Source organism: Eschrichtius robustus, chromosome 2 (assembly GCF_028021215.1).
Source record: "Eschrichtius robustus isolate mEscRob2 chromosome 2, mEscRob2.pri, whole genome shotgun sequence".
Lineage (NCBI taxonomy): Eukaryota > Metazoa > Chordata > Mammalia > Artiodactyla > Eschrichtiidae > Eschrichtius > Eschrichtius robustus.
The window spans coordinates 172,474,461-172,544,821 of record NC_090825.1 but is presented as its reverse complement, the minus strand read 5'-3'; the positions used below and the strand labels follow the sequence as shown (position 1 = coordinate 172,544,821).

General features: G+C 51.3%; 2 protein-coding genes across 2 annotated transcripts; one reads left to right on the top strand and one right to left on the bottom strand.

Annotated features, from left to right (window-relative positions):
- Positions 1–20,225: 20,225 nt before the first annotated feature.
- On the bottom strand, positions 20,226–57,403 carry COL5A3 (collagen type V alpha 3 chain). The gene is made up of 67 exons (XM_068534894.1): positions 57,220–57,403; positions 53,189–53,350; positions 52,908–53,097; positions 52,670–52,826; positions 51,872–51,976; positions 51,392–51,544; positions 49,459–49,572; positions 49,208–49,354; positions 47,914–47,961; positions 47,800–47,841; positions 47,418–47,480; positions 46,702–46,776; positions 46,519–46,602; positions 46,321–46,377; positions 46,169–46,222; positions 45,965–46,018; positions 44,980–45,033; positions 44,615–44,668; positions 44,376–44,429; positions 43,970–44,014; positions 43,809–43,862; positions 43,582–43,626; positions 43,378–43,431; positions 43,190–43,234; positions 42,181–42,234; positions 42,030–42,074; positions 41,830–41,883; positions 40,173–40,217; positions 40,012–40,065; positions 39,775–39,882; positions 39,295–39,348; positions 37,002–37,055; positions 36,022–36,066; positions 35,799–35,852; positions 35,631–35,675; positions 35,187–35,240; positions 35,040–35,093; positions 34,896–34,949; positions 34,658–34,765; positions 34,395–34,484; positions 34,108–34,161; positions 33,145–33,252; positions 32,924–33,031; positions 32,781–32,834; positions 32,279–32,332; positions 31,525–31,632; positions 31,395–31,448; positions 31,158–31,211; positions 30,994–31,047; positions 30,819–30,872; positions 30,181–30,288; positions 29,456–29,509; positions 29,219–29,272; positions 28,777–28,830; positions 28,566–28,619; positions 28,259–28,366; positions 28,026–28,079; positions 27,480–27,533; positions 27,189–27,296; positions 26,846–26,899; positions 26,730–26,765; positions 26,229–26,282; positions 25,435–25,642; positions 25,242–25,354; positions 23,408–23,476; positions 20,842–21,081; positions 20,226–20,751 (listed from the first exon to the last, which is right to left on the bottom strand). Exons 1-67 carry the CDS (start codon positions 57,305–57,307, stop codon positions 20,605–20,607), a joined length of 5,241 nt encoding a protein of 1,746 aa, XP_068390995.1. The 5' UTR covers positions 57,308–57,403; the 3' UTR covers positions 20,226–20,604.
- A 1,675-nt stretch (positions 57,404–59,078) lies between these two features.
- On the top strand, positions 59,079–64,269 carry RDH8 (retinol dehydrogenase 8). The gene is made up of 6 exons (XM_068534893.1): positions 59,079–59,181; positions 61,474–61,635; positions 62,274–62,453; positions 63,456–63,549; positions 63,761–63,944; positions 64,054–64,269. Exons 1-6 carry the CDS (start codon positions 59,079–59,081, stop codon positions 64,267–64,269), a joined length of 939 nt encoding a protein of 312 aa, XP_068390994.1.
- Positions 64,270–70,361: the final 6,092 nt, after the last annotated feature.

Sequence of the window (70,361 nt, the reverse complement as noted above, 5' to 3'; positions counted from 1 at the left end):
TGCACAAACCTCATTCTACCACTAGGTGTCGCCCCAGCTCCTTCATCTTAGGCTCAGCATCAACACCGCCATTCCTTAGGAAGAAAATGTCCAGTTCACTTATCATCTGGGAGTCCTCAAGATTTCCTTTTACTTCCATCCACCCGGGACATTTGCATTTTCTAAAGGCGCCCTGGGGGAAACAGCGTCTTAACCCCAAATAGTGGTGCCCTGCAATGGTGGAATTTTAGGCACAGATGAAGAAGATGGGTTTTCCTGATGCCTCGGATCCAGGAGCTGTGGTCGACCTGAAATGGGTATGGGATAGCCCAAGGGGAGGGTTGTTCCCCCGACCCTCGCTTGGCACAAGAGTTCCACTGTTTGAGAACGAAAGAGACTCTGTGGGAGGAGGAGGGGGATTCATCCACTCATTCAACAGATATTCGTTGAGAACCTACTATGTGCCAGGCTCTGCTGTAGGCACTGATGATACAACAGAGACCACTGGACCCTGATGAGCTGCCCCTCTAAAGGAAGACAGACAATAGGTGAAGAAACAAATCCTGGAAATGTAGTGACAAAGCCTATGAAGAAAAATAACACAGAGTAAGAGCTCAGAAAGTAGCAGTGGGAGGTTATTTTTGATGGCCTCTCAGAGGTGGTGACATTTAAGCAGAAAGAGAGGGAGGAAGTTGAGTAGCTACCTGGGGGATCAGTGTCCCAGGCAGAGGAAATGGCAGGTGCAAAGGCCCTGAGGCATGCATTGTAAACTGAGCTACTCCTCTTGTCCCATCCTGTGGGGACCCCAGGAAAGAGGTGACCCCAAACCCAGGTAGTACCAAAGATGTAGCTACATCTTTTTATATATATATAAATTTATTTATTTTATTTATTTTTGGCTGCATTGGGTCTTCATTGCTAAGCGTGGGCTTTCTCTAGTTGTGGCGAGCGGGGCCTACTCTTCATTGCAGTGCACGGGCTTCTCATTGCAGTGGCTTCTCTTGTTGCGGAGCATGGGTGCTAGGCACGTGGGCTTCAGTAGTTGTGGTACGCAAGCTCAGTAGTTGTGGCTCGCGGGCTCCAGAGTGCAGGCTCAGTAGGTGTGGCACACAGGCTTAGTTGCTCCGCGGCATGTGGGGTCTTCCTGGACCAGGGCTCAAACCTGTGTCCCCTGCATTGGCAGGCGGATTCTTAACCACTGTGCCACCAGGGAAGTCCTGTAGCTAGATCTTAAGGAGGACTTCCCAGTGGTCAGGAAGGGGGCATCTTTCCCACGGGTAGGATGGTGGGCCTTGGACCTGTCAAGCTCTCTGGTAGCTCCAGACCCTGGAGGGATGGACAACTCCTCTAAAAGGTCCTACTCCCCTGTTCTCAGGGTCAAATCCAAACTGCTGTCCACGGCCCACAGGTTCCCACTTGGTCGGTCCCTCCTGGCTTCCCTGGCCTCATCTCCCCCCAGCTTCCCCTTCACTCACACCTATCCAGCCACATCAACCTCTCTGCTGCTCCCCGAACATACCATGCTTGTTCCCACTTTCAGGGCCTTTGCACTTGCTATTCCTGTTTTGAATGCTCTTCTCCTGGATACAGAAGGCATCCTTCTCTCACTTCCTTCAGGTGTCGCCTCAAATACCACCTCCTTAGAGACACCGCCCCTACCACACCTGCTAAAATAGCCCCCCACTCCACCACCATCACACTTTAATCCCCTTCACCCTGTTTATTATTCTTCATGCCACTTGCATGGTATTATATATTGATTTAGCTGTTGACATTGTATTATATATTTATTCGATTCTTGTCTGTCTCTCCTGCAACAAGGTCAGCTCCAGGAGGGCAGGGATTTGATGACTTGGTTCATGGCTATATCTCCAATGCTTCGTCATATCTGTTGATTGAATGGACAAATGAATGATTTCTAGAAAGGACCCCTGGTGGAGACCAGGGCCCATCAAGGACCGAGGAGGGGGTTCTGGGAAGCGATGGAGGGGACGGAGATGGGACAGAGCATCCATTCTCCAGACCTCTTCCTTCCCTGGGGCGCCAGGCTGGGTGGGCAAGCTGGGGCACACAACACTGTAGTGCCCATGGCCGCCTGGAGGCACTGTAGTTGGTGGCAGGACCCTACCAGCCTCACCCCAACTGATTACCCCAGCTTAGCTCCGCCCCACTGGCCATTTAGCCCCACCTCCACTGAACCCAGTTTAGTCCCACCCCCCAAAGAGCCTGGTATAGCTCTCATGCATCTTCATGATAGCCCTGCCCCCAAGCATCTCCCACCCTCCTCTGGGGTCACTCAACATCACCTCTCACTGCACTCTCCCACACCCTTAGCAATCTTGGTGAAGAAACAGGAAATCTAGAGTTTCCTGGGGGCCAGCAGGGGTGGAGGATAATCTCCAGGTGGTGGTTCCAAGGATCCTTCTTGGAAACCCAATTCAACTTCACTCCTGGTGCATTTTTAGGCACCATTCTCTCAAGCGTATAGCTCTTTCGGTCTCTCGTCTCTCGCTCAGCTGACTCTCTTTACTTCTTTGGGGCTCACATATCAGTTGAGCACCCAGTGTGTGTGGCCTGATGCGTGGTTCTCAGCACACTTCCCATCCCAGCCAGTATGTGGGTCCTGAGACGGGGAAACAGAGGAGTGAGGGAGGGGACCTCACGAGGTCTCCTTGTAGCCTGGAAATCTTTCTATCTAGAGTCTGATCTCCATCCCTCCCAATAGCCCCCCTCAGGGTGGGTACAAGGGTCTGATTCTTCTCTTGACCAGGAAAGAGAAGATGCCAGGACTGTTTTTCCTCTGAGCTTCTACCTAGAAACCCTCCTAGTGTTTACACAGGCACTGTTCACACCCATGGAGTGGATTATTTAACAAGAGGGTAAATGTGTGGGCTCAGGAGCCGGACTGCCTTGGTTCAATCTTAGCTCTGCCACTCTCAAGCTGTCTGAGCTTGAGCAAGTGACCTAACTTTTCTGTGCCTCGGCCCCCCCACCTGTAAAATGAAGGTAACAATAGCACCCGCTAGTAAGCTCCTCAGAGGATTAAATGTCTTAGCTCATTCGGTGTGCTTGAAACAGTGCCCAGCATATAATAAGCACTTAATAAGTGTTAGCTGTTATTATAATTATTTTATTATTTTGGATTCCAGCTTCCCTCTGAGATCCTGAAGATCTGAGAACTTAGGGGGCTCCCACCCCCAAGATGGAGGAGGAAAGAGGTTTGCCAATAGCATTAGAAAGCTGGGACCCCCCCCCCAGCATTTTGAAAAGCCCCCCAAGCTTGCCCAAGAGATGAGGTACCACGGAGAGGGAGACGTGCTCCTGTGAAAGCATGTAGTGTGCAAGGCACCAACACACACACACGGATGTACACGTTCGCACACACAGCCCTTGCCCCGCACACCCCCTTTTGGAGTGACTTAGGCACAGAGTGACACATGGTTATCCAAAGCTCCCACACAGCCACACACCTGGTCACCCACATTTTGTACAACACCCGGGCAGACGGGCCAGAGTCACGGGGACACTGACACACACCGTCCTTTATACACAGCCACAGCTGCCCACATACCGCTGGGATTAATACAGTCCTCACTTGCTGTCACACAGCCAGTCACACACAGATACACAACTCCCGGTCTCAGGCTCACAAGCCTTCCACTGTCACATCGGCCCTCCAAGTCACAGCCTCCCACTGTCACATACAGACTCTGCCTCAGGTACAAACACCCTCCCCCAGTCATGCCCCAAGTCATGCACGGTTGGGCACACCTGCACAGCCATACACGCAAACTCTCAGTCACACCCAGCTGTGACACAAAGGCACACACGTTTACCCAGCACCCTCCAGCACTTCACACACGTCCCCGTCAGTCACTCACACGGGAGTCCCGCCCCCTTGCCCACCTTGGGGGTGCGGGCGAGGAGTGGGGGGCTATAAAAGCCGGGCACCGCCTGCCATGATGGGGGAAGTGAAGGATAAGCGACACACAAGGCCCCCTGAAGTCCCCCCACGACCCCACTTAGCTCGAGCGAGATGGCGGGTGTGGGCTCCGGGTCACCGAGAGGTTGAGAACCCCAAAGCTGGGATCAGGTTGTCCCCCAAACCATCCCAGCTCTGAGGCCGGATCTGAAGCTCCCCTTCCCATTCCCAAAGCCAGGGTGGACGTCCCGGCCCCTCCCTCGCTGCGACGCCCCCTCCCTCGCAGCCCCGGGGGGGCTCATGGAGCCCCCAGTCCCGTTTCTGCGGGGCCCCCTGAGCCCCCGCCCCTTCTGGAGCCCTCTGCGCCCGCACCTGCCTGCCGGGCCCCTACCTGTCCGGCGAGGCCTGAACACAGCAGCAGCAGCAGCGGCAGCGGCGGCGGCGGCGGCGGCGGGACTGTGAGCGGCCACATGACGTGCCCCCGGCCCGGCGTCCCGTCCCCCGCCCGCCCTAGCGACGCCTCGGCACGGGGACCGCCACCATGCGCTACCCCGCCCGCCGGGCCGGGCGACCCTATGCCGCCGCCTCCCCCGCCTCGCCGGCGGCTGGGATTCCGCCCCACCCCCGCCCCTCGCTCGCTGCGAGTCTTTGTTGCGGGCTCCGCCCCCCCGCCCCGCCCCCAGCTCGTCTTCGGGCGCCGACGGAGCGGGGTCTGGGGTCGGCGAAGCGGGTGGGCTGTGTGTGTGTGTGTGTGTGTGTGGAAGACGGCCCCCGAGAGGGTAGCTGGGGTCGCGACCCAGACCCCCAAGGCCAATATGGGGGTGGCTCATGGAGATGGGGAGTGTGAGGGGGTTCCTTCACGTGGTAGTCAATTTCACCCTCCCTGGACATTTCCTACGTTATAAATGGGGTTGGGAGAGGAATCAAGGGGCAGGGGGAGTAGGAGGGAGGCCTGGTAGCAAAGAAGAGAAATTGAGAGGCCTCCTCTTTAAAAATCTCAGGAGTCAACAGAGAAACTGAGGCAGAGTCTGTGAAATTAGACTTCGAGGGAGTTCGACCCTGGTTCTGTCACTTCTTGGCCATGTGACCCCAGGCAAAGAGCTTTCCTTCTCTTAGGAGACCTGTTTCCTCTTGAGGTGTTGGGGACTTCTGTGACTTATGAGTGAACGGAGCACCTAGCCAGCGCCCAATCCCCAGAGGGCATTACTACAATGAAGCGTGGGGTTGAGGACACTGGCCATGGGATGTGGGACACAAAACAGAATCTGAGCCAGGAAAGGCCTCTCATCATCCCTCTCCCTCTTTTTCCCGGATGGGAGATGATCTTTTGCTGACTCCTCAGGCCAAGCCTGCATTAGGCATGGGATAGGAGAGGGGTATTGGTTGTCGGAACCCACAAGCTCTTGACGAAGAGTGGGCTGTGGTCAGCTCGGGTGGAGGAGGGCCCTGCTTGTCCCTGCCCCTTTCCTTGCCCTTGTTAGTGCTGTGTTTCTGAACCACGGACAATGTCCTCCTTGGGATTGGTCATGGAGGAGGTCATTGTATGGTCAAGCTATGGCCTGTGTTGTGTGGTTGACATGGGTCAACAGGCCCTTAGGTCCATTCTTCACCCTTCCCCTGCTCTTTATCAGGAGAGATGGCCCCTGAAAACTACATTTCCCAGGTTCCCTTGATCCCTACAAACTACATTTCCCAGGCTAGGCTCAGGCAATGGGAAGCCTGGAGAGAGATTGGAGGACCGGAGAAAAAAGAAGCCAGGGTATTTCTCCCTCTCTCTCCAGTTTGGGTGTTTCTGGCAGTGGCTGTTGTCTCAGCCTCTGTGGTCTCAGCCCCTTTGAGGGTCCCCACCATGGTTCATTCAGCTCCTGCCAGGTGGCCGTAACTCTGGTAAACACTTCCTCCCTTTTGCTGCTTCAGCCCTTGGAAGGTGGTGGCTTGCTATTCTAGAGTAGATTCACTGTCCCCTATTTGCTCTTAAAGCTTAACTAACACCTCTGTAACTAAATCCCCATATTAAATTCTTGCTATTGAACTATCTGGTGTGAGCTTTGTTTTTCTGACTAGACCCTGGCCAATACATTCAGTGCTGTAGACATAACCACAGCTGTGGTCAGTGGCATGTCAGTGTCCTGATCATGCTGTAGTCAATGTTCTATTAAACTGTGATCTGCGCTGCCCTCAGCATCCTGGTTCTACTGGGGTCAGCACTGTGGTCTCCACTGGTCATTCTTGACTGTGCTGTGGTCAGTGTGGTGGTCACCTTCCTGGCTGTGTTGTGGCTCAGAGTCACAATCACTGCCCTAGTCATGCTGTGGTCAGAAATATTATCGTGTTGTACTGTGGTCAGGGTCATACTCAGTGTCCTGGTTGTACAGTTTGTCAGCTTCAAGATCAGCACCATGGTCAGTGCTAAGATGAGCATGATGTCTGCCTTGTGCACCGTCCTTGAAGAGAGATCAGCTTCTCAAGGACCTTGTACAACAAAACTGATGGACCAGGTGGCTTGGGGTCTGGTACTGGGCAGTCTGCTCTCCACAATGTGCAGAGGCAGGGGAGAAGGGCAGTGGATCCCTGCCAACTCTCACCAGCTGGCCATTGGGTTTTCTTAATTGATGCTTGGGCAGCCATTAGCTTTACTCACCTGTGACCCCTCAATGTGTCCAGCCAGAGGAAGAAACAGTCCAGGCCTTTGTTTCCCCATACTCTGCACAAGGGCCTGACATGGAGAAGATGATCAAGAAGAATTTAATGAGTAAATGAATCTAGGCCGTTCATGTCTACCCATACATTTGCTCTTGCTGATCCCTCCATATATTATTCAGGGCTCCTTTGATAGCAAGTAGCAGAAAGGCAACTTGAACTGTCTTAAACAAAAAAGAATATCTATTAGCTCACATAACTGAAAAAAAAAAATCCAGAGGTAATGGAATTCAGGCATGGCTGGATCCAGGGGTTCTGTTATATCATCAGAATTCTGTCTCTCTCCATTTATCATCTCTACTATTCTCTACAAGGGATCCCTTTTAGCCAGGAGGTGTTAAAGATAATTCCCAGAAGCTTTCATCTTCCAAGCTCAGCAACTTCAGCAAAAAGAGAGCTTGCAATATAATGTCTCTCATTGGTCCATCCCAAGTCATGTGCCCATCCCTGAGCCAATCATGGTTTCAGAGGAATTGATTATGTGGCTTGACCAGACCTGGCTCATAGCTCACCCCCCTGGAGCCAGAAAGTGGAGTTAGCCTCATTCAATCTATATTGGATGGAAAACAAGGGAGCGAAGGTGATGGGGTGGGGGGGGGGGAGATACGGAACTTTTACCATTGAAAGAGGGAAAAAATCCTGTGTAAGCAAAACCAAAAGACAATGAATTGACTCTCAGCACCATCTCAACCTCCTAGTGTGCATTCCTACACTACAGAGGCTGCAAAGCTAAAAACTATGTTTTCCAGACTCCCTTGCAGCCAGATTTCTGTATGGCAATGAGATTCTATCAATTGGAAGATTGAGATGTGGGTGGGGGAAGTGGATGGAGGTCATCTTTCTATTGTGCTGCAGTGGTGTCTAGCAAGCACAGTTGTGGAGACACTGGGTTTTCCTGCAGAGATGTTACTGTCTTCAGTCACCAGTGTCACTAGCTTGTGTTGAGAGGCAGTTGCAAGTGACAATGATGGTAGCTTCCAAATCTCTAAATTGCAACCATGGAGATGTGCTGTTTAAAAAAAAACAGTTTTATCAAGATATAATTCACGTACCATACAATTCACCCTTTAGTGTACACTTCAATGGCTTTTGGTATATTACATTATTAATTTTTTAAGTTGTAGTAAAATATAAGTATCATAAAATTTGCCATTTAAACTATCTTTCTTTCTTTTTTAAGAATTTTTTTTTATTTATTTATTTGGTTGCGCTGGGTCTTAGTTGCGGAAGGCGGGCTCCTTAGTTGCGGCTCGCCAACTCTTTATTTGTAGCATGCGAACTCTTAGTTGCAGCATGCATGTGGGATCTAGTTCCCTGACAAGGGATCGAACCCGGGCCCCCTGCATTGGGAGCTCAGAGTCCTAACCACTGTGCAACCAGGGAAGTTCCGTCTTCCTTCCTTTCTTCCTTCCTTCCTCTTTCTTTCTTTCTTTCTCTCTCTCTCTCTTCCTTTCTTTCTTTCTCTCTCTCTTTCTTCCTTCCTTCCTTCCTTCCTTCCTTCCTTCCTTCCTTCCTTCCTTTCTTTCTTTCTTTCTTTCTTTCTTTCTTTCTTTCTTTCTTTCTTTCTTTCTTCTTTCTTTCTTTCTTTCCTTCTTTCTTCCACACTGCGTGGCTTGTGGGATCTTAGTTCCCCAACCCACAGATCAAACCCAGGCCCTCAGCAGTGAAAGCACAAAGTCCTAACCACTGGACCACTAGGGAATTCCCTAAACCATTTTTAAGGGTACAATTCAGTGGTATTAATTACCTCTTCAGTGTTATGAAACCATCAACACTATCTGTTTTCAGAACTTTTTCATCTCCCCAAAACTCTGTAACCATTAAACAATAACTCCTCATTTTTCCCATCCCCAGCCCCTGGAACCTCTAATCTACTTTCTGTCTCAATGAATTTGCCTATCTAAGATATTTCATGTAAGTGGATTCACAAAATATTTGTCCTTTTGTGTCTGGCTTCTTTCACTTAGCATAATGTTTTTGAAGTTTATCAAAACCTCATGGTATGGCATGTATCAGAACTTTATTCCTTTTTATACCTGAATAATATTCCATTGCATGGCTGGACCAGATTTTGCTTATGCATTATGGTGATGTATTTTTTTTATTTTATTGGCATATGGTTGATTTACAATATTGTGTTAATTTCAGGTGTACAGCAAAGTGATTCAGTTACACATATACATATATTCATTCTTGTTATGGTGATGTATTCTTGAAGTCAGTGGTTCCCAGTGTGTTATTCCCCACCTTCCTATGTGAATAACAGAGGCAGAAGCTCCTGGAAGGGTCAATTCAGAAGTCATGTTCTATAGTAAGTCATCCAATAGGCTTAGCCTAGAGCCCCATCCTTCTGCCTTAGTTTTGTAAGCACCAGGTTCCCTGATTTTGGTCCTTATTTCCTATAGCTAAACCCTGATTGATATGTTCTTGGAATATTCATTCCCCTTACCTGTTTGGAGAAAACCTTGTCATTCATGAAGTCCTAATACCCCAGGCTATGTGTGACTACCAACTTAGAGCTGCATCTCTCTTTCTCTCTCTCTCTCACACACACACACTTTTTTTTTTTTTTTTTTTTTTTTTTGGCTGTTCTGCATGGCTTGCGGGATCTTAGTTCCCGAACCAGGGATCAAACCCATGCCCCCTGCCGTGGAAGTGCAGAGTCCTAACCACTGGACCACCAGGGAATTCCCTACAACTCTTTAATCAACCACCCACACTCATCGAGCTCCCACTAAGGACTCAACACCAGGCGAAGTCCTCTCCATGCATTATTTCCTTTAATTCTTCTTTTTTTTTTTAGTTGTGGCATACGGGATCTTTGTTGCAGCATGCGGGATCTCCGTTGCCGCGTGTGGGATCTTCGTTGTCACGTGTGGGATCTTTAGTTGCAGCATGTGAACTCTTAGTTGCAGCATGTGGGATCTACTTCCCTGACCAGGGATTGAACCTGGGCCCCTTGCACTGGGAGCATGGAGGCTTAGCCACTGGACCACCAGGGAAGTCCCTATTTCCTTGAATTCTTACAACAACCCTGTGAGGTAGGAATTATTATCCCCAATTTAAGAATGAAAAGTCTGTGGCTCAGAGAGGTTAGCTAACTTGACCAAGGCCACCCAGCTACAAACAGCAGACATGGGCTTCAAACCCAGTTCTGTCTGACTCAAAGCCAACCTATTGACCTCTGTAGCATTATACTGGGTTATTTGTTCTGCATCTTTCCTTTCCTATCAAATCCACATAGACAACTGAGGGTCAGTCCTCCTGGAGACCCCTTGGAGAGAGCGTAGATGCTGCCCTTCATAGCTGTCCCACCAGAGGGTGAGGGAGGCAGGTATTTATTCTCCAAGTCCCACGTGTCACTGTGGGAGGCCTGCTCCCAGGGGCGTCAGCTCCTCAGCATTTCTGGTTTGGCTAGAATATGAGTTGAGAAAGCTCTGAGGCTAAAGTGTGCACAGGAACCCATGAAGGCAAAGGGGGATACAGGCAGGACACCGACATCATCTGCCTCGGTCCCACTTTTCAGATGGAGAAATTGAGGCTCAGAGAAATTAAGACACTTGAGCAAGGCCACAGAAAGGGTGTACAGCAGAGCTAAGACCATAATTTGGTTCGTGTCGGATTCCAGACACAAGGCGTTTTATGCTTTGGTTGCAGGCAGTTGTTCACTCAGAATGGAGCCCAGCTGTCCTTCCATGTCCTAGGAGAGGCTCCTAAGTTCAGCCCTTGAGGCTGGGGGTTCCCCACAGACTGTCCCCACTGTTCAGCCCCATTCTTTCCTTCTCTTGGGCATTTCTCACCATGAAACTGCAGCCACCACAGGAACTCCCTCCCCTCCAGGCATCACACACACCCACAAACACACACACACACAATGACCATGTGAAAATGAGAATTTGTCCCCCAGTTGCACAGGCCTGGCCTCAAGTGAACTGACACACAAGCACACAACATGGATGTACAGTCACCCAGGGACACTGCACCCTGATAAATGGTCCAGGCACAATGCCATGCTCAGAGGGAACAGTGTCACCCAGAACCAGCACATACAACCACACGTGACACAGCCAGATACACGTTCCAGGCAGAAGAGCCCACAGAAACCCACACACACACCCATCAAATGGTGGAAGAACGTCAGAGGTGAAGCAACCACAGTTACCCAAGAGCCAGCGCTCACAAATACAGGTGATCCAACACACACACAGACCCCCGACACAAAAAACACCCAAACCCCACGGTTCAGATGCACGGCTCACACACACAGATTCACGTATGTGGAGATCTATAAAACAGACATAGCGTTCATACAGTAACATGCACAAACTCACAAGACAGTCACACAAAACAGGGCAGGTAGTTTAAGCACAACACACAGACCCACAGAAGAGGCACACCGTTTGTATAAAACCCACCCACAGACCCACAGTTCAGACACAGTCACACACACAAACACACAGTACAGGCAGACAGTTCACACACACCCACAGGGACCCATGACACAACACAGACAGCCACGACACGCGAACCCCAGGCCGGAGCAGTGTGGGAATGAGGTTGTGAGAAGCGGGGGAGGGGGAGGGGGCCCAGATGACTCAGGAGGCCTCTCTGGGGGAGGAGACGGAGGCGGGAGGGCGGATGGGCAGGCAGGCGTCCAGCGCATATGGTTCCCATTAAAGGCCTGGGAATTGAGGAATGAGCTGGCGGGACACGGAGACCTAACATCACTTCCCAGCCCTGCCAAGCCAGGAAGGAGCGAAGCCCTAATCCAAGGTTATAGGGCCGGAACTTGGCTCAGAACCACAGCAGCTCCTACCAAGAGTGGTCTACCCTGAGCCAGACCTGGCTGGGGCTCATTTCAACCCCTGCGACAGCCCTGGGAAGGGTTTCCCAGGAGAGGAAAGTGAGGGACTCAAAGGGGTTAAGCCACTTGCTTGAGGTCACACAGCTAGCAAGTGGTAGAACTGGGATAGGAGCCCAGGTCTCTGTGCAGCTGCCACCCTAGCCCCAGGGCAGATGCACAGACTCCTCCATCTATCCACAAGCAGAGACCGGGCACTCAATCCAGGCCCAGCCTGCACTGGCTTTGAGGCAGCCCCGTTTTCAAGTAATTGAGAGTTAGGAGTGGGGTGCCTTCACAGATGGGCAGGGTTCACTGAGTGTGACTGGGGGGCCCAGATCTAGCCTGAGGGGTCAGCATCAGGGAGTGACACCAGAGTTGCAATCCGAGGGATGAGTAAGAGCTGGCAGGGCGTGGTGGGCAGAAAGAAGAGCAGGTGCAAAGGCCCTGAGGCCACAGGGTGCAGGAGGCTAGGTCTCCTGATGAGGTATGGTGACAAGTGAGGCCAGAACCGCAGGTAGAAGGACTTGGACTTTGTCTTAGGGCCAAAAGGGAGTCTGGGGAGAGTGGTGATCTGAAAGTTACCTAGTGAGGTTTGGGCAACCAGCATGAAGATCATACTCAGGATAGATGAAAATGCACCTTCTCCCTAACCCAGAATTTCCTAACTTCTTATATACTTATACACCCTGGAGATACTTACCATGTGCAACACATGCCCAGATGTTTGAAGAGGAACAAAATGGGAAACACCTAAAAGTTTATGAGTAGGAGAACAGCTAACTCTGCTGAGGTGAGCATTGTCAAAGCAATTAAAAAGACAAGACTAGAAATACTTGTGCCTACATGGAGAAGATGAAAAAAATCTCTGGCTGAACTAACAAGGCAAGTCGCAAAAGAACATGTTCAATATTGTACCAGCGCGAGATAGTTTAGAAACTTGCAAAATCGTGTTGTACATCATCCCTGGATACAGCTTCCTGTAAGCAGTAAACATGGAGAAATAAACTGAGGTCAAAAATTCCCACAACCTAGGGAAAGGAAAAAATAGGGAGTTAGGGTTTCATGGGGACAGAGTTTCAGTTGGGGAAGATGAAAAAGTTCTGGAGGTGGATGGTGGGAATGGTTGCCCAACAATGTGGATGTATTTCATGTCACTGAACTGGACACTTAAAAATGGGTAAATGGTTTACATTTTATTTTATGTATTTTTTTTTGGCCGCGCTGCACGGCATGCAGGATCTTAGCTCCCCAACCAGGGATCGAACCCCCAACCCCTGCAGTGGAAGCACGGAGTCTTAACCACTGGACCGCCAAGGAAGTCCCTAAACCCATGTTTTTAATTCTCCATATTCATCTACCCTTGCTGGGGAAGGGAGAGGAATGCAATGGCAGAAATGTATACAGGAGGCATCAATTGTGGGTATGATGCTTTATTTCTTAGGTTGGGTGGTGGGCACATGAGGGTTCATTATAAAGTTTCTCTCTCTCTCTCCCTCTCTCTCTCTCCCCATATATTTATATGTATGTTGCATTTTAAGTGTTGCATATGTATGCATATTTTTATATATGCAACACTTAAAATGCAACACTTTTGTAGCACTTACCACATGGCAGACATTGTTCTAAGTATGTGATCTATTTTAACTACTTTAATCCTCACACAATCTGACGCTGTAGGTGCTATTATTCACCCCACTTTACAGCTCTGGAGACTGAGGTTCAGAGGGGTGAAGGTCACATCTGTTATAGCAAAGGAGCTGAAACTTGGACCAGGTGGTTTGGCTCTAACCACTACACCACACCACCTCCATACACCTTCCATATTTCATTCATCAGTTTTGCCACACTTGGAATGGATCCAAGAAGAGGGTGTGTCTCCGGGGGTGGGGTGGGGGCACGGGAAAGGGCATCAGGATTTTCTGGGTGCTAGAAACAGTCTACATCATGTTTAGGGTGTGTAGACAATTGTCAAAACTCCTCCAACGGAACACTTAAGATCAGTGCATTTTATTGTACATAATGTGTGCCTGGATGAAAACAATTTCTAAAAAAGAAATAATACTCAATCTAGCAATTCCACTTTTGGAGATAGATCCACAAGAATCAAAAGCAGGGTCTCAAAGAGATACTTGCACTTTCATATTCATAGCAGCATTATTCACAGTAGCCAAGAGCTGGAAGCAACCCAAGTGTCCATCAGTGGAGGACTGGATATACAAAATGTGGTCCATCCATCCAATGGAATATCATTCACCCTTAAAAAGGAAGGAAATTCTGATACCTGCTACAACATGGGTGAACCTTGAGGATATGATGCTCAGTGAAATAATCCAGTCACAAAAAGACAAATACTGCATGATTCCACTCATGTGAGGTCCCTACAGGAGTCAGATCCATAGAGACACCATAGATCCATAGGAAAGTAGAAGGTGGGCGCCAGGGGCTGAGGTGGGAGGGCATGGAGAGTTGTTTAATGCGTATAGAGTTTCGGTTTTGCAAGATGAAAAAGTTGTAGAGATCTGTTGCCCAGCAACGTGAATATACTTAACACTACTGAACTGTACACTTAAAAATGGTAGATGGTAAATTTTATGTTATGCACTTTTTCACCACAAAAACAAAATAAAATAAGAAATTTACCAAGGAGGAAAAAGCATGTATAAAGGAGATTAGACTAGCATCGTGGAAAGACAGGACAACCTCTTGGTGTCAATCTGGGTCTTCCGTCTGCTCAGCCGCCCGTCTTCCCAGTGCTGCACTGTCACCTTCAGGGTCCAGGACCGTCCTCTGGAAAGGAAGCTCTGGTGTCTGGGGCACTCAGCACAGGAGGCCACACGTCTGCCCTTGTGGGGTCAGGACCTCTTTGCATGGCCAGATGTGGATTGGTGCGGTTCTGCATGGGTCAGTGCCTCTGGGCCTGGCTGTGTGAGATGTCACATGGCTCCCTCCCTCTCTCTCTGTATGAGCCACCACTTCAGGGATGGCTCCTCCAGGAAGCCTTCCTTGACTACTCTGTCTCAAGGAACACCCCTCTATTCCTCCTCCCTGCCTTATTTTTCTTCATAGCACCACTTGACATATCATATATGTATTTGCTTACTGCCTGTCAGCCCCACTAGAGTGTTAACTCCACGAGGGCAGGGATCTTTGTTTTGTCCACAGCTGGGTCCCCAGAGCCTAGAATAGTGCCTGGCACATGGTAGGTGCTTAACAAAGATTGGTTGATTGATTGAATGAATGAATGAATGTGTGGGCAGAGGGAGGGTTATCTCTGAACCACCCATGTTGGAGTTTACCTGGGCCCACATCTGTGGCTTGTGTGTTGGTGGCATGTCTCTGTGTGGGGCTGCGTGTTCCTCTGTGTGCCTAGCATGTGCCAGGCCCCAGGATACAGTATTTCTATGTGTGACAATGGGGATCTCCCTCCAGATATGGCTCCATCTCTGAGGGTGGGTTTGTGAACACGGTTGTTTTTGCAGGGCAGCTCTAGGTGTATGTCCAGACACAACTGGGTGTGTGCAACTGTCTGTGTGGCCTTTGTGTGTCAGTGTATCTGGATCTGGCTGAGGGTGTAGGGGAGTGTGTGATGCGGGTCTGCCTCTCTGAGTCTGTGGGTCCGGGAAGTGACTTGCAGCTGTGGTAGCAGCGGGGGATGGAAGGAGGTGACAAGATGAGGGTCCAATTCCATGAGCCCTTGGTCTACGTATGTCATTGTTTGTATCTCCGACAATGTTGTGAGTGTGTATGTGTAACATCCCCTGCTCCACCCACCCCCTACAACCCTGTCTGAATCTGCAGGCGGTCCCCCACGCTGGCCGCCCTGCCCCACCCCCAGCTCGGGAGTAATTGCTCCTGAAGCACAAGCAGTGTGATTAATTACGGCTGCTGAATATGCAAATCAGCTGGGAGTTTCCCAGCAGCCGCCAGGGTGCCGGTGCTGATGCTGGGTAAATACACAGAGCTGAGCGTGCAAGGCCTAAAATTCCCTCCTTACACCTTTGTCAATTACCCTTTAACTTAGCAGGGCCGAGTTTCTAATTCTTTAATGAGCGTTTACCTAATTAAAGAGTCCTCATTACACTATTAATTGTTCCTCCCCTCCAAAATACCTGTACCAGCGTGGGACTGGAGTTGCAAAAGGGCATGCCAGCTGACCTGCGTTCAAACCCTGGGCTGTTATTGGATGTAATTTTTAAAATTACGTTGGAAATAATTCCCTTTAAGGGAGAAGAGGGCTTTTTTGTTCAGCAAAATCTTCAGCTCTAGTCTCTGGGCAAGGTACTCTCTACTTCTCTGTTTCTCAGTTGCCTTATCTGCAAAATGAGGGTAGTGACAGAATCTTCCTCAAAGGTTGTGATGAGGAATAAATAAATTCATTCGGGAAAACATTCGATGAACGGTGTCTGGCATGCAGACAATCAATTGAACTAATCATGGATCATGTGGGTGTGAAGCCAGGGTCTGTAAGAAGGGTTGAGGGGGTGGTTCTTCATAAGAAAGTGAGATAAATTTGATCTAGGAGCAGAAAGCCTTTGGGACTTCCCTGGCGGTCCAGTGGTTAGGACTCTGAGCTTCCACTGCAGGGCGTCCGGATTCGATCCCTGGTCGGGGAACTAAGATCCCACAAGCCATGCAGCTTGGCCAAAAATTTAAAAAAAAAAAAAAAAAAAAAAAAGCAGAAAGGCTTAGAGGAAGGGAGTGACGAGGGTAGGCAAGAAGAGGTGTCAGGGAGGGAAAGATGGGAGAGGACAGCAGAATGGTAGGAAACTTGGACTTGGGAAGAGCACGCCTCCAGTGACAATTTCACAGCGGTGGGCACTTTTGAGGATAAGGATATTCAATAGTAAATTTTAACATGTTGATTTTCCTGCAATGAGACATCCTGGTTCTCACACACGCTTACATGCTGACCTTCAGTAAAAGTTGGATTTGTTCACTGTATTAGTCAGGATAATTAATGACAGCTGCTGTAACAAGCAATTCTTTAAACTCTCAAGGGCTTAAAACAATTAAGTTATTTCTTGGTCATGTTTAATGAAGGTCTTCTTGGCAGTGTTCTTCCAAGTCCAGCTGACCCTTGAACAACATGGGCTTGAACTGTGCAAGTCCATTTCTTTGTGGATTTTTTTCAATAAATATGTACATTACTACATGATCCGGGCTTGGTTGAACTCACAGATTTGTAACCACGGATACAGAGGGCTGACTGTAAAGTTATGTGCAGATTTTTGATTGTGTGGGGCTTGGCTCCCCTAACCCCAGCATTGTTCAAGGGTCAACTGCAGTAACTCATGGAAGCAGGCCCCTTACTAGTTCCATGTATGACATGTTCATCTTACACACGTGATCTCCAAGGTCTTCATGGAATAGAGAGAAAGAGCAGGGAGGGCTATGCGGGAGGTTTAATGGCTACTCATATCCCACTGGCCAAGACCCAGTCACATGTCCCCAACATAACTGCAAGGGAAGCTGGGAGATGTGATCTCAATCACGTGTGCCCAGGAGGAGGAAAATAACGCACAGCGCTGGTGTTACCATATGCATTCTTGAGTTAAAGATGTTTGAGAGAGGAACTAAAAGGAAGGCAGGCGCAGGTCTACATTTGGGTTGATAGACGTCAACCCAAGGTGAAGAAATCAGCAAAAGCAACACATCTGGAGAAGAGATGACCAGGAGAAACACCACCCCCTCAAGAGCCCTCATTGGTATTTGAGGGTTTCTGGGTTCTTCAATGTGTGTCGGATACTTCCTCAAGACTCTATGTGGGGAGTTCCCTGGTGGCCTAATGGTTAGGATTCTGGGCTTTCACTGCTGTGTGCTGTGGCCTGGGTTCAATCCCTGGTCAGGGAACTGAGATCCCTCAAGCCACTCGGCCAAAAAAAGAGACTCCACATGTTTCTTCCCTCACATCCTTCAGGTCTCTGCTAAAACACCAGTTCCTCAGCAAAGCCTCTTCTGACCAACCTATTTCAAATAAGCCCCCGACTCCATCACTCTCCATGTAACTTGTTTGATTTTCCTTCACAACAATTAATACTACCTGAAGTCACATTACATAGAGATTTGTGTATAATCTGTTTTCCTCAGGAGTAAGATACTGAGGGGCAGATACGGCATCTTTCTTCTAACCCCAGCATCTTGAGCAATGCCTAGTGCTGAGTACACACTCAATAGAGCTAAACAAATGAATAAGTGAATAAAGGGATGAACTCATTGATTAACCTCTGGGCACCAATATTCTTCATAGAGTTAGCACTCTTAGTAACATTTATGGAATGAATAAAGGAATCCAGAGCAAGTATTCAGGTGGCCTTAGAGGGCTGCTGGCAGGAATAGCAGAGTAAGCTCTGGTTTTTGGGGTTTTTGAAAAAATTTATTTATTTACTTTTGGCTACATTGGGTCTTTTTTGCTGCGCACGGGCTTTCTCTAGTTGCGGCGGGCGGGGGCTACTCTTCGTTGCGGTGCGCGGGCTTCTCGTTGCGGTGGCTTCTCTTGTTGCGGAGCACAGGCTCTAGGCGCACAGGCTTCAGTAGTTGTGGCTCGCGGGCTCCAGAGCGCAGGCTCAGTAGTTGTGGCACACGGGCTTAGTTGCTCCGCTGCATGTGGGATCTTCTGGGACCAGGGCTCAAACCCATGTCCCCTGCATTGGCAGGTGGATTCTTAACCACTGCGCCACCAGGGAAGTCCCAAGCTCTGGGTTTGAGGGAGGCAATTCACTCCAACCTGCTACCTCTACCCACACAGTCCCACCTGATCCAACTTAACTCACACCAGCCCTCCATCACTCCTAACTCAACAATGTCTATCAAGTGCTGAATGGATAAACAAAATGCAGTAAATTATTATTCAACAATAACAAGGAATGAAGTTCTGATGCATTCTGCAACATGAACTGTGACATTATTATGCTAAATGAAAGAAGCCGGACATAAAGGACCACATATTGTATGATTCCATTTATATGAAATGTGGAGAATAGGCAAATCCACAGAGACAGAAAGATTAGTGGTTTCCTACCACCAAGAGGTTTGGAGGAGATGATGGGTGACTGCTAATGGATATGGGATTTCTTTCTGAGGTGATGAAAATGTTCCAAATTGATTGTGGTTATGGTTGCACAAGTCTGTGAATACCTTAAAAACCATTTAATTATATACTTTAAATGGGTGAATTATATGGTATGTGAATTATATCTCAATAAATCTGTTTTTTAAAGCCTTCAACCCAACATCTAACCCCAAATTCAAGTCACCCCAAACCCAACTCTCATCTTAACTGATCACATCTTAACTTACCAAACTGGCAATCCCTACCCCATATTCATAGTAACCCCTACTTACCTCTACTCAGTTCATTCTACTTCTTAAATCAACCCTAATTCAATTCAACCCAATATCCAATTCCAAACCCTTAATGCAATCCACTCATCATTCCAACCCCCAATTCAACAGGTCCCCAAACTGACTCAACACACTTCAAACCACCCTCCAACTCCACTTATCTTCAACCCACTTCAATGTAATTTACCCTACCCTTAACCCCTAACCTCCAACTCACCACAAGGGTCAACTCATAATTCAATTCTCTTCACTCCCAACTCACTCCCTTGACCTGCCACCCAAACCTTTGACCCCTAGTCATTTTATCTCAAACCAAAACCACATTGCATGTCACCTCTTGATACATCCCCTCAGCTCAGCCAGTGATTCCAGGACCAATCAACCTCCTAATAGGTTCACAATTTTTTTTAGGGTATTCACAGACTTATGCAACCATAACCACAATCAATTTGGAACATTTTCATCACCTCAGAAAGAAATCCCATATCCATTAGCAATCAAGGTCAACATGGAGATCTGGCTATTTTCTTTTTTAAAGTTTAGATGTCTTCCTAATAGGTTCACAATTTTTCCCAGCTTTATTGAGATATAATAGACATATAGCGTTGTGGATGTTTAAAGTGTGTATAACATGTTGATTTGATACACTTATATATGGCAAAAAGATTACCACCATAGCATTAGCTAACACCTCCATCACGTCACATATTTACCACTTCTTTTTTGTCCTGAGAACATTTAAGATCTGCTCTCTTAGAGATCTGGCTATTTTTTCAACTTTTCCTCTAGCAGCCTAAGTTAATAAACAGGTCTGTCACTTCCAGTGAATCCCATTATAATTAGGTTCCCCAACCCCCAAAGCTACCTCTACCAAAAGACTCAATTATTAAGACAAGTGGTGGCAGATTCCTCAGGTGAGACAAGAGCCTGACCCTAAGAGAGATACGGCCAGCGTCAGACGAAAGACAGACAGGGACACAGTTCACTGGTTTATTCTCAGACTTGAGATGCCAATTATGCCCTATGGCCTGGGGCGGTGGGGTGGGGGGTGGGCAGGGGGATCATGCTAGAATCTCTCTCATCATATCCCAGCCTTCTCTAAGGAGGAAGCAGATTAAATATACAACAGAGGTGGTTTTCCCTTTTAATACAGACCCAGGTATAAATAGGGCAGCACCATTAGGATCCTGATTTACCCCCCACCATCTTGGTCCCCAAACCATCTGGCATGGCAAGGTGCATTTGGGGAGATATGGGGGGGAAGCAGTATTCAGAGCTGGGCCGAGGCAGCAGAAGGGGCACACAGCTCAGTCCAGGGAAGTCCCACTTCCCTCTGGAGTCTGACTTCGGTCCCTTCACTGTGAACCCACCTGAAAATAGGAATGAGTGATGGGGTCCCAGCCTGGGATCAGGAGACATCCAGTGCTTAACTATGGGGAAGGTAGCACCAAAGGGTGTTGAGAGCACTGATTGAGGGGTGGGAGGCAGGCACGGGGGGGGCATTCATCAGCTCTGAGTTAGAAGTTCATTGCATGGGGGTCGGGGGAGGGAGCTGAGCATCGGGTGAGCATGAAGGGGACAAACAGCCAGACTACAGTTATGCCAGCTGGGGTGCAGTGCAGGGAAACTGGACTCATGGGCCAGGGGAGTCCAGCCTCCAGACCTCCGGAACGGAGAAGGAATATTGTTTGACCGTAATGAGCAGACTCTCCCCTGGCTCCACAGTCCCAGGAGACGATAAATATGATGGCTTCAAAGCCTCAGCACCAAATGTGCCCCATCCGGGGCTCCCTCACTGTCTCTCCCACCCCTGAAGCTCTCAGCTGCTAAAGCAGACGGGGCCCAGTTCAAACCCAAACTTCTGGTTCGTCTGGCCGAAGTCAGCGGACGCCACGTCCCATAAGGGCAGAAATCCCACTCGGGAAGAGCTGAACTGGAAGAGGGTCTTCGTCTGTCCCTTCCGGAGCTGATCATGGGAAGACACGGATGCCGAGTCAAGGGGAGGGCAGCCGCAGCCTCCCGCCCTGCTCTGGCCAGCCCCTCACCCCTCCCTTACCCTGCAGCCATCATAGGGGACAGTGACGGTGGCTGCTGCCGTCTGGTTGAAGGACAGCTCTTCCCCGTTGGACCCAAGGAAACTGACGGAGCGGCCATGGCCTCCTGCAGCTTCATCCAGCCAGGCGGCCGAGTTCTGGCAGGAGTATGTGAAGCTCTGGCGGGCTGTGGCACTCAGCAACTTCAGGAAGGTCAACTGTACCACACTCACCGGGGCTCCGTCAGCATCCACGTAGGAGAACTGGAGGTGGGACAAAGAGGAGGGGAGGGTACTCCATTCGCCTCTACTCTTTCTGAGGTACCCACCTCCCAGGATCTCCACTCACCGCAGACCTGCCCCCCCCCCCCCCCCCCCCCCCCCGCCGCCATGTCCTCATCTATATCAGCCCCACCAGCCATCCGGCCATCCACGGTTCTCTTGCAAGCCCCTAGGCACGTGTGGCTATTGAGCCCTTGAAATGCAGCCGGTGAGACCGAGAAACTTTTCAAAATTTTATTTCAATTTTAATTTTTTTCTTTTGGCACCCATTTTTAAAAAACCGAAGTATAGCTGATGTACGATGTTGTGTTATTTTCAGATTTACAGTGAAAAGATTTAGTTATTTGTGTATATATATGTGTGCATGTGTGTGTATATATACATACATATACTCATATATATATTTTTCAGATTCTTTTCCATTATAGGTTATTACAAGATATTGAATATATAGTTCCCTGTGCTATACAGTAGGACCTCATTGTTCATCTATTTTATATATAGCAGTATGTATCTGTTAATCTCAAACTCCTAATTTATCCCTCCCTCCCCTTTCCCCTTTGGGAACTGTAGGTTTGTTTTCTATGTCTGTAAGTCTATTTCTGTTTTGTAAATAAGTTCATTTGTATCATTCTTTTTAGATTCCACATGTAAGTGATATCATATATTTGTCTTTCTCTGTCTGACCTACTACACTTACTATGATCATCTCTAGGTCCATCCATTTAAATTTTAATTTTTTATTTAATTATTTAATTTAAAAATTGTAACTTTAATTTATAACTAATAACTGAGCTTCAATCCATTTATCAGAAAACTGAGGTTTGGAACAACTTGAGGATGTGAATCTACTTTTGCAACTGCAGGTTTTATGCAATCTAAGTACTTCCAAGGAAAGTTAGTGTCCAAATTACGATGTGCTATAAATATAAAATATGCACCAGCCTCTGAAGAACTCAGAGGGGAAAAGTTTAAAATGCCTCAATAATCTTTATATTGATATGACAACATTTTGGATATATTGGGTTACATAAAATATATTATTAACTTATCACTGGCTTGAGATAACTGGCTTGGTAATGCGTCCTGGCTTCCTTCTCTTCTCTGTACCATTTCATGTTCCACAACTGATGTTTTCTGGAATCACGTCCCAGATAAACCCCTTGCAATTGAGTCTTTGCCTCAGGGTCTGTTTCAGGGGAACCCAAACCAAGGTACCCCCTGACATTATATTATAGCTTTGTTTCCTTGGTTATTGTCTGTCTGCTTCCTTGGTCATATTCCCAGTAGAATATCAACTTCATGAAGTCAGGAACTGTGTTTTCTTTGCTGCTATGTTCCCAATGTTTAGCATACACATATATGTTACATAAACAAATCCCAAATGAATCCAGGATTCCACTCCATCCCGTAAACCTGACCTTCTTCCCATTTACATATCTTAGAAACTCACTAGACATCAGTCAGCAAACCAGGAAGTTGGGTGTCATCCCGACCTCTTCCCTCCCCTCCATCTCATCAATTACTCATCTCATCAATTACTCACCTCATCAATTACTATTGATAGGTCCTATTCACGTGCCATCTCATCAGTTACTAGGTCCTATTGACTTATCATCTCATCAATTACTAGGTCGTACTGACTTGCCCACTTAGAGGTTGTTCTAAGCCATGCCCTCCTCTCCATCCCCATAGCACCAGCTCCAGCCTGGTCCCTTCCTTGCTCTCTTGGACCAACACATCAGTCTTCTGGGTCTCCCAGCCTCCAATTTCCCTATCACCACCACCACCAGCTCAGAGGCATTTTTCTATCACAGAGATTTAACCTCGGTCCCTCCCTCACTTAAAAACATTCCATGGCTCCCTACTGCTCATAGATCTTTCTGAGGAAGTGGGCCTAGCTCACACCCACCTCCCCAGCCTCTTCTCCTACCACATTCCCCCTCACACTCTCTAAAGCAGAGCAAGTCACCTTTTCTTTAAATTTACCAGGCCCTCTCTTGACTCTGGGCCTTCGTATATCCTGTTCCATCTGCCTGGAACCCTATTCCTTGTCCTCCCAAACTTGCAACCCAACTTATTCCTTAGACCTCAGCTGAGCTGTGACTTCTACCAGGAAGCCTTCAGGTCCTTCCAGCACTGCCTCTGGATCGCCACCATGACCTGTGCTTGCCCTATCATACATCTGATGCTGTGATCATCAGGAAGGGAAAGTGAGTCTATCCTGTTCATCTCACCTCCTCCAATTCCCATGCTGGCTCCCACCAATTTTTATACCATCCCCACCTTGGCCTCCAGGGCAACTCACCTTCTTCCCTCGACGGAATGTGCTATACCAGCTTCCCAGCTTTTCTCTGGACCAGGAGGCCAATTTCACCTGGGGGATGGAGGGGAGGGTGTAGCAGGTACCCCAGGGGGCCACCGTGTCCTTTCTGCACTTACCTCCCCACAATGAAAGCTACTGACTGTAAATATCAGGGACTCTCAGGCTGTTCTCTGACTGTTGGACTGGGCTTGGCTGGTGCACAGGACAGACCCAAGAGGCTGGGTGGTCCTGCCTTCTGAGGCAGCCTCCACCAATGATTGACGAGAGTTGGTGGATAAATGCCCCGGCTCCCTCTCCCCGAGGTGGGGGACAGCTCCCAGGAGCCCACCCTACACTGTCTCCCGGAAGTCCCCAGTGGAACTGAGCCCTGGGTGTCCAATGGTGATGTTTTAACAGCACACCCCTTATTGGCTGCCTCCCCTGGCCCTTCTCACTTACCCTTCCTGGGATCACCTCCTAAATAAATGACTTGCCCTTGTCAAACCCTCATCTCAGGGTCTGTGTCTGGGGAACCCAAACCAAGAATGTTCCTCACTCCCTGCCCCAGCCTCTCTCTGGGCAGAAGGAAGATGAAATGGTGAGAGATCCGGCCTCAGGTTTCAGCAACTGTTTAGAGATCAAGCCCCGCCCTCAAGCCCCATAAATTGGGTGGAGGTGAGCTCGTCTAAATTTGCATCCACTAAGGTATCTGAGTTCCCACTAAACCAAGGCTCTGACCAGTAAAAAATAAGAATAAATAAGAAGAACATTATTGGGCACTTTTGCAGGCCCTGCGCTTACAACGTGTTTTACCTGCAGTAGAGGTATTAACACAGCGACACACATAGTCAGTGTTCAATCAGTGTCCCCTGATACGTTCATTGGCACCTCAATTGCACAACCACCCTATGAGGTAGATACTTTCTTGAACCCCACTTTACAGATGAAAAAACTGAGGTGACAGATCTGGATTCCAGTCCGAGCAGTCCAGGGTCCAGAAGCTCACTGCTCACCCACTGCCCTCTAGAGCTAAGCCTGGTGCTTGGTGTCAGAGGCTGTTAGGCTCAGGGCTCCCTGATGGAGAACCCCAGGATTTCTGGGGGACCAGGTGGAGGGCAGTGAGCCCATGGTGCCTATAGGACAGCAGGTTAGGAGGCACAATAGAGCGTGGTTAAGGGCTGGGACAAGAGCCAGACTGTCGTGGGTAATCTTGTCCCTCTCTGTGCCTCAGTTTCCCTGTCTGGGGGATGATAACAGAATTTTATTTTTTTAATTGAAGTATAGTTGATTTACAATGTTGTGTTAGTTTCAGGTTACAGAAAAGTGATTCAGTTATACATGCATACATATCTATTTTTTTCAGATTCTTTCCCCTTATAGGTTATTACAAAATATTGAGTATAGTTCCCTGTGCTACACAGTAGGTTCTTGTTGGTTATCTATTTTAGGGATAACAGAATGGCCACATTGGTGGTTGTTAATGCAGCCAAGCGCTTAGGGCTGGCACACATACCTGCTATTTCAAGGTTCTCCATCATTATTGATTTCTTTACTAGATTTTCTTATCCGTCTTTCCCCATAGAAAATGAGCTCCATAACAGCAAAGCAAAGAAGTTTGTTTTGTTTTGTTTTGTTTTGGATTCTCCGCTGTAACCCCAGCATTTCAAGGAGTTGGCATACAGTAGGTGCTCAATAGACGTTGGTTGAAGGAAAAATAAAGTCCCAGTCAACGCCTGGTGTGTGTGTGTGGGCAGGGTATGAATGAAATGGTTTCCGGAGTCTTGTCCCTCCTTCCACCACCACCACCACCTCCCACTTCGCCCCCAGAGGTACTCACGGTCTCAAACTTCTTGTCTGGGTAAAGGCAGGTCTCTCCTCCCGCCGTGAAGTTGCAGAAAACCCTGAGCGCATCCCGCGCGCAGCCCTGATTGGGGTCAATCCAGTACTCCCCTGCCGCAGAGCCAGGTAAGGCGGATGAGCCGGGCGGACCTCAAGGCACCCCGCCCACCGGGGGAGGGACGGGACCTCACCGTCGGGCAAATGCGGGTGGTTGCGGTGCAACTCGCCGCACACGAGGCCCGGGCTCTCAGCCGTGCCCGGAGGGCGTCGCAGCTGCTCCAGCTCAAAGCTCAGCGACGTGATCGAGGCCAGCACCTCCTCCAGGCCGCCCTCCGGGACTCCCAGGCCCGGGACCGAGCGCCGGCGCCGGCGCAGCCCGTGCAGCTCCGCAAATGGACCCTGGGCGGAGGTGGGGATGGAGGAGAGGAGGAGATCAGAGACGCAGGAGGAAGAGGCAGGGAGAGAGACGGGCAGAAATGAAAGACATGGGGGACAGAAAGACACAGGGGTAGGGGGAGAGGAGAAAGGGGAGGGAGAGATAGAGACAGGGACAGGGGGAGATAGACAGTCAGAAACAGAGGGAGACACGGGAAGGAGAGAGACAGAAAGGCTCAGAGATGGGGAGAGGCCGAAGTGGAGAGACGATAAAAAGAGACAGAACCACAAAGTCAGGCAAAGGAGAGAAAGAGACAAGGACAGAGAGAGACAGAGAGGGTGCACCCAGAAGAGAGAAACAAAGATAAAAATAGTAAACAAGTGTTTGAGATAGAGACAGAGAAAGGCCAGGAGAGATGGACATACGAGATACGGTCAGAGCCCCCATGGATATCCCCCCCAACGCCCTACACACAGCCCAGTTCCTCCTTCAGCTTTTGGGCCACCTCCCACCCCACCTGCACCCCCTGAACAGCTGGTGTTCTGCCCAGTTCTGGGCACTGAGGGACCCAAGGGGGACACACTCCAACATAGTCCCTGGGTAACTCACCTGGGGGCCGGGGGGACCTGGGAGGCCGGTGTCTCCGCGGGGACCTTGGGATCCCTGTAGGGAGAAGTCATTTGGGTGTGAACTCTGTCTATGGAGACCGCTGCCTGCCAACACACACACACACACACACACACACACACACACACACACACACAGCACTGGGGGTAAGGACATGCAATTTTCAGCACCAAGCATAAACTGCAAATTTTCTTCCTATACGTGAACACCTCTGAAGTCATCATCTTAACATCTGTGACAAGTCATAGTTTACTTGGCAGAACTGTCTCCTTCCGTAGCAGTTTATAAAATAATGGCTCATCTTACAATGGATGGCATCTTAGATTTGATAAAATACAATGGTAGGTGTTGAAGAAATACTTGTTGAATGCCTGACTGACTGAATAAATAAATGAATGAATGCAAAGGCCCTGAGAGTTCTGGCGCAGTGAAGGGGGCTGGGAAGCTGGGATGTGGGAGCCCAAGGGAACAGTGAGTACTCACCAGGGACCCCTTTGAGCCTTTCTGTCCTGGAGGACCCTGTGGGGTAGAGACAGGGAGAGCCGGAGTCCTGGCTGGCCCAACAAGGTGACCCCACCCCACAAACCCCTCATACTCACCACCACACCTCGGGGCCCAGGGTGGCCCAGAGAGCCGATGGGACCAGGGGAACCCTGGAGAAAGGACATCAGAGTCATCATTGAAAGGGTTCATCCCTATGGTCCAGACACATCCCCCAGACAGGCTTCCAGCTCCCTCCAAAGAAGACCCCAAACCCCAGATGCAGACTTCAATCTTCAAGTCCCCAGAGAGAGCCCCCCATTTTCTCCAGACACAACCCCTATTGTTCTAGACCCAGGCTTCCCAAATCCCCACACCCACAGTCTCCAAACAAGCCCCACTTCTGCCTTCCCACCACCCTCTGAACACAATCTTCCCACTCGAGGCAGGACACACACTCACAGGTTCTCCCTGGAGGCCAGGGGGGCCTTGCACTCCTGGCAAACCCTGATCCCCTTTCTCACCAGCCTCCCCAGGGGGGCCAATGAGACCAATTAATCCGATGTGGCCCTGGAGGATAAAAGAGGCACATGTGGGGGAAGAAGTGAGGGCAGGGGATTGGGAGACTTTTCTCCTAGAGCCTTGGGAGCAGAGGAGACCCCAATCTCCTAGCCCTCCGGCTACAGAGGGAGGTAAAGGTGGAGGAGAGGGAGGTAAGTCGGGGAGGAGAATAATGGAAGGAGGTATCCTTACCTTTTCCCCCTTGAAGCCAGCATCTCCCTTCAGCCCTGGGAGGCCAGAGGGCCCCTGGAAGGAGAGATAGGGTCAGTTGGTGAGTCTCAAACAGAAAGCCTCAAGGTCCATGTGAGTGATTGGGGGATGGTCAAATGGGAAATTACCCAGGTTTCAAATGGAATTACCAGGGAAGTGGTCATGGGGATGATGGTCAAGAAAGAGGAGGGATGATGAGAGATGAATGAAGGGGTTTGTTGGAGGATGGCCAACTTGGATGGTCAGTGGTCAACATCAATGTAGATGGTCAGTGTAGGCTATTAAGATAGGTGGTCTGTTTGGTCAATGTAGACCATCAAGATAGAGGGTCAGTGTGGATAGCCAGTGTAGATCATTGAGATGAGTGATCAGAAGAGATGGTTAGTATAGATGGTTAAGGGTGGACCATCAGATGGATAGTCAATGAGAGGTCAGTCTGCGGCATCAGCACCCATGGTCACTAGATGGTCACTGGCTGCCCAGTGTGCTTCCCAGTGCTGGGACCTCAGGGACAAAGGAGTCTCTTACCAGGGGGCCAGGAGGGCCCAACTGTCCAGGAGGTCCCAGGAGGCCCGGTTCACCCTAGGGCAAAGCAGAACATGGGGGGCTGAACTCTGCCAGAACTCAATGTGGATGCCCCACTGCCCACCAGGGTCAGCTCCTGCTAACTATGGTGAGAAATTAAAAGACAGGAGCACCTAAGGAAGGCAGGATCCCACCCCCCCCCCACCCCGCCCTGTCCCTGTTCCCACCCCACTCACCACAGGGCCGGGGATCCCTCGAAGACCCTCAGGCCCGACACGCCCAGGGGGCCCTCGAGTCCCCACTGGGCCTGTCCTCCCTGGGGGCCCGTCAGGACCTGGTTCCCCCTGAAAAGGACAGGGGCAAGGGAGGGGGCAGAGAGGGTCAGGGGGTGGTTGCCTCCCCACCCGCCGGCCAAGAACCAGCAGGGAGGGGGGCGGAATTGGAGCACCCGTGGTGTCCCAGGCCTCTCCCCATTCTGATGGCCCAACTGTTGGCTGACAGGTCAGGATAAGGACACCCCCCACCTTGGGAGGGGGCACTCACCTTGGTACCTTTCTCCCCTTCTCTGCCTTCTCGACCCGTGTGACCAGAAGGACCCTTAGGGGAGAAAGTGTGAGTGGGGGGCTGTGAGGTGAGTGGGTGCTCTGGGGATGAGTGGGGGGTTTGTAGGGGGGAGCGGGGGGCTGTGAGAGTGAGTGGAACAAAGTTGGAGCCAGGGCAGCCAGGAGGTGGTGGTGGGGTGGTCAACACTCACCCTTTTGCCAGGGGGCCCAGGGGGACCGGGTTCCCCAGAAGCACCAGGTGGACCCTATGGAGATTAGAACCAGCAGGGTAGTTGAGGATGACGGTTTCAGGATGCCTTTTTTTTTTAACATCTTTATTGGAGTATAATTGCTTTACAAGGGTGTGTTAGTTTCTGCTTGATAACAAAGTGGATCAGTTATACGTATACATATGTCCCCATCAGGATGCCTTTGATGCGAAGACAGCCTTCCCCACATATCACCCAGCACCAGCCATCTCCCGCCTCCACCCTCAAGCTGCTCACATTCAAGGTGAGGCCCCAGAGAGGCAAAGCAGGTGCATCTACAAGGGCCCTGGGTACCTCATTAACCCACTCTCCTGACCCCCCAGTTCACCCACCCACCAGCCCCGACCCCCTCTTCATGCACCACATCCTCTGTCCCCCTACTCACCAGTCCCCCCACATCTCCAGGGTCTCCCTTCTCCCCTGGGGGGCCGTCTTGACCCTGTGGTGGGAGGAACAAAGTCGGAAGGGGTCATGGGGGCACATGAGAATTTAGGGGTGAGGTTTGGAGGAAAGTGAAGGTTATTTTCTCCATCGACCTTGCCCAGGTCTGTGGGGGGCTTGTGGAGATGGGGACAGAATAGGGAATATGCTGGGCTTTCGAGTAAGGAGGGGTCACACTCACCGTAACCCCAGGGTCTCCGGGGGGGCCTAGGTCTCCTGGGAGCCCTGTGGGGCCCTGGAACACAGAATGATGGATAATTATATCTCTGAATGATGGAGCGTTCATTCATTCATTCATTTAACTGTGCCCAGGCACAGTTCTGGCTGCTGGGATACAATAGTGAACAAAACACAAAATCCCAGCCCTGGTAGAAGGAACACTCTCGTGTTTAATGTGAGCTAAGAATGTTCCATGCATCATCTCACTGCATCCTCTAGGCTTGGGACTCACAGATAGAACTGACCTCAGAGAAAGGACTCGGCAAGCGGTGGGGTGGTGAGATTCAAATCAAGGTCCCTCAGACTCCGAAGCTCCTTGCTGCTCTCCCTCCCAAGCCCGAGCCCCATCGCCATGGTGGGAGGGGCTCAACCGCTGCCCTGATGGCAAATCCTTCATCAGCCAACTCTGACCCAGCATGAGTCTCAACCTTGACCTTGCCAGCATTGTTAGAACAACTCAGCGTGGAATCAAGTTTCCCCTACTGCAATGACATATAACCACTCCATTTTTATATTGATTCATTCTTTCATTCAGTCATTCATTCATTCAGCCATGTTCCGGGTTGCTTGTGGAATTAGCACACTGGAGGATGGGACCCCCCCACCGGCTGGAAGTTGGGGAGCAGGTCCAAGGTGACACATGTGCTCCTCCCCCGAGTCTCTGCCTCCATGTCCCCCAGGACTCACCACGTTTCCTTTTGCTCCATCCTCTCCGGGGGGGCCTTTCTTGCCCGGGGGTCCAGCTGCCCCAGATGGGCCTGCGTCCCCCTTTTCACCAATTTCTCCCTTGGGCCCCTTTGCAGAAACAGAGTTCAGAGGCGCCTGGACTCTCCAGGGGTCAAGGGTTAGCATACCTGGACTCAGGAATCTGGGTGGCCTGGGGCTTTCCTGGGGTTAGGGGTCAGAGTAGCCTATACTGCCCAAGGGTCAGAGGTCAGAGGAATCTAGGATTTATAGGAGTCAGGGGTCAGGATGGTCCAGTTGCCCAGAGGTCACGGGCAAATTTGGGCTAGCCCATGTGCCACCCTGGAGTGAATCAGAAAAGGGATCCCCTCTGGGCGACTCATCCCCAAGCCAGGGCTTGTGGTTTAGATCTGAGCCCCACCTGCCTCCTCAGCCCTACACCCTTGTGCAGTATACAACCTAGAGAACTTTATGTAGCAACCCTGATACCTTTCAGGGCTCTGTCATCAAGATAACGGGGGATGCCTGTAGCTCCTGGGTCAGTGGGTGACCCAGGGCTGCAGAGGTCATGGTGGCCCTAGATGCCCAGGGGTCAGGGATTCCCTGAGATGGGTGCAGGGACACTGGACAAAGTTACTCACAAGGATGCCTGGGATTCCTGGGGGTCCCGGGTCTCCAGGCTCACCTGGCTCACCCTGCAGGAGGCAAAGTGAAGGTGAGGAGCGTTCCCATCCTGGCAGCCAGAACAGCCACCCCCAGGCAGGACTGGCTGTGCCTCCCCGCCCCGGGCAGACTCCTGTTCTCTCTCTCTCTCACCTTCTCGCCCACTGCTCCAGGCTGACCAACTCCCCCAGGCAGCCCTGGAGGACCCTGGAGAGACAGCAAGGGGTACAGCTGGGACTGTGCGATCCCAACAGCCCCTTCTCGGGAAAGCCATGTCCTCACCTCTGAGGCATCCTGCCCTCCCCCAGAGTCCTCACCTCTGATCTGCTGGGGCCCTGGGGACCCCGAGGGCCTGGAGCTCCATGGGGACCCTGTGGGACAGTCAGAAGAGCATCCAGTGACCCCATGGCCCTTCAAAACTCCACTAATCACAAACACCATCCTTGGTGCTGGTGACCCACAGGATCCTTAAAATGACAATGTGCCCCCCCAAATTGGTTCAATGGCCACCCCTGCCCTACCACCACCACCCCATTTGCCCCCATTGTCCATACCATGGACCCTACATCTCCGACTTCCCCCTTTTCTCCAGGAGGGCCTGGCATCCCCTGTGGAACAAAGAAGCAAAATTGGGGCACAAAGTGGGAAGGACCAGAGGCTGTACCCCCAAACTCAGACACCTACCTGCAGGCCAGGGGGGCCAATCACCCCCGTGAAGCCTCTCACTCCATCATCTCCTTTCTGCCCAAAGAGGCCTGGAGGTCCCCGGTGTCCCTGAGCCCCATCTGCCCCCTGGGAGGAGGACAGGGCAGGGCACAGTTAGGGTCTGTGTCAAGGGTTGGAGAGAGGCTCAAGGTCAAAGTCAGGACTGAGGTTCAGGGTTGGGATTAAGTTTGGAGAGGGTCAGGACTGGGTCTGAAGTTGGGGATGCAGGTTAAGCGCCAGAGGCTAGGAATGAAGTCAAGGGTTGAGTCAAAGCTTTTCTAAAAACTTTGCATTGGGTGGTGAGTCAGGGTCAAGTTGAGGTCAGTTAAGGTGGTGAGGGGAAGGTCCAGATGGGGTTGAGATGTAGGGTAGGGTTTGAGGTTAGGGCCAAGGTAGAATCAGAGTTTGAGCCCAGGTTTGGGGTCTGCCTTGGAGGGTGGGTCAGGACTGGGGTTAAGGGTAAGACGGGGTCAGGTTCGGCTAATGTTGGATGTGCAGATCAGGTGTGAGTTGGGATTGAGGTTAAGGTCACAAGCAGTGTTGAGATTAGGGCTGTGATGGGGTTCAGGGGTTGAGGTCAGGGTTGAGTCACATTCTGGGGTGAGCTCATATTGAGCGTTGGCATGGAGGGGTAGGTCAGGGTCAGGGCTGAGTTTGGGCCCGAGTCACCATGGAGAGCACTGTCCCTTCCCACTGGGGATCCAGGGATGGCCACAAAGCTGGGAGCACTCACCGGGGAGCCTGGGTGTCCCACAAGACCCCGTATCCCTGTTGGTCCAGGTGGGCCCTGGAGGAGGGAACAGAGTCAAAAACCCCTCAGGTTCAAGATTGGTGGGAGGAAACACTAGAGATGTCAATCACTGCACCCCTGTCCACTCCCCCCACCAAGAAGCTGCATTTCCCTCCCCCAACCCTGTCTTATTAGCTACCAACTCATGGGACCAGACAGAGTATCTGTCCTAAGTTTGGCCCATCAGGACGTTTGCCCAAAAGTCCCACCAGGACCCAGGGACTGAGCTGGCTCCCTGATGCTGGGCGCTGAGGCTGAACTTCCGGAGGGAAGCTGGGGGTGCAATTAACCCCTTTATTCCAGGTAGCTTGAGTGGCTTCTGTTACTTGCAGGTGTCAAGATGGGTCTCATGAAGGCAGGAGGCTCTGTGGCCTCCCCCCGTCCACCCTCCACATCCCTCTCCCCTCCCCGAGGACCACCCCCCTCACTGGGGCCCCCCACTCACCGCATCCCCCTTATCGCCTTTGCTGCCCTTGTGACCCGGGGCTCCTACTTCTCCCTGAAGAGGAAACAGGATGAGGGAGAACCAAGCCTCCCTCTGTCCCCATCCTCCCCCCAGCCCCTCCCCTTCCATGAGCTCTCTCTCACCTTGTCCCCTTCCTCGCCAGAAGGCCCCACAGCTCCAGGGGATCCAGGAAGCCCCAGGGGCCCTGGGATCCCATCTTTGCCAGTGGGGCCAGGGGGGCCGCGTTCACCCTGATGGGCGGAGTGGAAAGGGGTATGTCGGGGCCAGGAGGGCAGAAATGAGCTCCTGATATGTAGAGGGCTGGGTCTTGGGGATGCCTGGGGGATGGGGGGCAGGCACTTACCGGGGACCCCTTCTCGCCTGCAGGGCCAACAGGGCCTTGGCCTCCACTTTGGCCAGGAAGCCCAATGCCCCCAGCTGGGCCTACAGGACCGCGCTCCCCAGGGGAGCCCTGAAAACAGGGGTGAAGGGTCAGGGATAATAGCAGTAGTGGTAATTCTCATTTATTGGAGGGTTTTCAAGCAGTCAGGCCCTGAGTTAGGTGGTTACCAGCACATCCAATCTATTCCCCAGACAGCAGCCAGAGGGCGCTGTGAACACCTGAGTCCAAGCATGTGCCTCCCTGCCCACATCCCTCTGTGGCTCCCACCTCACTTGATGAAAAAAAGGTTTTCCTGGCAGCCCACAAGGTCCTGTACGACCATGCTCTCACCTCCTCCCACTCACCCTAGGCTCACTCCACTCCAGCCACACGGGCCTCCTCACTGTTTCCTCCAGCCTCAGGACTTCGCACATGCCGTTCCCTCTGCCTGGCACACTCTTCCCCCCAGACACCCACATGGCTCCTCCCTCACCGCCTTCAGGTCTCAGCTCAAATGTCACCTTCTCAAGAGGCCTTCGCTGGCCTGCCTATTTCAACGGCTCTCCCCTTCTCCCCTTTACTCTGCGCTATTTTGCCTTGTGGCATTCATCACGGCTGATCCCTTATCTCCCTGGCTAGATCGTAGTAAACTCCAGGAGAAAGAAGGTTTTTAAACGCTGATGTCTGAAACGCAGGTAAGTATGTGTCCAACGGATCGTCTCATTGAGATTTACGATCACCTAGGGGATGGGACTATTTTACAGACAAGGAAACTGAGGCTCGCGCAGTGACACGACTGCCCAGCCAGTGAGCGGCAGAGTTGGCCGTGACCCCGATCTGTTTGGCTCCCCAAATAGCAGACTTGATGAGGACAATACCCAGCTTCCCAGAAACCCTGAGACCCCTGCACCCTGCCCCCCACACAGCAGACGGGTTTACACTTACGTTAGCCCCGACGGGGCCCGGGGGGCCCTTGTCACCCTTCAAACCAGTAGGTCCCTGAGGAGGAGATGATTCACAGTCAAGAGACTCCCAGAGGTGCCCCCGGGTCCTGTCTTCACTCTGGGGGGCTCAGAGTTCCCACCCGCTTCCCGGGCACTGAGGTTCAGGGATCTGTCCCTCCTGCAGCCATTATTTTACTATCACATTTGCCCCTCCCCTGGGCCCCCCTTTCCTTCTCTGCTTCACAGCCCAGCCAGGCACATGCAGGAGGGGCTCCAAACGATACTCACTGGGTCCCCGGGGGCTCCTTGGGGACCAGGGAAGCCCCTGCGTCCAGGTGGCCCTTCCTTCCCAAAGGGTCCCAGTGGTCCCAGGTCCCCCTGGAGGAGTGCAGAGGAGGGAGGTCAGACTCCAGAGAAGAGGGCGTCTCCCCTCAATCTGTGAGTCTGGGCCCCCTGCCCCATGGGGTTGATTCTGAGCCTGGAGGTACCGTGGGGCCGTTGAGGGACCTTTGGGGTCACTTGATGAGATCTCTCGTGGGGCAGGGTCTCACCTTGGCCCCCTCTCTGCCTTCCAGGCCTGGAAGACCTTGTTCACCAGGAGATCCAGGGGGGCCTGGGGGTCCCCTCTCACCCAGAGGCCCTGCTTCTCCTGTCTTTCCCTGGAGAGGAAGAAGGCTCATCTTGAACGGAGGTGGCCTGGGGTGGGGGTCTGCCTGAGATCACCTCCCCCTCCCCCAAATATCCCCGAACTGGTGCAAAACCAGGGAGACCTGTGGGGTCCACTCTGACCTGAGGACCCACGACACCAGCTGGTCCAGGTGGGCCTGTCTGACCTTGGAAGCCCTGAGGAGAAACATTAAAAGGAGGTGTCATGGAGGGGAAGAAATGGAGAGCCTAATGGGGTCATGGGTCAGAGGTCAAAGGGCTTCTCACCAATTCTCCTCTATGTCCAGGGTGCCCAGGTTGCCCGTCTTTCCCTTGGGGGCCCTGAGGGACAAGGTGGGAGAGAGTTGAGGCACAAACAAGGAGTCCCCCCACTGCCTGGCTCCCCCTCCCCCCCAGCAGGGTGAGCTCACTTACAGGGGGACCCCTTGGTCCAGAGAACCCAGGAGGGCCTTGCAGACCTGGGAGGCCCTGAAATGGAAGCAGAAATCATTCACTCATCCCTCCCACCTGCCCCTGAGTCCCACATAATGACAACAGCATGTTGGGTGCTTCCTGCAGGCCAGGCATGGGGTCAAGCATTCTATGCGCAGGAAGTCATTTCATTCACCACCGCAGCCCTTTGGGATGGGGACTGTGGTTATTCCCATTTGATAGAGTTGGAAACTGAGGCACAGAGAGGTTAAGTGACTCACCCAAGGTCACACAGCAGGTGAATGGCAGAGCTAAGACTTGAACTCACAGCTCTCTGACTTCAGAGGCTGTGCTTTTTCTGCATTCTGCATTATAATGTCTCCCCACCTTCTGGGCTTGTCTCCTACCCAGAATCACACACACACACACACACACTCACTCACTCACCTTTTCTCCAGGGAACCCAGGGGCTCCGTCCTGGCCCACATCACCCTAGGATAGAATGAATGAGACTCAGGCTGCAGAACAAACTCAACAGGGAGGTATTGGGTGGGACTTGGTGAGCCTGGGGCAGAGGGCCTGCTTGGAGGGCCTGACCACCCACCCACCCCATACCTTGGGGCCTGGTTGCCCTGTGGCACCTGGTTGCCCCCTCTCTCCACGGGAGCCCTGAATAGAAAAGAAGCAAAGATTGGAAGTAAGAGGGTGGGGGAGCCTAGGAGATGAGGATGAGTCCTCTGGGTCCCCCCACCATGACTACCTGAAGTAACCCAAACCCTCTTCCCGCCCACGTCTCCTCTCGCAGCCCCTCCTTCCAGCCCTACCCCCATTTTCTTACTGGTGGTCCCCGTTCTCCTTCCAGGCCTGGCTGCCCAGCCTTCCCCTGGAATGTAAATTAGATGAGGGGGAAGCAGAAGAGGGTGATGGTGCAAATACATGACACAAACACACAAATGCACCAAGCCAGAGACCTGGAAAGATGTCTGCCCCACATTCATTTGCAAGCCTTTCACTCACATGCACGCATAAGTACAGCTTACACGTGCAACTACGCAAAGATCACAGGCACCCAATTATATTATGATTGCACCTACAGGGTCCACACATACAAGCACATTTGCTCACACAGACACCTATTTATCACAGCTGCATGGTCTGCACACATGACTGCATGCCATCGCAGCATGCAAGGGGTGACCGCAGCTTCAAGATGACACTCAGAGGCTGTCATGTAATATGTCCCTGGCACACGTGTCTATCCAGTATAAACACGTATGTGCATGGATTCATGTGAGGACACGGTCCTGATAAACACAGCAGTATACAAACCCTCATGTGCATATACACAATGTCCATTTACACAGCTACAGTGCACACATAGCGAAACAACGCATGCATGTACACACAATCCCCCAGGTGCGCAGAAACACACACATATGTGTATTTCCCTATTCTTTCACACACTTCGACATACCCCCTCACACACGTACGCCCATAGTCACACAACGTACGTGCAGCTGGTGCCCTTGTTCACCCAGTCACAGGTCCCTAGGCTGCAGCACCCAGACCCCATCTAATCTGCGCTGAAAGGCACACGGGATGCACATGCATACACAGACACGCAGGCACGTTTGCTGTAATGCCAGGTGGGATCACCTACATGTGCCCTGCATTGCACATGGCAATATGTGTGCACACAAGTGCTTCCAGGCATAGACACAGCCAACTAGGGCCCCACGTGCTATCACGCACAGCCATAAACTCTGTTCCTCTCATGCAAGCCCTTCCCTCTCCCCTGACCCCTGGATTGCGACTCACCCGCTTCCCTTTTTCTCCTAATGGTGCCAGGGGCCCGGGAAAGCCAATAGATCCCTGAGTAAAGAGAATGAGAGAGAAGACGTGGGTGTGAGGAGTGGGTGACGTTAGCCCCTCACCCCATTCAGCCACCCCATCTTTTCAGGCATTTCCAGGCCAGTGATTACAGAAAGTTCTTTGGCCCCTCCAGCCCCAGTGAGCAGCCCCTCCCTTGCTCACTCCATTCCAGCCACACTGGCCTCTTTAATGCTACTCAGATACCAGTACATTCCTGCCTCAGGGCCTTTGCACTGTCTGCCTTTGCCTAAAATGCTCTTCTCTCAGATCCCCACAAAGCCAGCTACTCCTCATCATTTAAATCTCATTCAGACATCACCTCCGTAGAGAAGCCTTCCGCCATCATCCTGACCACCACATCCTCAAGTCATGCTCTGTTTATCACGTCCTATTTTGTTTCCCCTATAATATTTGTATTGAAATGACCTTGCTCATCTGTTTACTTATTCAATGACTAGGACATAATGCTCTGGTCTTATTCCCTACTGCCTGGCACATGGTGGTGGCTTACTCAATACTTGTTAATTAACTGCCTCCAGTACTTGCTTTCCTGCCCATCGTCCCTTGACCTGGGGGAAAACATCATATGCTCTGATATCCCCTCTCACCCCTCACTGTGTTTTGAATCCTAGATCCATCACTAAATTAGCTGTGTGGCCCTGGACAAATGGATTGACCCCTCTGAGCATCAGTCTTCTTTGTAGCCTAGGGATACCAGCAATACCTCCTTCACAAGGTTTTCATTAGGATTAAATGGGATATGTAGAGAAAATGGGATTTTTTTTTTTAAAGGTGCTTGGCACATAGTATGTGCTCAAGAAATATTAGCTGTCTTTGTTATTCATGCTGATTATTAGTAACTGCTATGGACTGAATGTTTGTGTCCTCCCAAAATTCATATGCTGAAGCCTCAGTCCCTAGTGTGATAATATTTGGAGGTTGGGCCTTTGGGAAGTAAGTAGGTCATGAGGGTGGGGCCCTCGTGAATGGGATTAGTGTCTTTATAAGAAGAAGAGGAGACTAGATCTCTCTCTCTCTCTCTTTCTCCTTCTCCCCCATGTGAGGACAAAGACAGAAAATGTTCATCTACAAACCAGGAGAAAAGCCCTCACCAGAATCCAACTATGCTGGCACTCTGACCTCAGACTTCTGGCCTCCAGAACAAATTTCTTTGTTTAAATCACCCAGTCTAAGGTATTTTTATTCTAGCAACCCAAGCTGAATAAGACACTGACCTCAACTAAACCAACATATCAGGCCTCCTGTAAAGTATTCATTGCCTCTTGCCCAAGATGCACTGATCAGTCTTGGCTAGGAGGCTTTGTTCTAACTCCCATGAATTTCTGTTCCAACAGACTGAGTTCTGCTCTTAGTTTTGATACCTTGAGTTAATCCCAAACCTGTTTATGCCAGTTGCCCTTGCTATTGGGGTCATGTGACTTAATGAAACCTTACAAAAACTGATGAAATGTAGAAAGGGAAAAGAAAGATATCTGTAAAATCTAGGTTAAATGGAAAAGACTCAATGTAAAGGGAAGTCACTTAAAAAAAAACACTGTCAAATTAGGCATGGGCAAGATAACTGCCAGATCGAGATACCAAAAGCGTGGAACTCAAGAAGGATTCTGTACTCAGATTTCTTCCCAAGTGTCTTTGCATTTCTGCTCCACTTTATGTAACAAAAAACTATAAATCATCAGTGATGTAATATGGGTGTGGTTTAGGCAGAAAGACATGTCTTACCAATAGCATCATTCATCAACATTGGCAGCCAAATGTACAGTTTTACATAAGTACATTCTAAGTTATAATTAATTCAAGATATGTAAAATATGTATTTTTTATGATTCTCCTCCTTACTGACTTTTTGTTTGAGCCAACCTCAATCATACCAAATAAGAAGGATCCTACAGTTTTATTATCACCAAAATCATCAATATTATCATAACCAAATTGATGAGGTAGATACTACTGGTCTCTCCCTTTTGCAACTGAGAAAATGGGTTCAATAGACTTGTTCAAGATCATTTAGCAGGTAAGGTGTGACTTACTCAAGGTCACTTAGCAGATAAGGCTGGGTATTTGAGCCTAAGTTTGTCTGATGCCAAAGCCCACATCTTACACTTTCAATGCCCCATGGGGTGGACAGTTCACACCCTCAGACCACAGCCTGGACCCCCAGATGTTAATTAGTCTCTGAACCCTGCCCTTGCCCACCACCCTCCTGCTAGCTTCTGACCTTAGGGCCTGGACGTCCTGGGTAACCTGGGAGACCCGGCACCCCAAGCTTGCCCTGCAGAGAGAATATGGGACAAAGGTCAGAGACTGCAACTTGGAGGTCAGTGGGGGAGGGGTAGGAAGGCTGGGGCATGGTTGCAGGGGTAGGAGGGGGCAATTCAGGGAAACATGGGTTCAAGTCCTGGCCCCTGCCTGCTAGGGGCATGTCCTTGGGCAACTCATTCAACCATTCCAAATCTCAGTTTCCTTGTCTGTAAAATGGGGGTAAAAATATCTGTTGCCTGTGGTGGTTATGGGGATAAAAATAAGATAATGTGCGTGGAGTTGCTCTGTAACGCTGAGCTGGGGAATTGAAGGAGCTGAGAGCCTCCTGAAGTTGGAGACAAAAGCCCAGAGGGCAGGAGGCAAAGGGCCAGGGAACACCTTGCCTGCAGGTGAGAAGCTGGGGTATAGACTGGAGGGGGTGACCAGGTCCACTCACCTTCTCCCCAGCTGAGCCTGGGGGCCCCTCCTCACCAGCAAGCCCCACCTGCCCCTTCAGCCCTTCAGGACCATCCTCTCCCCGAGGACCTGGGGGTCCGGTTTGCCCCTGGAATAGAAAAGGAGAAGCCCTGACATCAGTCCCTTTGTCATTCCTGTCTTTGCCCCAGTTCACCCCCTCCTTCTCTTTCCCAAGTCCCCCAGATCCACCAGACCTCTCCTCTGGAGGTCATCTTACCCAATCGCCTTTAAGCCCCACATCACCCTTGAAGCCTGGGAAGCCATCCTCTCCCTGGGTGGAAGATAGTACAGAGATCAGATGTCAGAGCTTCAGGGAAGGGACACAGCCAGAGCCCAATTATTAGGGCTCCCCCCTCAAGGAATCCCCTCCCTTCTCACCTTCTCTCCTTTCTCCCCCTGGAGGCCCCGGTTGCCAGAGGTACCCTGAAAAATATAAAAGCTCTCAGGTCCCCCCTCTCCCCCACTTAAGAAGGGCCCCAGACTCAGTCCCCTGCCCTGAAACAGCCAGGAGAGTCCCAAGAGGATGTCAGACTGGAGGAAGGGGGGTGAGGGTCAGCCCCAGAGGAAATTATTTTTCCCCAGAGTCTGCTAGTATGGTGTGCAAGAGGCTGCCTCTCCCCCGCCCCTTCCCACTGGCAGCCTCCCAAGGTCATCTGTGTGGGGGAGTGCAGGGAAGGCCAAATTTCCAAGTAATTGATTCCCATCTCCCGGGGACACTGTGTCCACAGTTCCTTCTGGCAGGAGAAAGAGGATGAACATTCCAGGCCCCGGCTGCATTCTAAAGGCAAAGGAATGTTTCCCATTGTGCTGGCTACAATGCGACTCTGTGCCTGGCAACAAGGGGAGTCTGTGCTTGGCTACAGCAAGACTGCTCGGTGCAAGCCCAGATGCTGCTCACACCAAATTCTGGGCTTGGGCCACAAGAAAAGCTGCACTTGGCTACAATGTAACTGAGCTCAGCCACTAAAATGAAATTGTACTTGGATACAATACAACTATGTTTTCACAATAGCATGACTGTTTCCAGCCACAGGGAGACACAATATAACCGAACTCAGTGACTACAACAAAATTATACTTGGATACAATATAACTATGTGTTTGGACAATAGCATGACTGTCTCTAGCCACAGGGCAATTCATTGACCGCAATGTAACTGAGCTTGGCTACAATTGTTCTCTGGCCATGGCTACCATGTAACTAGACTCAACAACAACATAGCCTTCAACTATATATAGAAAACCAGGCCTGGCTACAATGGAACTCTTGAGTTTGGACACCCACAGGATTTTGTGGCCAGCTACAATATAACCACCTCCTTGGTTATAGTGTAACTAAGCTTGTCTATCATGCAAAAATATGAGGAGCCAGCTCTTGGCTACCATCAAACTCTGTTTTTAGACTACAGGTAATGGATACCCGTACTTGGCTACAATGTAACTGGACTCAGCTACCATATAGATGTGAATTCCAATGGCCCTGCACTTGGTCAACAGTGAATCTCTATTCAGTACAGCTCTCAGCTTGTCCTAGCATTTCTGGGCTTGCAGATTGTATGGCTCTGGGCTTGAGCTTTAAAACAACCCTCTGCTTGATTACAGTGTGCTGACCTGGACCTGGATGTGATGTGTGTGCCTACAGTGACATGGGTTCAGCCTCTAATGGGTTTAACTATTCTCAACTGCAAGGTGACAACCATACCTTAATGTTACTCTTTGGCTTTTCAGCTCCAAAGTGGCACACACCCTACTATGTATTTTCACTTCTACCACACCTTGCCTGGCAGACTGATTCCTCTCATCACACATACAGAAGTTTCTGATAGAGCTGGCTCCCAGAAGTCAATGCTGATGAATCAACCCTTTCTGCAGGGAATTCCCTGGCAGTCCAGTGGTTAGGGCTCCACACTTTCACTGCCGAGGGCCCGGGTTTGATGCCTGGTCGGGGAACTAAGGTTCCACAAGTCGCGCAGCATGGCCAAAAAAAAAAAAAAAAAAAAAAAAGCTCTATCTGCAGGCCCCAAGTATCACTTACCTTCACACCCCGAGGTCCAGGATAGCCCGAAGGGCCTGCCAACCCTGCTGGACCCTGAGATGGACATAAGATGAGTGTCATCCTGTTCTTCCCCCTCCATGTTCCCAGTGCCCTCATCTCTCTTCTCATTAATAGCCCCTGACTCCTGGCCCTGCCTGCCAACCCTCATTCCCAAATCAGCCCCTCTCCAGGTCACTCACCTGGGCCCCTTTCTCTCCTGTTGGGCCCTCATGACCTGGGTGACCCTAGGAGATGGATAAACATTCTAAGTTGTCAGAGACCTGATATGCCATCCAAATTCCCAAGCCTCCCCACTTCTCCTTCCTCCTTCTCCCAGAATCTAGTTCTCACCAGAGGGCCATCAGATCCTGGGAGGCCTGGAATTCCTGGGTTCCCAGGGGGACCCTGAAAGAAGATGAATAGTAGGAGGAGACAGAGGGTCTCAGAGCCTGGCATTCCACCAGGAACGTCCCTACTCAGACATACAGCTACCTCAAGGTTAGAGAAAAAACAGATCCTACTGGCCAGGAAATCTATCCTCAGCTCTTGCAAACTTGCTGTGTGACCCTGGACAAGTTCTCTCCCCTCTCTGTGCCTCAGAAATCCTCTGCTTCTGGGAGGGCTGAGACAAGGGATGTAAAAACAGTGTGAGAGACATGCTGGGGTGGGGGACTCCCCAGCCGCACCTCTTCCTTTAGAAGCACCTCCAACCCACAGCTCCACCTGAAGAGGTGTGGCATGAGGTGACCCCCTATGTCCTGCAAACCATTGACAAGTCCAGAGGCGGGCACGTGGCCCAGATAAGCCAATCAGATTCTCTCCTGAAATTTTGAGGTAAGGGATATCTTGCCTCATAGAAACTAGGATCAGATGGATTTGGATAAAGAAACTGTAAGGTCATAAGGAACTGGGGACTGAACTAGTGACAGAGCAGCACAAGAGTGTGTAGAAACAGAAGATGGGGTAAGAACAGACTGAGATGTAAATAGAAAGAAGCCTGGCTTTCAGGGGAGATGGAAACAGATGTGCAGAGGAAGAAAGATGACACCACAAGACCCGAGACAAAGGGATTTCCCGGCCCATGAGTCTTGGTAATATTTTCTATGACTGGCTTCTGCGGGTTCCCCTCTCTCCTGACAATATCCCCTTATGATCTAACCTTGGTGCAGTTCTGTTTCTGGCCATCAACCCTTTCCCAGCAATGACACTTGGTAACTCTGAGCTTATTTAGGGAATGTTGCAATTTATCATTATCCAGGGCTTACAAAAGGGGCCCTGGTGGGAAGATTTTCCTGCAGGCAGAGTTGAAGGGAAAAGATGTTGGGGGAGGGGAGGGGAGGGAGGGAGAGTTGTCACTCACCTTCTCCCCAGGAGTGCCAATGAGTCCCTGGGGGCCGGGGATTCCCTGGAAACATTTTTTTAAAAAGAGAGAAGGAAAGCATGAGAAAGCGGCAGCAAGTGCAGAGCCTGGCGAAGCCAGGAGGGGTCTATGACCTCGGCTGAGCACCGCTACAACCCGCCCCTTCTGTCAGCAAAGATAGCTCAAACCTGGGACCCGGGATTTCCCTGCTGTCCTGGGGGGCCTGGTTCTCCTGGAGGACCCTGGGGAGAAAGTGAGGGTTCTGTGAAGCTGAAAGGGGTTATGGTGTTGCGGTGTCAGGGAAGTTGAAATAGGGGATCATGGGAGTGGACAAGGATATGGGCGGTCCTAGGGTCAGAGTGTCAGAATGCATCAGGGATCGGAACACATACCACATTTCCTTTGGCACCTGGAGGACCATCACTTCCAACTACACCCTGGGGGAGGAGAGGGTGTGAGACCAGGGCAGACCCATGCACAGGAGCCTGCGTCTGAGACACTGAGGGGCACAGGTGAAAAGCTGAGTGGGCAGAGAATCCAGGCAACAGAAATGGACATGCAGAGGAGACAAAGGTGAGAAAAAGACACACAGGATGTAGAGAGACAGCGACATTCTCACCGGGCGTCCCAGGGGGCCAGGGGAGCCTCTAGGGCCAATCAGTCCTCGGGGGCCCTGCAAGGAGGTAGGAGCGTTATTCCAGCATCACTGCTCTGAGGTCCTATGAGGCCTGACTCCCTCCCCTGTGCCAGGCAAGGGGCCCAGGGGTCCCTGATACTCACCGGCTCCCCAGCCTGGCCGGTGGGCCCCGGAGGGCCCTCTGCTCCCTGTGGGAAAGCATATGACTTGGGGAGGGGGGACGTATAACCCTCAGAGAATCACCTTCTCTCACATCGGCAGCCCCTTCCAGGGGATCTCAGAGTCAGAGTGCGTGGCAGGATCCAGCCAAATGAGTATATGTGATTTGATTCAAGCCCCTGACCCCAATCCTGGACCTGCAATCCTGGGTTTAACCTCTTAACTCTAGTCCTAACCCCACAACTCTCAGCCTGTCTCTTTGAGCCCCACTGGGGTCTCCTGACTCTCCAGTGCAGACCTTCACCCCTCCCCCAGGCTCCTGAAGGCTCTACTCCGTCTGTTCTGGCTTTCTAGCTTCCAAACCATCCCCTAACTCTCTTCCAAACTTACCTTCTCACCATCCTCTCCTGGGGGGCCAGGTTGCCCCACATGACCAAAGTCACCCTGGAGTGGGGAACACAGAGGGCAGTTCAGAGTCAAAAAGTGGAGACCAGCCCCCAGGAAAGGAGATGGGGTATTAAGGGTGAGGACTCAGACCCAGGAATGGAGGCTCTGATATTGGGGGTGGGGAGGGTGTCATGAACATTGGGAGGGGGCTTGGATATGGGGGAGGGGTCTCACACACTCACCCTCTGGCCCTTCTCTCCAGGCAGCCCTGGCAAGCCATCAAAGCCCTGATCACCCTGCACAAAGAAACATCAGCTGAGGGACTTCCCTGGTGGTCCAGTGGGAGAGACTCCGTGCTCCCAATGCAGGGGGGCCCGGGTTCGATCCCTGGTCAGGGAACTAGATCCCACATGCGTGCTGCAACTAAGAGTTCGCATGCCGCAACTAAGACCCGGCACAGCCAAAATCAATAAATAAATAACAAATATTTAAAAATTAATTAATTAAAATAAATGGGAAGAAAAAAGAAAGAAAGAAACGCCAGCTGAGCTTGGAATCCTCTACCCTGACAGTCCCTCCAAGTCCCAGTCCTGGCCCCATCACCTACCTTAGGTCCTGTGTCCCCTGGGAGGCCTCGAGCCCCATCTGCTCCAGGGCGGCCCTATGCGGGAGGTGACATCATCAAGATATCTACTACCATGTATCGAGCACCTTCCTCATGCAGTGTCTTACGCTGGGGGCTTCTGTATATACCAGTTTAACCTCTTAAATATATCTCAAACCCATCCATTATTCTTTAGCCCTAGTGCCCTTTCTCTAGTTCAAGTTACCATCACCACAAAAATTAAGAACACTCATCTTCAGTCTCCATTAATTTCCCTGCTGTATGTTCCTCATGGCACTTTAAAACTATCTGGAGGACTTCCCTGGTGGCGCAGTGGTGAAGAATCCACCTGCCAATGCAGGGGACACAGGTTCGGTGCCTGGTCCGGGAAGATCCCACCTGCCGCGGAGCAACTAAGCCCATGAGCCACAACTACTGAGCCTGTGCTCTAGAGCCAGCGAGCCACAACTACTGAGCCTGTGTGCTGCAACTACTGAAGCCCACACACCTAGAACCTGTGCTCCACAACAAGAGAAGCCACCACAATGAGAAGCCCGCACACCGCAACAAAGAGTAACCCCTGCTCACCACAACTAGAGAAAAGCCTGCACGCAGCAACAAAGACACAACGCAGCCAAAAAATAAATTAAAAAAAAAAACTATCTGGAATTATCTTGTTCATCATTTCCCCCAATGTGCCAGTCTTTTCTTTTGCATGTGCTGTTCTTTCTACTTGGAATGCCCTTCCTCTCCTTTTTCCCTGGTTATGCCTCAGATCTCAGTTCAAGCATCATTCCTCTGCAAGTCCCCCCAGACTCGGGGACCTGGCCAGATTCCTTTGTCACACCCTCAGTGTACTGTCATTCCCTGTCCTCAGTGCTCTTATCCCACCAATGACACCAGCAGACCCTGGGAGCACAGAGCTGAGGCTCCTGTTGGGTGTTGGGAGATGGATAAGGGATGACCTGAGGACCTACGAATCACTCACCATCTTTCCCTCTCTGCCAGGAGGTCCAAGAGGTCCCTGAAGTCCTCGGGGGCCCTAGAAGAGAAAGGAAAGGAGGAAGAAAAACGTCAGTAATTGCAAGGGTAACCCCAGCCCCTTTGCCATTTTCCCCAGCTAGCACTTTGTCCTGTAGCCCTGTGAGAAGACCCTTCCCATCAACCCTGTCCCCACCCCCACCAATCTCACCTGTGGCCCCATTTCTCCCATCTCTCCTTTCAGACCTGGATACCCAGGGAGACCCTTGGAGGAGGAAAGATAGGGTAATGCATTTAGCGGGAGTTTGAGTTAGAGTCATCTCCACTGATGTACTCCCCACTCCACTCAGCCACCTTACTCACCACGGGGCCTGGGCGCCCAGTGAGCCCCACCAGGCCAGGGGGGCCTTTCATAGAGAGCTGAAGAGACAGGGGGAACAAAGCCATCATCAGAAGTTAAATAGCCACCTGTCTCCTGACTATTCACCATCTCCCATCTCTGTCATTCTCTCAATGTCCTCCCATCACCCCCTGACAGTCTCCCAATTATCCTCCACTCACCTGAGCCTGTTGCAGGACTGCCTGAGCCTGGGCCTGCTGGAAGGAGACTGGGGGTCCTTTGAGGGAGCCTCTTGCAAACTGGAACTAGGGGGCAACTAGGAGTGAGGGGAGACTCCAGGAGAAGCTCCCCTCCTTGGTCAGGATTCTACTCCCCAAGGCTGTGCCACCCTATCTCCCTCTTACCGGTATCATGATTACAGTGCCTGGTAGACCCCGGATCCCATCAATGCCAGGGATTCCTGGGAGGCCAGCGGAGCCCTGAGAGAGGGACAGAGACAGAGAGGGATGGAGGTAGAGAGATGGAGGAAAGGATGGAGGGAGGAGGGGACAGAGAGGGATGGAGGTAGAGAGATGGAGGAAAGGATGGAGGGAGGAGGGGACAGAGAGGGATGGAGGTAGAGAGATGAAGGAAAAGATGGAGGGAGGAGGGGACAGAGAGAAATGGGGGGGAGGGGAGAGAGACAGAGAGAGGTGAAGGCAGAGAGATCGAGAGAGGAAAGGAGGAAGAGACAGAGAAAGATGGAGGCAGGGAGAGAGAGAGAGAAGAGACAGAAGGCGAGAGAAAGAGAAATGGAGGGAAGGAGAAAGAGTCATAAAAAGTGGAAGAGACAAAAACAGAAAGAGACAGACAGACAGACAAAAGAGAGACGAGGAAACGGGCACAGAGACATAGGGAGAAAGACAGAGATGAAAGACACTCAGGGATAGAGTCAGAAGGAGAAAGGCAGGGGATAGCCCCCCCCCCACCCACTCCCAGAGACAGAAGAGGAGCCAGAATGATAATTCCCAGAGTAGGAGGGGTCAGAGCCAGCTCCAAGACAATGTTCCCAGTCGCAGCCATGCTCCCAACTTGAAACCTCACTCCCCCAGGAGTTTACACCCCAGAGGAGGTCTCTTACCGGTAGACCAGGGTCCCCAGGGAATCCTGGGGGGCCAGGAGGGCCTGAGGGGCCAACCACCCCCTGTTGGGGACAGAGGAACAGGGGTCATGACAAATGCAAAGTTTGAGCCAGGCTGACTTCCAAACCACCACTGACACTGACCCCATGCTGACCTTCCTACCCCATCACCGAGCCACCCCTGGCCCCTCAATACTATACTGACACATATAAACCCCCAACTTTACATCTCAGCCCCTATTTTTACTCATCTTCTGAGCCTCAAATAACCAATAGTCTTCAAATGATCTGGCAACATTACACCCCAACTCCCCACCCCAGAGGATCAAATACCCCAACTGGAAGTAAAAGACAAGAAGAGGGGAATGCAGCCATGACTCACTTGGGGTCCTGGGCTTCCTGGAAGTCCCTCAAACTGCTGTCCCTGGGGGAGAAATAAGTGTGACCCCCATTCTAGCACAGACCCCGCCACCTCCTCCAGCCCCAGGCCCCTCACCTGTTCAATCACGGCCGGTTCTCCTTTTTCTCCCTTCTCCCCAGCGCCCTGGGGCAGGGGATGGAAAGAGAAGAGGTGTGAGCCCTGGAACTCAGACATAGAACTCTCAGCTAACTTACCTCCCACTCATCACACACACACACACACACACACACACACACACACACACACACACAGAGGCATGCATGCGTGCACAGAGCCCACCCTCTGAGCTGTCTCTGCCTGTCCTTTCTTCAACCAGTATGTTTTGAGCAGCTCATGCTCCAGTATCAAGCTGGCCATGCTGCAGCAAGGTGAACATGAACCCTGGGGCATACTGTGGAGTCCTAATCCTGGAGCTGCCTCTCAATAGCTGAGCGATGTTGGGCAACTTATTCAACTCCTATGGCCTCACCTGCAAAGTGTGTGGGTGAATGCCGACTGTATATATCCCACGGGAAGATAAAGAAGCTAAAACAATGCTTAGCACATAACAGGCACTCAGAGTAAGATGGTTAGGATTATTCACCTTCTCCCCTGTCCAACACCAAAGCTAGAACCTAGACACCTTCTCTGTCTGCCTTATTTTCCTAGGCAATCTCATCCCTTGACTAAAGATAGCCTCTCTCCGCTGATGAGTTCCAAGTCTTTATCTCCAGGCTAGACCATCTTCCTTGAACTCCAGAATTTTCTAACCAATCCCTCGCATTGACGATCAAACAAGGGTTGCCAGTTTAGCACATCCAAGATGGGATCCTTGACACTTTCCACCTGCTCCTTCTTCAGGCTTCCCCATCCTACTCAGTGATGCCACCGTGCATCTACCCAGTCATTTTTGCAACGTTCTCCACATACAGCAGCGAGAGCAAAATGGGGGCATGTCCCCAATCTGTCCAACTTTTCTCTATCCCCACCGCCACCGCTACAGCCTCCACCCTCATCCAGGTCACCACTCTGTTTTGCATTGACTACTGGTTTCCCTGCTGCCCCTCTGGCTCCCCCTACAGTCCACATGCTGTTCAGCAGCCAGACAGAGCTTTGAAAACTCCCAAGTCAGGACATATTCCATCTCAAGTGGCTTCTCATCATGCTTAGACTAAAAACCGAATGAATCACCCTACCCACAGAGCCATTCATTAGCACAATGCCTGTCACATTAGCATAGTATCTGTAGATAAATATTTGTCAACTGCACTGGGGTGGTGGGAAGGCACTCTAGGCAAGATAAAAAGAAAGCAAAAAAGAGAATGCAGCTATGTGTGGCTCCAGGTCGGAGTCCCTCCCCCCTGCACCTAACCCAGCCACCCAGACGCACAGGAAAGATCTGGAACTCAGTCCTCCATGACTGTTCTGCTGCCCAGAAGTGGGGGCCCATGGTGGGACCACCTTCTTCCTCTTCTTCTCTGGCTAACTCAGTCTCCACGGTCCCCAGTTCAGTTCCATTGTCAGGGTCCAAGCTCTCCTGAGGACATTGGGACAGACCAAAGTTTACCCCTGACCTCTTCATTGTCTGCCACCACCACTGTCCCAGGACCTTCCCTTCCAGCCTCGTCCACTTCCCACAACCTCTAGGACGGTGACGTTGCTGCCAATGGCCACAGTTGTGGTGATGACCAGAGGCGTGGGAGTCGGAGGCAGAGTTGGAGCTGGTGTCTCTGTCTTGGGGATGTCAGTGGAGGTCTGGAGGAAGGACAGAGAGGGTACCAGGTCTGCGGTCAGGACAATCAAGACAAAAGGGAGACGAAGGAGGAGACAGACTCTCTCTCCCAGAGCACCCAGTCTAGGGAGGGGGACAGAGGAGGATTCCCAAAAACACATCAGAGGGGTATGGGGCAGGGGGCTGGCCAGTGCAGGCGAAGGTGTGCTGGCTGAACAAGGACAGCCAGCAGGGGGAGCCCTTGTGTGTGGAGGAGGGGCAGGGCTGGCAGGTCTGGAAGGCCTGGAAGGCAGAGCAGGGCTGGCTCCAAAGCCCAGGGGTCAGGGTCAATGGCCACCACTCAGGGCCAGACTCCCGGAAGCGTATCCCGTATGTCCTCTCCCAAGGCAGATCTCAGCAGTCGGTCAGCCAGCCAGGCCGCAGTCAGAGAAGGAGTGGGAGCTCCTCCTGGCCTGGACAGCTGCAGAGGAACTGGGTCAAGGGCGCAAAGCAGGTGATGGGGGCCCAGGTGAAGGCTAAGGAGGGGGCTGAGAAAGGGTAGGCTACTCCTGGTGTCTATGTTCTAGGCTGAAGTGATAACCCTCTTTCTCCCCACTGATGCGGCGAGCAGATGTAGTGCAACCAGTGACCCTCCAACCAAGGACCCCGACCAGTGGCCCACACCAGGGACACCTACCCAGTGACCCCCAATTATTCCTACAGCCAGTGACCCATTAATGACCCCCAATTAATGACCCATGACAAGTGATCCCCACTAAGGAACCTAACCAATGACCCATACACACCTACTAATAACCGGAATCATTGGCCTCCCACCCGTTATTCCTATAACCAGTGACCCATCAGTGGCCCCCCAATTAATGACCCCCATCAATGACTACAACCAGTTACTCTCCCATCCAGTGACCTCCCCAACAAATGACCCCCCCCCACAATAAGTACTAACTAGTGACCCCCGATAAGCCCTACCAGTGACCCCAACCAATCATTCCTCCTCACCAGTGATCCTCCAACAGTGAACATCCACGAGTGAGCTCAACTAGCGCTCCCCGATCAACGACCCCCAAACAGTAATTCCACTAACCAGTGACCCATCAATGACTTCCCAACTAATTACCCATCAGGGACTCCCAAACTAACTATCTCATCCATGATCCCCTGAAAGGCACTCCCCCAACTAGTGACCCCAACTGGTGACTCCACTAGTGCCTTCTAATCAGTGACACCCCACTGGTGACTTGCCCAACTAGTGATCCTCAGCAATGAGCCCCACACCATTAACCCTAAACTACAGACACCAATAACACAAACGGCGGCCTCCATCAATGACCTCTAACAGTGACCTCCAACTAGGAAACCCCCAAACATCAACCTCAGTCAGTATCTCTCTACAATGATCCCCCCTAACCAGCAATCTCTATCAGGGAGGCCAAATAGTGTCCCCCAAGTTAGCGACCCCCAATGAATAACCCTCACCCATGACCCCAACCAGTCAACCCCAAACAATGACACACTAACTAACGAACCCATCATTCACCCCCAGCTAGTGGCTCCCCTTAAACAGTAGCCCTCATCAAGAGCCCCCTAATAATAAGGTACTCAACTGGGTGTGCCCCCTCTCTCTAGTCCCCGCGCAGAACTGGAAGTTGGGAGGGAGATATGAAAGAGTACCTAAGACAGGACCAGACCCCCCGACCGTGATCGGTCAGCTGAGAGAAGTCAAAGGTCAGTTATTGAAGACAAGAGGCAGAGACCTTGGACGAGGCACAAGGGATCAGTGGGGATCAGAGGTCAGAAGCAGGGCGGTCAAAGAACAGAGGGGAGAGATCGCAGACCCCTTACCTGGTTCTCCAGGGAGACAGGAGGTGGACTCAGGGCCAAAATTTCCTTGTTCTTCTTCTTCCTGCCCTTCCCCTTACGACCTCGCCCTTTCTTCTTCCCTTTTCCCTTCCCCTTCCGCCGAGGGGGAGGGGTTTCTGGCTCCCCCTGGGGTACCTGGGAAGAGGACTCCAGTCGGGTCCAGATTCCCTGAGTGGAGGCCCCATCACTCAGATCACCTGGGGTCATGCTTGCACATGGTCCATTGGTCCTATGTTTTAAAGCCAGGGCTCACTCAGCCCTGGGACCTGGGGTCAAGGTAAATCATATGATGAGGGGCCAAGGGTCAGTTATGTGACCTGAAGTCAAGGTCATTCATGCCTAAGAACAGTTTAAGGGTAGGGGTCACTCAGCCCCCTGGATAGGGCTCAGAATTCATTCATTCCTGAGACCTGGAGCCAGGGATGACTCAGCCAGCGACCTCAGGACAAGCCCCTTACTCACCCCTGTGGCTGTAGGAGCCAGGTCGTCACAGCCAGGAAGGTACTGCTCACAGGCTCGGAAGGCAGCCTGAGGGTCTGAGCTTATCAGCAGCTCCTGAATATCTCCCTGGGGAGAGAACGGGGGTCGGGGAAGGGGTCTGCAGGCTGACTCCGACCCCCATTCCAAGCATCAAGGTCTGCTGTTTTTCCACCCAAAGCATGCTAAGTATAGGGAGGGGTTAGCCCCACCATAGCCCCAGAAATCCCTCTGCCCCAAAACACTGAGAGGAGGAAGATTCTATCAGGGTGACACCAAACCACAACCACAAGCCACACCCCACAACATCTGTCCCATCAGAGGCACATTTGTTCCTTCGCTCGCGGCACATGGTGACACCTACTGTGTGCCAGGTGCCCTTCAAGGTACTATAAGGAGGGAAACAAGATGATGAGGTCCCTGGACTGTCGTGGCACACATAACAACCACCACATCGAAAACACATCTGTCACAGAGCCACACGACTCCATGCCTTGCTGGCATCACACACCATCACAAGCAACAGCGCCACCACACGTCACAACCTTATCCTCCCACCATGAGCCAAGTATGCACCATCGCAAATGATCAATTCACGGCTTTACAGTCTCACAGGCGCATGCCACAAAGATGCACCAGGATGCCTGGCGCTCCCTTCCTCAGCTTCCTGGCGCTAAGTTGAAGCTGGATAGTTCCCTTCTCCGTTCTCTTCTCCAGATTCAGGCTGTGGACAAATCTCCCTCCTGCCTTCTGCCTCAGTTTCCCCCATCACTGAAGCGCTACCTCAAAAGTCTCCTCCCCGAGGTCCTGGGTCCCCAGCACCGTAAGTCCAGCTGTGCTGATGAGTCGAGGTCCCTGGCTCAATACGGGGGGCTGAGGTTCACAGTCAGCCACCAGGGTCACCGTCCCACCATCCACACTGACCGCCACACGGTGCCACCTGCAAGGGGACAGTCTCAGTGGGGGCGTGCTCTCATCTCACCTCTCCTGGGACTCCCACTCCCCCCCCCCCCATATTCACCTGCCATCCGTGAGGTTGACCTGCTGGGGGAGGGGGCTGAAGGAGTCACCTAGGAGGTCCAGAGCCGGCCCCAACGCCAGGCCCAGCTGCCGGACACCGCCCTCATTGTAGACGGATAAAAGGACGGAGTGGTTGGCTGGCCGGCCCCGCAGAGTGATCAGCACGGAGAAGTTCTCGGGAAAGTGCCCAGCTGGGAGGGCAGAGGGAAAGGGGCAGCTCAGACGGCCCGACTGTGACCCATGCTCCCGGGATGAACCACAGCCCCTCTCACCCTGACTCACCTTGAAAGAGCTCCCACGTGGGGACACCTAGCGCGCTGGCCTTGCCCACCCCGAATGCCCGGTCGCCCTGCGGGACCCTCTGGGGGCAGAGGCCGGGACCCTCGGGGAGCCCAGCCTGGCCCCCCCGCACGCCCAGGGCCTTCAGCACATCCACAGGGTCTGCTACGGAAAGAAGCCAGGGTGCGGGGCAGTTACAACAAGCCCAGCACTCTGCGTGAGTGGCTCGGGTTTGGGGGACTCAGCCCCCACCCCACCCCCCACCCCGGCTATGTTTGTGGCTCAGGGGGAAGGAGCAGGCCTGGGACACATACCCCCCCCCCACCACTCCACAGCTGTTACAGCCTCATCAGCCTGTTGACTCCTGTTTTTTTCCCTTGGTTTTTGGTGAGAAAAAAAAAAAAGCTGACCTAGTTCTGGGATGAATCAAAGCTTCCTGGCCTGAGCCCCAGAGCCAAACTGCCCCCCTCTCCACACTCCCCCGCACCAGCTCCCTGGGGCTGCTTCCCAGGCCTGAAGCCCCCTTGCCAGGGGAAACCTGCTTAGAGAGAAGGGGCTCCTTGCGTGTGTTCTCCCCACCTCTTCCCTGGGCTCTCCTCCCTCTGACCTCCTCCTTGACCACCATCACCCATGACCTCCCTCTGACCACCACCTCCCCTGACTGCTTCCCTCTGACCTCCTCCTTGACCTTCATCACCCATGACCTCCTCCCTCTGACCACTACCCCTTTGCATTTCCTCCCTCTGACCATTCTTTCTCTGATCCCCACTGATTTCTTCTGGCCACCCCCTCTGACCTTCCTCTGCCTGACCCTGACCACCTCCCTCTGACTACCACCTGACCTCTTCCCTCTTCCTATTGCAGTTTCTTCCATCTGACCTGTGGACCTCCCCATTTTATCACCCTCTCTGACCTTATCCTCTGATCACCTCTCTCTGATAACCTCCTGACCCCCTCCCTCTCATCCCAACAAAGGAAGGGACTGGTCCAGTCAGATCCTAACCCAGGCCGTCCTACCAGCCCCACCCCGTGCAGCCTGGCCAGTGTTAAGTGGAACCACATGGCTTGGGCAAGGGTGGGCGGGGTCTTCCCCTGAGCCCCAAACTCCTGCCTGATCTCCCCTCCCCCCAGCAGACTGTCCCACTGACCCCCTGACCCCAGCCTCTTGGCAGGAGCCAGATTCTGCCATGACCTCACCCCGGGGGCGGCTCTACTGACTTCACCATTGGGATCCAGGGTGGGGGGCCAGACTTGTGGGAGACAGGGGTTTGGATGAGGGTTCCCCCATCCCAGCTCCTCCTGGGTCAGACCCCTCATTCTCCAAACTCTCCAGAGCCCTGTTCCAACCTCAGCTCTCTCTTGCCCCGAACCTCCTTCTGCTTTTTTTCTTCTCTCCCCCTCCCTGCCTTCTCTCTGTCCCACTTTCTGTGTCCAACTCTGAATCAGTCTTTCTCTCTCCCTCCCTCTCTTACTTCCCAGCTCTCTCTCACTCTCTAGCTCTCTGTCTCTGCCTCTTGGTATTTCCCTCGGTCTCACATCTGTTTCTCTCTGCATACCTCTATCTCTGTGCCTCTCTATATATATCTCTGTGTGTGGATTACTCCCTCCATCTCTCTCTCTCTCCCTCGGCACCCACCCCCCTAACCCTGCTGCCCCCACTGGCCCCATCTCTAATTGCCTGTTCTGTGGCTGGGCTGTTATTAAGAGGTATTTGGGTTACAGCCCCCTGGGGCTAAAATCTGGGCTCCCAGGCTCTGCTGACCACAAGGGTCACTCCCCCATGGAATGACCATCCCAGCTGCCCCCTCTCCGGGCGGGGGCCCAGGGGAGGGCTGAGATCCATGATTCCACCCCGTGTGGCTCTCCCAGGCTCTCCTTTCACCCAGACTCCACTTTCTATGCTGTGGGAAGGGGTCTCTCTTTGACCAACTGCTCATTAACATTTTAAAAGTCTTTCCCAGCATCTAACCCAAATGTCTCCTGCTTCAATCTGTGTTCCTTCTGTAAGGACCTTTCAGAAACCAACTGCCTTTTCTTTCCATGGCTGGCTTTGTGACAAGGAGACACACAAGAGGCATTGAGTCCTGCCTGCAGGGCCAGGGGGGGCGGCAGTCTGTCAAGTAACCGGCTCACCCTTCCCCCACAGATTCTCCCCTGTGCTGGTCAGGACCCCAGGGAGAGGCTAGGTGGGGTCTAGGATGTGGAAGAAGGCAGGCAGGGACCAGGCTGGGACATGACTGGGACCCTCTCAGATGAGTAGGAGAGCCTAGGTGTGAGTGTCTGTGCAAACAGGTACGTGTGCGATTGTGTACATGCGTGAGACTGTGCAAGCACGTGTGTGACTCTGTATGGACCGGGGACTAGCTGAGCGTGTGCTTTGTGGCGTGTCAATGTCTGTGAGTGTTTGGCCTATGATGGAGGGATTAGGTGCAGTTCTTTGACTTGTCCTGGGGTCCTGGCAGTGAGCTCGAGGTCCTGCAGGTGATGAAGGGGAGTCTGTGATAGTAATAGCTCAGACTCGAGATGGAGGAGTGTGGTTATAGTGAGAGTGTGGCCAAGTCAGCGAGTGGGTGACTGGTTGAGAACGTCGACTGCATTGCATGGATGCCAGTGGAAGCATGTGTGAGAGTTTGAAAGTGTAGGTGGGTGACAAAAGCTGTGACCGTGTGGCGGGTGGCTGATGGGGTTGCCTTGGCCTGGGCACCAGGTGTTTAACGTTCTTCGTGTCCCAGGGGCCTTATATTCTGAGTGCATGCCTGAGATCGCACGACCGTGTGGATGTGTGACCGTGGGAGTGGGGCATAGGCCACTTTGGGATTATCCGCGTAAGCACACACCGCACCGTAGCCACGCTACCTCTCTGGACTGCAGGGAAAAGGAGAAAGTGAGAAAGTGGGGGTGGGTGTGTTGGGGTCCTGAGTTCACCTTAGGGAGGGATTACGGGGAGGGCCTGACCTGGGGTATCTCAGACCAGGGAAGCCCCCCTCAATCACCACTTGAGGGACCACGACCTTCCCGAACCCCGGGGCGCCCCCGACCCAGAACCCTGCGGGGCGGGGCGCGGCGTCCAGCCAGATTCGTGCAGCTGGGCGTGCGTCAGCGCTGACTCACCCGTCCGGCGGCCCCCGGGACCCCTGGGGGGGGCCCCTGAGAAATTCCTCAGAAAAAACACCCGAGGCTCGCTTAGCTTGGGGGAGCAACTTCCACTCCCCCCGACCCCGCCCGTGCTCTGCCCCGCCCCGCCCCGCGCCCCGCCCCGCCTCGCCCCTCACCAAGGCCCTCCCGAGGCCCTGTCCATGGTGCTGATCCCGGCTCAGGGGAGCGCGGGGAGGGGGCAGGGGGGCAGAGATGGGGGGGAAAGGAGGTGGGCGCGCGCTAATTAGGGGCAGAGGAGAAAGAGGGGGGAATAAGGTGAAGCTATCTGGCGAGACGCAAAGGGAGCTCTGAATCCCAGATCAACCCTCTCCCCTACTAGTCTCCGCTCACCATCCACCGTCCCCCTGAGAATCATCCTCATGGGCAATTATTTGGCCTCCCAGACCACAACCACAGCCCTCAGAGGGTCACCCAGAGACACACAATCACACGCATAACACACACACGGTTATTCTCAAAATCAGCCCCACACACAGACACACACTCCCCTACCCACAACTCAATCACATACTCGCCCAGGGGCCATCCCATCACCCAGATGCATACAATCATCGTCACCTCCCACACCCAGCACACACAGAGTTTCACTCCAAGTGGCCGCATGCACATTGTTACACACATGTATACCTATAAATTGCATTCATTCCCACGCACCCACCAGGAAACAGGGTCACACGTTTCCCCGACTCCCCACCCCCAGCCAAGCTGTCACACTCACAAACCTCCCAGAGTCAGACACTCGCCCCCCCAATACCACACCGTAGCCACGCGCAACGTGCACGGCCCCCATGCACGCCCCCGACTCCCGACTCCACGCCGTCTTTGGGGACCTCGATGGAGCCTGCACTCCGGGTCCTATTTTCTCCCTCCCGGCTCACCGGCCTGCGTCCGGGGGAGAAGCTGCAGAGACACCAGGAGCAGGCAGAGGCCGGCCCGCGGCTGGCCCAGGCCCGGGCGACTCCCCATTCCCGCGGGACCCACACTCAAGGCGGGGGGACCAGCCGGGGCGGCTGCGGGGCGCGGCGACTCCACGGGCTCGGGGCACTCTCGCGGCGGCCGGCTCCACTCGGGATCCACAGGAGACTGCCCGAGACCCCGCCCTGGCCTCGCCCTGCGCTCCAGCTCCGGGCCAGGCGGAGCTCGCGGAAGGGAGGGTAGCTGACAGCTGGTGGGTGGAATTGGGAAAGTTTGCGCTGAGCTCTGATTGCCCAGCTAGGGGTGGAGCCCTGGGCCGGGAGCTGGGCCTTTCTTGCCTCACCCCACAGGGTCGGAGGAGGGTCACTCCCACCCACCCTTAGAATCCGGGGTCCCAGCCTTAGCCCAAACCCTTTTCTCCTAACAGGCCCCGTCAAAGGAGATCTTAGTCCCATTCGAACCTTCAGCCTCCATCCAGGCCCTGGAATTAGGGGGTACAGCTTTATACCAGATCCTTTCTGTCTCAGCCAGGCCCCCAAATTCTGATGCCAAATTCTCACCCACCTGCCTGGTCCCACAATAAGAGGTACCGACCTCACTCCATACTTTCCCTGCAGGTCCCTAAATAAGAGATCTTCACCCCCCCTCAAACTTCACCCCAGATTCCAAAATGGGGTTCCTAGCCCCACCCCCAAACCCTCACCACAGATTCCCAAACACAGTTCTCACAGTTCTTTCTTTCCCCCAAACTCTTAGTCTTCAAATAAAGGCTCCCACTTCCATCCCCAGCCCTCTTCTCCCTGACTCAGGCCCCAGATGGATGCCCCAGCTCCAGTCTCACACATGGCCCATTAAATCAGGGAGTATGGCCCTACCCTAAGCAGGGCATTGCCACAGCGAGGGGTGGACCCCTGCCATTCCTGGGGTGAGGCAGAACCACCCCTCACCCCACTGGGACCCCCCCCACCCCCCATGTGAGGAGGCCCCAGTGGGTCAGGTCAGGTGGAGCTGTCTGTGCAATTGAACAAGCACAGACATGCAGGATCTGAAGGAGATTCCGCGAGGAGGAACCCAAGGGGCATATCCCGGGCCCTGAACTGCCCACTCCCCCCGCCCCAAGGCCAAGAGGGAGAAGCCGGCAGTGTCTCCCTCCCAGCCTCTGGCTCCTCAGACAAAGAGACTCTGTGTCCTTAGGGAGGAGGGGGTGGGGCCCCATCTGGCCTGAGGGGGAGAGGGGGGCCCTGAGTAGGGGGGAGGAGAGGGGATCTCCCCAAGCTGCTCCTCCTCCCTCTCCAGGGACATCAGAGACTAAGACTTTTCTAGTTAAAAGACTCATAAAGTTCCTGCCCTGCCTTGCTCTGTTGGGAAGTTCTTCCTAGAGTCTAATCCCACGTTCTGACATTTCTGCCCATTCTCTTTGAACGGACCCTTCTGGGACCACACTCTTGGTCACCTCCCTCCAATCACAGATTCTTTGCCCAGAGTAGAGACAGCAAGAGAACACCTCCACTTATTCCCCACACTCCCTGAAACTCCCCCCAGCCCTGGATAATTTATCATCATAACAAAAGCCCCCCAGTTTTGAGTGTAGCAGCGAGAGGAAATTTTTGACAGATAAAAGGAAGGGACTATATTGAAGTTAAGGGATTCCCCCCAGCTGCCTGCCCAAAGTCAGTTCATAATTGGGGGCTCCCAGGGCCCCCTTCATCCTGCAGGGAGTCAGGTGGGGGGTGCTTAGGAGGGGACAGATGAGCAGATAGATGATGGGTGGCGGGAGTCAGGTGCTGGCCAGCAGAGGTCACGCGTCCAGGAAGGGATCAACATGGCCGACGCACCCCGGACTGTACTGATCTCAGGATGCTCCTCGGGGATTGGCCTGGAGCTCGCAGTGCAACTGGCTCGTGACCCCAGGCAGCGCTACCAGGGTAAGGGGACCAGGCTGAGGCTGGGGAGGACAGGGATGGGCGTGGCCTCCCAAGACCCTCAGCTCTCCCAGCACTATTTCCACTGGTCCATGACTTCGACTGCATTTGTGGGCTTGGGGAGGACCCAGGACACACGGAGGCCCCCTTCCCACCTCTGCCTGTGAATCATCCCCTCATCCAAAGAATATTTCTAATGCACCTATTGGGTGCCAGATTCTAGGTGCTAGAAACACAGCTGCGAACAAAATAGACAAAAATCTCTGTTCTAGGTAGTGATGTAGTGGGGGAGGTGAGGGAGAACAAACAACAAACAGATTTTTAAATTGTATTATGTGGCTGGTGCAGATAAGTGGTCAGAAGCAAAATAAAGCAAGTGGGGTGGGTGTGGGTGATATTTATTTTTAGAAGGGCTGGCTGGGGAGGGCTTCTCTGAGGTTTCACTTAGTCATTCCCTAAGAGTCCCCACCCCCACTCCTCCCCAGATTAACGCTCCAAGATAAGCCTCTTAAGTGACCCTGACCTTGAGGGTTTAAGGAGGAGGGGGCTTTAGGTCTAGAGACTCGGCCCCCTGCCACTCTGGAATCAATGGCCCCAATCTGCACCCCACCCATGGGAACCTCTGACCCAGAGCACACTGGAGTCGAAGTAAGCAAAGGGCCGTTACTTAAGAGGAGGATGCAGGGGTGAGGGCATTGCCCCAGTTGGCAGAGTTGCTTCTCCCAGCCCTCTGCCCTCTGTCTTAGAGACATGCACAGCTTTGGGTGTGACAGTCTGGGTACCAGTGTGCAGAGAGGTAATTGTGCAGTGTGTGTCCCTGTGGGCTGGCAGATGAATGTCTAACACTGCTGAAGGATGATGCTTATTGACTGCTTGCAATGTGCCAGGCTTCCATCTAAGTGTTTTGCATATAGAAAGTCATTTAATCCCCACATCACCTCGATAAGGTGGACACTATCATTTGCTCCATCTTAGAAATGAGGAAACTGAGGCACCGACTGCCAAAGGTCCTTGCCCAAAATTACATGGGCTCACAGACAACATGCAAATGTGTGTGTGATTGTGGGTGCAGGCATTGAGGAGGGGGGGGTGCAAACATGTGTACAGGTGCATGAGCTCAGCACTCAGACAAACCCAGGTTGAAATCTCAGTTCTCACACTTGCTAGGGGTGGACCAGGCAAGAAACTTCACTGCGTTGAGCCTCAGTGTGTTAATGGGGATAATAATATTACCTACGTGTTCTGATTACTATTGCTAAAAGCAAATCACCCCAAAATGTATGGCGTAAAACAGCTGCAATCATCTATCTCTCATGGTTTACAAAGGTCATGCATTTGGAAGGGCTCAGCTGGGCACTTCGGGCTCAGGGTCAAAGGCTCACAGAGGAGACTGGAACATGTCAGGGCTGGGCAGGCATCTCTCTCTCTTCCAGTAATCTCAGGGCTCCTGCATGTGGTCTTTCCATCTGGGCTAGCTTGGGCTTCTTCCCAGCATGGTGGCCTCAGGACAGCTGGGCTGCTATAGGGTGGCTGAAGCCTATAGTGAGTATTCCAGCAAGCAAAGCAGAAACTGCAACATCTTTTCCATCCTAATCTCAAAAGCCACACAGTGTTACCTTTACCATAGTCTATTGAGTCCCAACTAGCCACAGGATTCAAGGGGAGAGGAATCAGATTTCATGGGCTGATGGGTGAGCAGCTAGGTTCTAGAAGAGCATGTGTGATAAAAGATGTTGAGGCCATCTTTGGAAAATAAGTCAACGACCTAATCATAGGATTCTTGTAAGGATTAGAGTTAGTGTTTATAAATGTGTTTAGCACATTATCTGGCATATAGTAGGTGTTCAATAAATCAGAACCTACGTTGATGATGTAAATGGGGCTATTCATACTTGCATGTGCATATTTGCACATATGTTGACTTTAGGTGTGCATGCATTTCTTTTCTCAAGCCATCTGTTCTGTATTTATTTTATCGTCTTACCTACTGGTTTTGAATTCCATGAAGGCAGGGACTTTATCTTATTTCATGCAATAGCCTCAGCAGCTAGAATAGTGCATAGGTGTAGTAGATGCTCAATAAATGTTTGCTAGATGAGTGGATGGATGGGTGGAAGTATATACAAATATCTGTACACAAGTATTCATTTGTGGTTGTATGGCAAATGTAGGTGTATAAATCTGTGGGTCTCCATTCCTCTGTGACTACTCGTGCAAAATATCACAGGAACATTTAAGTCCACACACAGGGTAAAGGAACCTAGTGCCTGCTCCAACTCTGTTCTCTGTCCCCAGTGGTGGCCACCATGAGGGACCTGGGAAAGAAGGGGACACTGGAGGCAGCTGCTGGGGAGGCTCTGGGTCAGACCCTCACCGTGGCCCAGCTGGATGTGTGCAGTGATGAGTCAGTGGCCCAGTGTCTCCGCTGCATCCAGGGAGGGGAAGTGGACGTGTTGGGTGAGTCTGAGCATCCCCTGGGGTCACTCGCCCCCTCCCTGGCCCAAGCATAGATCCTTATCACAGCAAGTTCTTTCCAGTGTCTGGGCACTAGCTCTCTGGTTTCCCTAATAACCTCTGACCCTGGACAGAAGGGGTAGATCAGTTGGCTAAGAGCCCAGGATACCATTCAGTTTATTAGAGATACAAGAAATATACTGATACCTGGGGATAGGGTGGATTTTATCGAATAGAAATTCTCACATATGGAGAAAACCATATGTGGTTGGGAAAATTAATTTGATGAGTCATTGTGGGAAAGGAGCATGATGAAGAAGCAACTCATGGTCCCTAAACGGTCTTCTAAGGAGGGTGTGGCTGTTTTGATGCAATTTGGGGTCAGAGCTGAATTGCTCATGCATTAAAGTGGAGGCTGTTCTCAGCAGCCCTCTTCCCCACCAGGGCTCAGAGTCCCCTATAGCAAATGCTGAACTATATTTAAAGATTATCAATGCTACACATTTGTCCGCCCAAGATACCTTGGACTAGTCCTGAACTTGGAGTGGGGGAGGGGTGGGATAATTTAGGGAGTGTCCCTGGGGGAGTGACACTAGAAGTGTTGGGGGACTTCAAAGTAACCCTCAGCCCTACCCTCTTAGTGAATAATGCTGGAGTGGGCCTGGTGGGGCCCTTGGAGGGGCTCAGCCTAGCTGCCATGCAGAACGTCTTTGATACCAACTTTTTCGGGGCCGTCCGTCTGGTCAAAGCTGTACTTCCTGGCATGAAGAGGAGACGACAGGGCCACATCGTGGTGGTCAGCAGTGTCATGGGGCTGCAAGGTGAGCCCTGGGGATGCACCCCTGGGAATTCTCCCAGCTTCTGACCCTCCCCCGACTGGAAGGTTGGCAACTAGGTTTTAGCTCATATTCCCTAAATATGCCTGCATTGAGAAGCATTCTGCAGCTCAGGAGGAAAAAGTTCTGGGATAGATTAACTATGTCTACCATGGTACAGGAATAGACAGGGGTGGTATAGATGCTGCCAAAGGCCATCCACATCCATTATCAACCCCACTTCTGGAAACCTCCAAAAATTCCTTCCAACCATCCCACAAAACTCAAAGGAACCATCAGCACTCCTCCTGAGACTCCTTCTTGCCCAAACACCTCCCACCAGGCTCCAGATATGTCTAGATTTGGGACCCTGAGGTTCTGCAGGAAAAAGAACAGAGATCGACTAATGATGTCTGCTATGGGCCTACTATGGAGGCCATCTACTTGCCATCCTTTCTCCCGGTCCCTTCCTCCTTGAACCTCTCTAGACTCCCTTCCTTTCCCTGGAAATTTCCTCGGATCTGCCCCCCTCCCCAGCAGTCCCCTAAGGAATCCACTCTACTTGTTACCCTGTCATGGAAAAGCTGCATTTACTCAGCCCCATCCCTTCAGCCCCTCTTCCAGCTGAACCTCCTGATCTTGGAAGGGAGGGGGACACATTCACTGCTCAACAGGGACCAATAAAGACCCTGGTGAATGGCGCTTGCCCTTGGGGACCCTTGGGGACTTGGGCATCCCATGCCCAAGTGGCCCAAGGGTTTAGAGGATAGGAGAGTTCCCTGGGCTGAGGGTGGATGGAACACTGCCAGGAAGAGGTGGGACCTGGCACCCCAAGACAACCTCATCCTGACCCCATATGCTCCCATCACATACACCCATCAGGCTGGCCCCAGATATGCTCTGATCCCTAAATCCTCTTTGCTCTGTCTCCCAAGACCCCATCCCTCTGGACCCACAAAGCCCATCACCCAGACCCCCAAAGAGCCCACCCTCCTGTAATCCTCTCAGGTGTCGTGTTCAATGAAGTCTATGCGGCCTCCAAGTTCGCCATGGAGGGATTCTTCGAGAGTCTGGCGGTCCAGCTGCTGCAGTTCAACATCTTGTGAGGCGGACACTTGGACAGTGACAGGGGAATGAAGGCAGTGATGGGACAGACAAGGGGAGGGGAGTAGCGAGGAGGTGGGGGAGCAAGGAGGCATGAAACAATGATGGGAGAAGCAGGGGAGTGAAGAGGAAAGATGGACGGTAATGGGCAAAATGGGGCAGCGAGTGTGTTGGCGCTCAAGACCCTCTCCCCCTACCCCTGTTCCCAGCATCTCCCTGGTGGAGCCGGGCCCGGTGGCCACCGAATTTGAAGGGAAGCTCCTGGAGCAGGTTTCCACAGCCGAGTTCCCAGGCACTGACGCTGACACCCTGAGCTATTTTCGGGATTTGTACCTCCCGGCCTCCAGGGAGCTCTTTCACTCTGTGGGACAGAGCCCACAGGATGTGGCCAAGGTGAGTGGGGGGCCCAGAGCCCCAGGACATGGCTCAGGTATGTGAGGGGGCCCCTCCCGACAGAACCTCCCTCTCCTTGGGTCCCAAAGCTCAGGGCTCTACCCCACAGGTAATTGTCAAGGTCATCGGCTCAGCCAGACCACCCCTGCGCAGACAGACCAACACCCGCTACACTCCCCTGATCGCCCTCAAAGCCATGGACCCTTCCGGCAGCCTGTATGTGCAAACCTCCCATCGCCTACTCTTCCGCTGGCCACGCCTCCTCAACCTTGGCCTTCGATGTCTGGCCTGCAGCTGCTTCCGTACCCCAGTGTGGCCCCGGTGAGCAGAGCCTCACCCAACCCTCCTCACCCCTGAAGAGCCAAGCCTCTTGGGTTCACATCCATCTCAGGCCATACAGACTCTTCACTCATTCATTCATTCATTCATTCAGCAAACTCTGCTTGACCCATTCTGTGCCTGGGCATTACTGGGACCCCAGAGAGCCCTCAGCCTCTAGACACAGACCCCTCTGCGGTCAGGGCTGGGGCAGAGAGTGGGGACTCTGGGACTCTGGAACCCTGGGCTGAGGAGCCCAGATCAGAGAGCTGGAGTTGTGTCTGGGAAGGCAAGGGAGGCTTCCTGGAGGAGGGGGCATTTTTGCTGCACCTTGAAGGATGAGACAGACTGCCTCAGTCAACCTCTGGACTTCGTTATCTTTGGTCTGTGGATTCTGGGATGATCCAAACATCCCCATCCCTCCTCCCTGCCTATACACACAGCCAAAGCTGGTTTGACTAAGGGGTCTCCAGACTTTTCTGGTCACATACTCCATCAGTAAAATCTGTTCGTGCATACACCGGCAATGTATGTATACTTTTTCACAAAACATATATTTGTAACCACTAGCAATCACTGTATTTAATAAAGTTCAATTTCTTACATCTAAATAAAAAATTAAAAAGCAATAGGGTCTATCTCACACCTATTAGCATGGCTACATCAAAAAACAAAATTGCCCAGAAAATAACAAGTGTTCACAAGAATGTAGAGAAATTGGAACCCTGTGCACTGTTGGTGAGAATGTAAAATGGTACAGCCACTATGGAAAACAGTATGGCAGTTCCTCCAACAGTGAAATAGAATTATCACATGACTCAGCAATTCCATTCCTGGGTATTACCTGAAAGAATTGAAAACAGGGTCTTGAAGAGATATTTGTATACCCATGTTCAGAGCAGCCTTGTCCACAATAGGCAAAAAGTGGAAGCAACCCAAATGTCCATCAACAGGTTACTGGATAAACAAAATGTGATCCACCCATACAATGGAATATTTATTCAGCCTTAAAAAGGAAGGAGATTCTGACACATGCTACAACATGGATGAACTCTGAGGACATTATGCCGAGCAAAGGAGGCCAGACACAAAAAGGACACATACTGTATGATTCCACTTATATGATGTCCCTAGAGGAGTCAAATTCATAGAGGCAAAGTAGAATGGTGGGTGTCAGGGGCTGGGAGAGGGAGGAACAGGGAGTTAGTGTTGAATGGGGGCAGAGTATCAATTTTGCAAGATAAAGAGTTCTTGGAGATGGATGGTGGTGACAGTTACACAACAATGTGAAGGTACTTATCACTAATGAACTGTACACTTAAAAATGGTGAAGACGGTAAATTTTGTGTCATGTGTATTTTAGCCCAATTTTTAAAAATTTAAATCAGTAGGGATCTCATCTAAACCCCAGAGACAGTGTCCCCAAATTTCTTGGCCCTCCTCTTGAGAATTCGGAAGTGGATGGACTCTGGGCATAAATGCTGGCTCTTCCTCTCGTACAGTGGGTGGCCCTGGGCAGGTGACTCCCCTGATGTCATCTTCTGCCAAGCAGGGTTAGCAATAACAGTGCTGAAATGAAAGTCCTCTGGACTGTTTCATTTCACTTGCAGTTTTTGTTGTGGTTTGTGTTCAAACCTTGGAATGCCAAGCTCTGGGCAAAGTGTTTAATTAATGTTTGCTCTGCAGTTTTATGAGTTGAAGCCACTCAGAACGTCCCATTTGCCAGGGGCAGAGGGGAAGGGGCAGGAATCGAGTCTGGGGCTGTCCAACTCAGTCTATGCTGCTCTTTAGGGGTCTCTCGTGATCTTTTCTAGGAAAAGGGAAACTGAGTCGGGGACCCTCAGAAGAGGTCTCTTTGAGTCATTGCAGAGATAATGGGGGCTATTTAATATTTTTTCAAATCAACTCCTCCCTTCCCCTCTCCCATACTGGACTTTTGAAGCAATGTTGGAATACCTGAAAAAGAATATGTGAAAGTAGAGAGTGGTGATGGTTGCACAAGTTTATGAATCCACCAAAACCCACTGAATTGTGCACTTAAACAGGGCAAATTTTATGGTATATGAATGATATCTCAATTTTTATTTTTTATTTTTTTGGAGTCTATCCCAGTAATTTTATTTCACATGACCTGAATATTGATTTTTTAATTAATTTTTATTGGAGTACAGTTGATTTACAACGTTGTGTTAGTTTCAGGTGTGCAGCAAGGTGATTCAGTTATACATATACATATATCCACTCTTTTTTAGATTCTGTTCCCATATAGGTCATTACAGAGTACTGAGTAGAGTTCCCTGTGTCAATTTTTAAATCGAATTAATTTTTTAAAAGAATAGATGAAATGCACATGTGCAAGAGGTCTTTACCCAGGAGGCTCACCCCAGGATTACATCAATCAATTTCCACCACCTTTGGCTTCCGGTTATGTTGGGTTCTGCCAGTGGGAGGGGAAAGGCCACGGCGTTTGTCCCTCAAGCTCCTTCCATGCAGGTCACTGTGGATTCGCAGCATCCCTCTATCTCAGCCGCAGCTCAAGTTTCTGAGGACCACCCCCTCCTTTTGCCCCTTTCAGCTAAAGATGGTGATGGGACCCCACGGTCGCCAGCAGGGCGTCACGGCTCCTTACCCCCGACCCTTCCCTTAACCATCGTTCCTGTCCTCATCGCTTCCCAAATTACTCACTGTGAGTGTGCTGTCTCTTTCCATCCAAGATGCTGACTGATGTAACATATGCACTTGACAAAGCAGAGGAGCAAAATGCATACACACTAGCCCACCATCAGACTCTACCATTAGAACATTATCGATATTCACTGTCTGCCTCACCCCAAAGGTCTCCACTGTCCTGAATTTTATGTCCAGCATTCTCTTGCTTTAAAAAAAAAAAAAAATCCTTTAGAACTCTACTCAATATTCTGTAATAACCTATATGGGAAAAGTATCTGAAAAGGAATAGATATATGTATATGTATAACTGAATCACTTTGTTATACACCTGAAACTAACGCAATATTGTACATCAACTATACTCCAATAAAAAATAAAGATTAAATTTGAAAAATGTTTTTAAAATTCCTTTAAATAATTTATTTTAAAAGACACATTTATCTCCTTACCAAGAAGAAAAAGCCATCATACCCACCATGAGTGACGCTGAACTCGATACTTATTTGCAGGTGGCGCGTACAGTATTCCAAACCCCCTACGTATAGACTCTTGGTGCAAGAAAACACCAGACCTTCTCTCCCAGCTTCTCTTGCAGCTAGAGGGTGAGCATGTGACCCTGATTCCACTCTGCAGGTGCACAGGATTTAGAATTGAGAGTTGGCCACCCACAGAAGGGATCAGGAAGAGGAGGTAGCAGAAGGGACAGGAGCGTGGCATTGCCAGCGTTGGCAGCAAAAGCCAGAGCCTCTGGTTGGTTTCAGGGGGATGATTTAAGCTGTGATCTTAGCTGCTGCCCTGCGCTGCCACTTTGTCCCTTTCAGTCTTCCAAGGCTGGTGATTCCATGAGCCCTCAGGATCTACCCAAGAAATTCCTTTGCAGCTTAAATCACACTGAGTCAGTTTCTGTTGCATATAAGGAAGAATCATCATCAATCCAGATGGCAACTATAAAAACAAATGCAGTGCGGGGAGGCATGCTGTTATTAAATTCCAGGTGGATGCTATTGGTGACCAGCAGAGATTGGCCAAAGCTCAGGAGGTGATAATAACAAGCTAACCCTTGACTCTTTATTTCTACACTCATGCCCCCACCACCTCATCTTTACATCCTAGCTGCTCAAGCCAAAAATCTTGGCGTCGTCTCTACTTTCTCTCTTTCACATCTCACAGCTAATCTATCAGGAGATCCTGTTCACCTGACCTGCCAAGTATATTCAGAACCAACCACTTCAAAACACCTTGTTGGCCCCTAACCTACTCCAACCACCATGATTTCTCACCTGGAATATTGCACCAGCCTCCTCCTCTTCTGCGTTTTCCTCCCTGCGTATAGATATAAAAATATCTTTCAAAGAGGTAAAAATAAAAAATATATATGAAGAAATATTTTTTAAACAATTCCCTTACCCTCATCTTTCCTCAACTGCCCAATTCCTGATCCCCCACCACTGCCTGTTATAACTTGCATGAGTTATTTATCCAGGTTTTCTTTCTGATTATACAAGGGGGAAAAAAACCTGATGAATGGATAAACTGTGGTATATACACACAAAGGAATAGTATTCAGCCTTAAAAAGGAAGGAAATTCTGACATGTGCTACAACATGGATGAACTTTGAAGACATTATGCCTAGCGATATAAGCCAGATATAAAAGGACAGATATATTGTGTGATTCCATTTATATTAGGTACCTAGAGTATGCAAATTCATAGAAAGTAAAATAGTGGTTCAAAGAGGCTGGGAAGGGGGAATGGGGAGTTAGTGTTTAATGGGGACAGAATTTTAGTTTGGGAAGATAAAAAGAGTTCTGGAGATGGATGGTGGTGATGGTGGCACAACAATATGAATGTACTTAATGCCACGGAACTGTACACTCAAAAACGGTCAAAATGGTAAATTTTGTGTTGTGTATATTTTATCACAACTTTAAAAGTAAATATGGAGTATTTTAGTGGAAAAACATGAATATTCACTTTTTTTAACTTTTTCACAAAAAGCAACATACTATACACATAAGTGTGAACTTTGGTTCTTTCCTTGAATAATACGTCTTAGGAGTTTCTCACATCAGCCCGAGAAGACTTCCTCATTCTTTGGTTCAGCTGCAATATATTCCACTGTGTAGATGGACAATAATTTATGCAACTGATCCTGTAGTGATGAATCTTTGGGCTCTCTTCAGTCTTTGGCTATGATAGAAATGACTGCAATGAATAGCCTTGTGTTTATACATCGTTTCACACGTGTGCAAGCATTTCTGTCATGGGATTAATTGGCCAAAGAAACTAAGCATTTGTAATTTTTATGAACATCACCAATTGCACCTCTACTGGGGAGGACTGATGTCCACATGTTAACATGCTTACTTCCCCACAGCCTCACCATACTGGGCGTTATCGATCTTCCAAAGTTTTGCTGATCTAATGCATAAAAATTAGTATCTCACATTCCTCTTATTTTAACTTGCATCACTCTTATCATGAGTGAGGCCCAGTGTCTTTTAGTGCGTTAAAGACTATTTGTGTTTTATTTTTTGTGGACATCCTGACTACAACTTTTGCTCAGTTTTTTTTCCTATGGGATTGTTTATATTTTATTATTAATTCTTAGAAACTCTTTACATGTTATGAACATTAAGGGGTCTATAGTAGGAAGTGCAGATACCTTTTCTCAGTTTTTTTTTAAACTTTTCTGTGGTGGTATTTGGTCTTATTTTTATGTTGTGGAATTATTCATCTTTGTCATTGTTGTTACTTTTGGATTTCGAGTCATAGGAACAAAGGACATCCGCAGACTAATTTTTTAACACAGAAAGAAAACGTCACTCCCCTTTTCAAAACTCTCCACTGGTTCTCTCTCTAACTTAGATTCAGATCCACAGCGATGTGGCCTCCTACACGATCTGATCCCTGAATATTCAGCTCAGATTGTATCCCACTCTCTCCCTATCAGTCACTCCATTCCCAGAACACGGACCTCCTTGCTGTTTCTTAAACGCTCCACACACACTTCCACCTCAGGGCCTTTGCACTTGCTCTTCCCTCTGCCTAGAATAATTTTCCCAGATATCCACATGTCTCCCTCCTTCAACTCATATAGGGACTCAAATGTCACCTCCTCAGAGAGGCCCCCTCTCTATCCCCTGAACCTGCTTTTTTTTTAAATTTAATTTTATTTATTTTATTTTTGGCTGTGTTGGGTCTTCGTTGCTGTGCGCGGGCTTTCTCTAGTTGCGGTGAGCGGGGGCTACTCTTTGTTGCAGTGTGTGGGTTTCTCATTGTGTGGCTTCTCTTGTTGCGGAGCACAGGCTCTAGGCACGCGGGCTTCAGTAGTTGTGGCCTGCGGGCTCTAGAGTGCAGGCTCAGTAGTTGTGGCACATGGGCTTAGTTCCTCCGCGGCATGTGGGATCTTCCCGGGCCAGGGCTCG

Bases quoted from the DNA above. Each gene is read 5' to 3' on its own strand.
- COL5A3 (XM_068534894.1), bottom strand. From the start codon at position 57,307: ATGGGGAGTCGCCCGGGCCTGGGCCAGCCGCGGGCCGGCCTCTGCCTG. The intron at 44,015-44,375 runs GTAAGTTTGGAA...GCTTTCCCACAG, and splicing joins CAGGAGAGGATGGTGAGAAG to GGAGCAGAGGGCCCTCCGGG. The intron at 23,477-25,241 runs GTGAGTACCTCT...TCCATCCCCCAG, and splicing joins CAGACAAGAAGTTTGAGACC to GTGAAATTGGCCTCCTGGTC.
- RDH8 (XM_068534893.1), top strand. From the start codon at position 59,079: ATGGCCGACGCACCCCGGACTGTACTGATCTCAGGATGCTCCTCGGGG. The intron at 61,636-62,273 runs GTGAGTCTGAGC...CTACCCTCTTAG, and splicing joins AGGGGAAGTGGACGTGTTGG to TGAATAATGCTGGAGTGGGC. The intron at 62,454-63,455 runs GTGAGCCCTGGG...TAATCCTCTCAG, and splicing joins CAGTGTCATGGGGCTGCAAG to GTGTCGTGTTCAATGAAGTC.